The 72,089-nt window shown below is 37.0% G+C and overlaps 1 protein-coding gene across 6 annotated transcripts; it reads right to left on the reverse strand.

The window, feature by feature from the left end:
• Window positions 1–400: 400 nt before the first annotated feature.
• MAP3K7 (mitogen-activated protein kinase kinase kinase 7) lies at window positions 401–48,702 on the reverse strand. 6 transcript variants are annotated; one of them, XM_059467481.1, is made up of 18 exons: window positions 48,073–48,702; window positions 36,938–37,048; window positions 35,258–35,323; window positions 34,315–34,360; window positions 33,514–33,652; window positions 32,106–32,230; window positions 28,413–28,541; window positions 26,170–26,300; window positions 25,665–25,746; window positions 24,334–24,485; window positions 23,562–23,721; window positions 20,903–20,983; window positions 14,630–14,697; window positions 9,004–9,112; window positions 7,053–7,139; window positions 6,187–6,248; window positions 5,532–5,647; window positions 401–3,489 (listed from the first exon to the last, which is right to left on the reverse strand). In XM_059467481.1, exons 1-18 carry the CDS (start codon window positions 48,160–48,162, stop codon window positions 3,309–3,311), a joined length of 1,935 nt encoding a protein of 644 aa, XP_059323464.1. In that variant the 5' UTR covers window positions 48,163–48,702; the 3' UTR covers window positions 401–3,308. The 6 variants fall into 6 exon arrangements, with proteins under 6 accessions (XP_059323464.1, XP_059323460.1, XP_059323458.1 ...); XM_059467477.1 differs by lacking the exon at window positions 7,053–7,139 and having other exon boundaries at window positions 14,630–14,694; window positions 48,073–48,371; XM_059467475.1 differs by lacking the exon at window positions 7,053–7,139 and having other exon boundaries at window positions 48,073–48,371.
• Window positions 48,703–72,089: the final 23,387 nt, after the last annotated feature.

Genomic DNA, 72,089 nt, shown 5'->3' on the forward strand with positions numbered 1-72,089 from the left:
ACATCCATTATGAACAAAACAGGTAAGTTACAGGGAATGGAATTTTTCTGACCTTAACAACAGAAGACAAACACTTATCTCTTTGCATTACATCCACAAGGTAAATGTGGCATTCTTAAAATATCTTTATACTCAGTTATGAGTAAGACTATTCATCCTACACCCTAGTTCTGCATACAGGAAGGAACAAGCTCATAGCAAAAGAATTTTTTTCAGCAGTGGGAACAACTGCAGGATGATTATCTTCCACCCAGTGTGGGATTCCATGAGAGATCACGGATGCTCTGGCAAGTGTTGGGGCATTACTACATGTTTGTGGAAGTCTCTCAGCTTTTATTAATTAGACTCCTGACAAAGCAGTTAAACCCTGTAACAGAAAGCCACACTGCTCATTCCTGAATCATATGAAATCATTCACCATTTTATGTACAAGTTTTGAATTACAATCTTCAACTCCTCATCAGAAAAAATAACAAACCAAAAAGCCTAAAAAAGCATTTTTGGAAGAACTGCATAGTATACAGAAGCATACTTCAATTACAAAATATCTTACAGAACACAGACTGTAACAAAAAGCAGAGCCTGTTACCTTTTCTGAGAAGGCAGTGCCCAGCCCGAACTAGATGTTTCACCTCCATTATTAGAGGAACAGCTTTAACTGAACAGAAGAGTACATGAAAAAAGTTCCTGAACAGACCAAATAGTTTAACAGAAGAATAAAAGCACATTTGTAAACAACTTTAAAACAAGAGCCTTATGAAAACAATAAAGGTCACTGAAAGTTAAACTGTTAAAACTCTTCTTAGCCCAAGCTGCCGTGTTTTACCCTTAGAGTTTTTTTTATGATAAACAAATTTTTTCATATGGAAAACCTCAGTGAGAAATCTGGGCAAGTATTTTTGAAATTTTTAGTAAAATTAAGAAAAGGAGAATTTGAAGGCAAAAAGTCAAACTCCAAATTTCTTTTGAAAATTAAGTGATAAAACCAAACTATTGATTGAAGCCAACAATGCATGGTAGCACAGCACTTATTTTATAATCTGAGACCCTTTTTGATGTAAACCCTGGAAAATCATTAACAATTTTTTGTATTATGTACCATTAATTTTTCACTGCATTCACTTCGATTATTCAAACCTTGCCATAAAGTGACTTTTCACATACAACAGATTGATCTTAAGCATATCTCTTTTACTACACAGCAAAAATGTAAAAACTGTCCTGAGAAATGATTTTATATATGTAACTATCAATGCCTCTGAAGTTGAGCATCAGTATTTATGCTGCTCTACTTAATGCTTCAGCATATGTTAAGTAAGCTGCTGATCACTGAGTGTCTCCATTTTGGTAGATAGACAGATGTATGTGAACAGCAATGCTTTGGATAACTTGTGCTATTCCTAATACTAGAGTTATTTTCTCCCTCAATTACATTTTGCTATAAATATGTGTGCCCTTAAGTTGATCCCAATATCAGTTTCAGCTAACTAATCAAATTATCTGTTAAGGTTTTGGGAATGAGAACCCTTCCTTTATTTAAATAAAATGAGGGAAAGGTTTCTAACTCCCAAAGCTTTGCCAACAATAGATTTATTTTCAAGACAGGATGTCCAGTAAGTTGTTCGTCCTCTTGGCTGTTCACAGATAAGCACAACTGTAGTAATGGTTTGTATCAAGTAGGCAGGACGAGAAAAAGAAAACAGTATGAGGTTTTTTTCCCCTTAAGGTTTTTCCAAGTTCTGCTCATGGATATGAGTAACTATTCATTTGAAATAAGTGTACTTTGAATTTCAGATTACTTCTCTGTTATTTATAGGGCTCAGCAGCTAAACTTCAATTTCCTATTTTAATTTTGCAAACAAGTGTTATTAAAACCCTGCCTGTAACTGAGAACATCAAGAACTTATATATGTATATGAGTAATTTAGCATTGTATATAGAAGTGTCTCATTTTTGTACCAGTTAAAAGTTAATTCATAATCCAAATAATCAATCTTCTATGTAAACAAGTAATTATTTTCTCCTATGTAATAATGGTAAATATCAACACTGAGCATTACATATTCCACTCCACCTCATTAAATGCAATTCTTCAGTCACAAAGGCAGCAGGCAGTCTGTAATGAGCTTCCTCTGAGCTATGTTCAAATGAGTGGAATAACTGAGATTCCTGATGGAGATCTAAGCTATTTCCCTCATTTTCTTAATAGTTTCCACTATTCGAATACTCAACTCGATTTTATAATTTGCTATTTAAAATAAAGTAATTTCCCCACACTCTTTCCCCACTCTATCTAAAACAAACTTATTTACATTTATGGTAAATGCTTTTCATCAAATAACTTTAAGAAAAAAAACCTCCTGAAACAAAATCAATAACGGAGCAAAAACATAGAGGGAGCAAGTATTTCAAGTAGTGTATTAATTTTCTTTCTGAATTTTCTTTCAAAGATTCTACAGGGACAAAAGTTTTAAAAGTTTGAAACACACTTTTACATATTTTTGACGATATCTCTTTTCCACAAGGGACCAATTCTGTCCCATGTATAAAGTGTAAAGTGTGTATTGTGTAAAGTGATCACCTTCCTAACTTTTGGCCCGTATTTAAATAAAACTGCATGTCATTCACCCCAAGAAAGTAAACAAAATACAGCCTTTTACTTCAAATATTTTATGAATGCAAGATTACAAGAAATATATTAGTCAAAATGCAGGGCTATCAAGCACTGAACTGAGAATGCTGGCATCAGCTTGCCTACCATTTGGCATGTGGAAAAATACACTGTCTACAGGTAAAAGGCACCACTAATGCATCATGAATTACTCTGATCAGCCAACATCACCTCTGCAGCTTGCTGCATGTTTCAGTTTATTATGAAAATAATCATCATAATAATAGTTTGAGATGAGACACTGGAACAAAACCATTCTTAAACAGGAAAGTCTTTTCTTTTTTGCTCTTACTGAGGCAACACCAAAAACTAAAAATAAGTTCTCACAATTTAGCAGCCTCCTCAACACTTGTTAGGCTAGCCTTCACACAAGGAGCATGCAAACAGCCACTCTTCTTGCTTTAAATTGAGGGCTATTGGTTAATTCAAGTCACTGTTTTTTCACTCTATTCAATTAACCTGTTGAACTGGATTTCACCTAGGAAAAAGAAAATTAAATGATGTTAAGTGTAGCAGACACATACAGATCACACCAAGAAGCTAACACTCATGAGTTGTCATAATAAGGGATAATAATAATAATAAAAAAAAATCAGTCTTTTCTGTGCATATTTTTCATTCGAAAGGTCCCAGGAAATCATGATGTCCCTGGCCGCTTCTGTTGCTGATTTCTGATGACCTCTAATTGTTTTTTGCATTGCTGATAGTATGTTGAGAGACTTTTGTTTTCATCTAACAGCTTTTTATGTTCTTGTACCAGACGGGATGTATTTTGCTGGTCTTTTTCATCCTGGTCCAGTTCTGCTATTAGTTCTTGTCTGAAATGGGGAAAAAAAAGTCATTGTCATTTATGTTCTGTTTTCATTTGTGTGTAGATGACTTCATATGTTTCAAATCAGTATTTGATTATCAATCTGAACTCACAGCTGGTGACATTCTGTGCAAAAGAAGTTGACAAAAGAATGTTATTCTTTGATGTAGTCTGGGGAAAAATTCCCTTCCAAATCAAATCCACATTTAAACTTTAAAACAGCTGAGGACTGAGCCTCAGTCTCTAAACCTATCCTTCAGATAATGTCTTTCAGATGTAGTTTTACAGGTCACAGTAAAATACCTAAGGAGCCACACAAAATTTCATTAATATATTCAACTCCAATTTTAAATATCTATATGCACATTTTAAATCTCTAAAAGGTTTAAATCTATTAAAACTTCAAATACAAAATTGCAGTAATTTTTGTAACTTTTTAGTGAAGTGCTATTTTCTATCTAGACTTGAATTTATTAAAGCGGTGGAAAAGTAGAATCAAGGAAATTACTTCTGTAACTGGCATTTCCCATTATTTATGCTGTAAGTGTTCAACATGTTTTTTTAGCAAAGATTTTAGAGGCCTACACACACTGATAATCTTGTTATAATTTATTCTGCAAAACTGATGTAGCAGTTTGTTTTACTATTTTGTTATGAGGTGACAAGAAGGAAAGCTGCCAGCAATATTTTTGCAACAAAATAGCAAAGGAGAAAGTTAATTAATTGTTGCCATATGGTTTTTAATTACAGTTAAAGAAAATTTAGTAATTATATGCGGTTTGAACTAATAACTACCTTAACCAGCATTAAATTCATCCATCACAACAAATTTTTGTGTTTTAACACGTATGGACAATTACATTCTGACTAAGAAAAAACAGTTTGGAAGAAATGTGAACACAAACTTCCTAGGGAAAAAAACCCAATAGAAATATAAAAGCAGAAAATTAACAGTTTTGAAATAAATATATTTTAAATAATTTACTGACCATTGGGGACAACATAAATAGAATCAAAATTAAGATATTAACTCTAGCATCTAAATCTAAAACTCCTAGTTACATGTTAAAAAACCAAATTGTTCACAGAATACTAAGCCCAAAGTGAATATGTGACAGGAGTTCAATCTTACAGTAACATTTTCCTCCCATTCTGTATGCTATTTCTACGGTACAAAAGGTACACACATTTTTCTCATTAGCTAATCCACAAATACCAAGGCAAGATCTTTATTAACAGCTGCCAGTGCCTTGGACACTGGTGGGTCACAAGCTCATTATTTGGTCTAGTGCACGACTGTGACCTCTGAACTGATCCCTGGCATCAGGAAACAGAAGACAATAGAACTTGTTATGAACTCAAATTCTGAATCAGCAATAATTTTTGATCTAATACAACAATATGTGCAGCTGCTTTACTTATACATGTAAACACTGCAAGAGGAAAGACTTTATTTCCAACACACAAGGAGAAGGCACATAACAGCTTTTAAGCATCAGGTCCTGAAGCCATGGCAGAAAAATCTAAGATGAATGTTGATAATACAGTTGTAAATGCAGTGCTTGACAGAAGTCAGAGATATGATTAAAACTAACTGCAATGAGTAACACTGACATATTAACCAAAATTCTATAATCTGTTAGGCTAAACAATTCTCTATAAGTTACAACTGAAAATACTTCAATGGACAGTGTAGCAAATTAAATTCCAAGGTTCTTTAACAGTTCAGGTGTTTCATTTGAGATGATAAAATCAAACATTACCAGTTTGTTACTACTTATGTAGGACTTGTCCCGAAGAAGAGTCTTGATATTGATTAGAGCTTTCAATTACTTTCTCTAAATATTTCATCCGTACTGAGCAGCTCAGTATTCCTGAGTTAAAGGTTGGAAAATAATTATGCCCTACGAAATGCTACTTCATAAAGCCAGAAATAATAGTCACAGTGACTATCATTTACTTTTTACTATTTATTTTTATTATTATACACAGACTTTGTGGATAGGAAAGACATAGAAGAACAGAAATGGTTAAACACATTTCACTTACTTCCTCTGCAACAGCAATGCGATTTCTGTCTGAACTTTCATATATTCTTGTGCCATTTTGCAGTGCTGCTCAAACACAGCCATAGATTCTTTGGAGTTTGGGCATGGTGCTAGAGGCTGAAAATAAATCAGACATGTAAAAGACTAATGAACTGATATCTTAGTAAATAGTGTGTTAGAATGTCTCTGCAGTGTATTTATAACAGTCTTTTAAAAACCAGTAAGCATTTAAAAATAAGTGTTAAACCATCCCCTGGAAAGTGTTACTGCACGGATGTCAAAGTTTACTCAAATCTGAAGTTTTTAATCTGACACTTGTCACAAAAATCAGAGCAACATTTAATCCCCCACACAAAAAATAAAGTGTATACAACAATTTGATTCAGTAACACTCAAGCAAATAAAGTCTTATTTTGACAGTCAAACTCAGCTTATATTTGGTTTTAGGGATCATGTTTCCCAGGGCTTGTTTTTAATAGCTTGATCAAACCTGAGTCAACCAATCTCAGATTACATAATATATTTTTTTAGCCTTGGTCAAAAATTAGACAGAACATAAACCCAGGTAAATATGTGGCACTATATTTTGCAGCCCCCAAGTCACATGTTAGAATGAAATGCAAACTTGAGAATCTAATAAACTGTATATTTATTACCTGTAACTGATGATCTAATGTGAGATATGCCATTGGGATGGAGTTATCTGACCCATTGGTCTCTGTAAAAACACCAAGAAAACTTTAATGTATTTAAAAAGAGTTAATTCTATTCTTACAGGACAAAAACAAGAAGTAATTACACAATACACAATCTGAATGTGGATAAGCAGATGGAAATAGCAGCGTTCCAATCCCAAGGCAGATGAATCATTTTGTTTTTCTGATAGTTAAGAACATCAAAAGTATGGTCTATCACATCAAGAAAAAAAATTATGGTTACCAACCTACACTTCTAGAAGCCATGTAACAGCACACAGATTTTAAAAACACCATTTTTGTACAGTTTGCGATCATTTCTGTTTATAAAAAATTTGCCATTTCATTCTTGTTTATGAAGGATCAGCCAGCCAGCCCATGCATCTAATGATTTTAAAATTAGAAGCTGTGCAAATCAGCTCTGCCAAAATAAAATAAGCACAACCTCCTGCTCAGTTTTGAAACCTGCTCCCAGTGAGGTCTCTAAGTATCTTCCTCACAACATGCTCTAGGGCATCTTCTCTGCTCCATACAGATACTTTGTGGGTAGCAAAAAATCCAATAATCGGTCTGTCTCCTGGGCATGGCTGCTCTCTTCTTACACTGCAGTTGCTCTGGATTTCTCTAGAGCTTTCATTCCAGATTTAGTATGTTTCTGCATTCTTATCTTTCAGTAGCCCACAATCTGGGGATCACAAGGTTACTGTTAAGCTTTAAGAGACACAGGAGTAAAGACACATGGAGAAACTACTGATTTTACAGCCGCATAATTGCTACTAGAGGATTATATGGAGGAGGGTAGGTGGGAAAAAAAAGGGGCTGCTTACCCATACCCCAAAAGCACCTGCCACAGAGTAGTCGTGGTAGAGAAACTAAGGTGTTGCCCTCAAAGACTATGCTATTTCCAAGAGCAGCTTCAAAAGGAAACAGAAATAAGAGGGTGGGAATGGAGAAAAAGTGGTTAAGTGTATGCTTGTAAGGAAACTGAAAGGTGGTAAAAACAAAAAGGAAAAAGGAAACAACCCTAAAACCAGAGACTTAATCACCATGGTATTTTAAATGCAATCAACATGAGAAGTCCTTCCCTACATTAGACTATTGCCATATACGGATACTGCGACAATGAATTGCCATGCTTCAAAAATACATCACTACATGTCAATGCTTCAGGCGACATTCCCAAGTGTTTCAGCACCACATCACAGAACTGCAAATTCTTCCTGATTGACCAGATACGGCTGCATCCTTGTTTTATCACTTTGCTTCATTAAATTAAAAACATAGCATCTTTTACAGAAAACCAGTATTATTTCTCTCTGAAATTTGAACAATTCTTTGTGCATGGCCTACATAAACCTAACAAGAAAAAAATATACATATGGCACATTCTGTATTTACCTGAGTATAAGGTGACCAATTTCTGTGGGCCAGAAAACAAACTTGACTTTTAGCTCCAGTGCTGTGCTGCATTTAAGACCAAAACCTTGGCACAAACTTTTGTTGCACTGGTTTATGATTTGCAGCTTTTGGTTTCCAATGAACTCTTGACTGGGTAAGAGCTTGCTTCCAATGCGAGGCAGCAATTCCCATTAGTGCTCACTGCCTAAAGCAACTCAGGTTCCATGCTGCACAAGAGGGCCCAGGGCTGCAGCAGTGGGAAAGGGCTTGGGAAAGTTATGAGTGACAAGCCACTGACTTGTGGTCAGGCAAAGCAACAAAGGACAGAAAGAAGAAAATAAGGAAGCAAAACACAAGAGTGTGTTGTCCTCCCACTAACATGGGTAAAAAAGAAAAGTACATCTTACATAATCACCTCATATTCAGTAAAATGCAAGTGTGCAAATATACATACATATTTATGTATATATACATATGCTTGTGCAAGAGTCAGTCACCAAGAGTTTCCATTTTGCAGTTGGTTAGAGGAAAAGAATCTGATCATCAAGATGAAAAGATCACAAGCAAAAGATTACAGCATTTGAGGCACTCTGAAGTACCATCTTGAGACTTAATTTAAGATTCAACATGTACATTTTGGTATCAAAAATGTAATTTTTATTTATACTCTAAAACTGAATTTGTGGGGATCCATTTTTTCTGCATTACAGTACTGGTTCTTTTCATAACAGAATACATTATGACTTTTAAAATCAAACTGAACTATTCAATTATCTTCATTCTTTATCCTATTTCATAACAAAAGAACAGTGATGCTACAGTAGAAGTATTTACAATGTCTCTACAGACACGTGTTAGTGCATTCAAAACCAGCAATTCTGTGTGCACATCTACATCCTGCATAAGCAAAATAACAAGAGGTGGTAAACAGGAGTAACCTACTACAGACGATACTCACCTACATAACATTTAATTCCAGATGTCAGGGCAACGAAATCTTTAAATGTGCATTGAAAATACAACTGGACAAGACTAAAATGTTCTAAGATGTCTATTCCCCTAATTCTCCAAAACCACACTAAAAAACGACGGCTAACAAGATGCTCATTAAGTATTATTATTACTGCAATTTACAGTGCCTCCTTACAAGCAAAATATTTACAAGTTTATGTAATTTACCAATTTATAAATAAGTATTCTTACAGTGTATGTGAAAAACAAGGCAGTAATGTAATGATTGGATTTAAGCAGAACTTAAAAAAAATTATGATCTTCATTGCTTACTTTTATTAATGTCTGAGCACACACCCCATACCACAATCAAATAAATATTTAAATTTTTTTACAGGCAAAAAATTTACAGAATAAACAAAGGATTACCTGCATCATCTGGTGTCCATGGATTACGTGTTGGCTTTTCAGAGGTTGGTCCCGAGGTAGTGATCATTCTCACACTAGGACTAGATGATCTACTGCTGTTTCTACTCTCCTGAAATGACAAAATAAAATGACAAGTTAACAGAAGATTTTTCGAGAAGTTCATTAAAACAAAAAGAAATTGAAGAAATATGAACTTATAATCCTCCTTAAAAACACTTTCCCCTTTCCCTCCCCAAGCTTTTACCCTGAATGCTCTCCTACTGGTTTGGTCAACTTTACATGCATTGCAGGGATAATTTTATCCCCATTTCTCTTTACTGTGTAAAAGAAATTGATACAACTTTCCTATTCAGCATAACAAAAAGCAATGCTGAACAGTGTGTTCAAGACCTTTATAGAAAATCATGACAATATGTCTAGTGATTTTTGCACCATTGTTCAGTGAAATCTAGCAGCTCTGTAACATAAAAAGGAAATAAAGTTTGTTTCCAACATTTAATTAGTGAATGGAACTACATTCAGTAAAAGGAATACAGCTTAATAGCTGCACTAGACTACCATGTATTAATCTACAGTTTTCTTCTGGTTCTTTTGTTAACTCAGAGGTTATTTGATTAATCTTCAGAAAACGTGAAAAAAGAGCCTAATCAAAAAGGATCAGTCAATCGAAGCACATCAATCAGAAAATGAGTACATGCTCCCTCATGAAGCAGTTTAAGAACTAAACCAAAATTCTGAAGGTTGCTTTTTCATGTACTGTTTGACTCCTCCAATGTTTTTCTTTACCAAAGCACAAAAACATAATACAGATGTCATTATTCTCCTAAGCTGCTTTTTCAGAAATGTTATTTACAGTATATATGTTTCTATTTCACATACCCCCTCAGTGACATTAAATTAACACATGAATGGATTTAAGACTATAAGCCCCAGCAAGTTTCTCAGAAAAAAATGAAGTAAAAGGAAAGATGCTATTAAAATACAACTATTTTCAGGATGGTGTATTTATCATGAAATGATTCATTAAATGACTCCATTTTTCAAAATAAGCACTCAAATATACATTAACTAGAAACTACATTTCTTTATGACTTTATTTCCAAATATCTTATTTTAATTTAAGCTTTAAGATTCAGGATTCTGGCCCAATAATGATCCAAAGAATAACAAGATTATACACACTGAAACATCCATTATTTCAAATGCATACTCTTTCTTCTGTGATGTTTATTAAGCATTTTGTTAATATCAAGAAATAAGACAATAAACTGTAGAAATAATTTGATGGATATTATCAAGATGATGGCATCAGACATTTTGAAAAATCTTATGTGTTGGAGTTTTTGTTGACATTAAGTAAGATTTAAGTTGCTGAGCTTACTGTTAGCGTCCTCAAACATGAATGATAAACACACCCTGCTGATGTAAAAGATCAGAAGATAGAGAAAGCACTTGTAACAGCATAAAAGACCTTTAAGCAAAAAGAGATTTGTTGTGTATCATAGTGGATAGTGAAAGGCACCTGAGAAATACTCTAGTTACAGTAACTTCTCAGTGCTTTACCAGATTGTTTTGGTCCACCAATCAAAACCACATTTCTTTGATATCTTTATTTATATGAAATTCAGTAGATGTAGAAATGAAGGAATCACATCTGAAGCATATCTAAAAAGCACTATGAAGCTGAATGGAAGTTTCCCAAACTGAACACTGGTTAGATTACAGTGTTTTGAGAGTTTGTTGAGTGAGATGCTTTAGGCCACCTGCATGGCAGCAGCGCCTCTGACAGGTAAAGTCCATTGTCTGGACTTTGGCAATCAGTTTCTGTACCCCTTCATCCTTGCTTCCTCCAGACTTGCTAGCAGGTTACTCTCAAATCATCTTTGCCAGGTGGTCAAACTCTCATGGCATTCTTAGCTGCCATTTCTCAAAGACTTACAGTCTTGAAAAGCAGGCATATTCTGAGTAATAATCTTCCCTGAAGCTTAATTTAAACAGGCAACATGATTTAAAGAAATCATCATTACTAGTCCTGTTTCTTCATCTCAGCTGTGAATTTTATCTTGCTGTGAAAGGGGAGAAAAAAACCCAAATGTGCATCTGTGACAAATTTCACAATCTCATGGACAGAATGATTCATCTGTGCAATATCAGATCCCCAAATTATCCCACTTAGTTTGCATGCATGTGGGCATGTACATTATGACCTTGCTTCTTAACTCCCCACATCAGCACATGGCTTTCTTTAATATAGTAATTTTTTTCACTTCAAAGTAAACTGTAAAAGTTATGGAGGCTCTGCAACAGTTACAACACCCCCTCTCCCCCAAAAACAACAATCCCAAAACAAAACAAAACAGTGTTTAAAAGAGGAAGCAGGTAGTTTTGGTGTTTATGGTAGTACTGTGAAAGATGAGTACAAAACATCCAAAACAATAAAAGACACACAGGCAAGGAAAAGGATACCACACTGAGCATCAGATCACAGCCTGCAGATCTTGGGTCACTATGCCAGATATATTTCTCAGTATCCATATAAAACATGACATTTTGTAAACACTGCATGCAGTATTAATGGCAATTTGCTGTGTTACTTGAAATCCCCCAAAATATTAGTCGTTGCAGTTAAGAGACTGCACATGTTTCTGTGTTGGAAAGGTGTTTAGACAAGAGCAACAGCACCAGATAGAGGACACACTAAAATGTTTTAAAGTGCATGTACAGAGAAATAGGCAGAAAAAACAATTCCATTCCAAAAAAAAGAAATTGACAGAGAATCACAGTATATAGACAGAAACAAATGAAAATGTAGCATTTGATTTTAGAAGGGACAGTTGCATCAGTGATGCTTATGTCACTTGCAGTAAGGACCAGTCTAAGGTCACCAAGTGCTAAAATCTGTGAAAATTCAGACCTGAACATGTGTTCTCAACACCAAATCACTCTAACAGCTGATCCAAAGATGGAAAACCCTTGACCTACCAAATTTCCTATCTAAACTGTTGATGCTGAGCAGTAAAACCCTCTGCAAAGCACTATTATTGTCTGCTGTTGAGAATACCAGTAAGAGCAATGCTGTTAAGCACCTTAAGTGTCTCAACAACATAAACATAGTAATTGTCAGCCATACAAGCCACACGAAGAGCACACAGACATAAAACAGACATAAAATCATAAAACATACAAGGTGGTCAAATGAAAACAGACAAACAGGTAACAGGACCAAGAGTCTTGGACTACCCCTTTCAGGTAAGCACCCATATATAAAAATATTAATTAATAATATATACCTATATTTATTTATATACAAGCCTGGTGTTTTCCTTCACCTTAAGAAAAATTCCATTCTGAATTGGAAAAACCTTTCTAATTAAAAACCTGTAGTAGCAACAGAAACCATTTTCTATAGATACAGCAGCAATTTTCAGGAAAAATACATTCAGTAAAAATATTTCTGATCAGTTTTACTGTGTCAAATAGTTAAAAGCCAGAGAAGAGGCACCGTGGCAATCCTTCCATTTTGAGTGGGATAGGGCCTTTCATGGCCTGGGTGAGGGAGCAGAGGGGCCATGGCTGCTTGGTGAAGAAGGCTGTGCCTCAGAGTGGGTGTAAGGGAGAATGGAATGCGGGGAAGAAGATGTTTGCAGTGAAGGGAGAGAGGGGAAGGGGATTTTCACATTAGAAAGGATACCCTAGATATGGTATAGTGCATATGGGAAGATTGGATAAACTCACCAGAGCTATATCACTCAGATGTTTTTTCTGCTTTGCCTCATAGATTGCTTATATGGATAGTAGCAAAAAATTTTAAATAAAAAATCAAGGCACTGAGGTCCAGATGTATAGAAACCCATAAAGATTAATCTTAAGTCTTTAGCCATAATTACATTGTGCTCTGTTTCTTCATTGTTTTCCAATTTTTTTTAATATACAAGCATGTGTACATCAAAAGTTAGCATTAGTTTCAGCAGACTCCTCTATCTCTCTTCCCATCAAAAAGGAGATAAAAATTCATTATTTGTTTATATGGTCAGTGTAAAAATATCTTTGAAACTGCCTTTTTCATGCGTGTTAAAATATTATGTTTTCCAGATTTTACCATGTTTCCAAAGAAACTGCAGGATAGCAACAGACAATTGTAATTCTTCCACTTACGTTTCCAATATGTACACTATCAAAAGTATGAAAGTAAAATATCACTCTGGTACTTCTATAGACCCACAGGAGATATTGGTGAGGTAAACATAAAACAAAATTTCTATATCATTCTGTTCACAACGACAATTTAGCTAGAACACCCATACAGGCAGTAGAACAGCTTTCAAATAAAGATTATAATAATAGTTATTAAGATATGAAGGAAACGATGAAAATTTGAAATATCAACCATTCATTAAAATCAACAGAATGAAAACTTTTAAATAAAAAAGCTCTAATTAAATACATTCATACATCAATCAGCACAATTTGGTATAACTGATGTATTGTCACTTAATTTTTTCCCTCAAGTCTTGCATAATTATAATTCTACAATTAAATGAATAGGCTAAATTAGTTCCTAAATTTTGCAGATTAATTTCTTTCTAACAAACCTGTCTTCTCTGAAGATATTAAAATATATTGTGTAGACTTGTTATCTTCTGATAAATGTACACAGTAAATTTACTAATACCTACAGGCTTGATGAGGTTTCTGTGGCTTTCATACTCCATGGAATTAAAGAAAAATCAAAGGCTATTTTCCTGACAATTACACCCCCCAAGAATTACCACCCATTTTATATTATTGTAGTAGGCTGCTTAGTAAGGAAACCTGATTAACCTGATCAATATGCTAAGCACCAGTATCCCACACTCAAATAATAGTAGGAATCTCAAAATTGCCAATTCACACTAAGGACCAAATAGCCTCTGTGAATTGTTGAAGCAATTAAAAACACAAAATAACCACATCTGAAAAAAACACATTAGCTATACTTTTCTCATTTAAAACTGAAATGAAACTAGGAGCATGTTATGTAGCATACCACTGTCTCTGTTTCCATGGCATTTACAATACCAGTCAAATAGCGATGTTATTATAAAATATCTTTTTGAAATAGTATTCTTTTAAAACAAAACTTTTTGACAACACCCTGCTGTAAATATTTCACAAGAAATAGAGAGATATCTCTGTAATTTACTATTCAGAATTCAGAAATTGATAATAAGTAACATTTATTATACTGATGCACATGCTTTTTATTTTCGTGCAGAAAGTGAGTCTATATATAACTGTTTTACACAATAAGTAGTAATTACAATTATTTCCTACATACAGAAAGATGAAAAGGCTTTCCTGTGTAACATGTGCCCTCAGTCAAAATGAACAGTACACAAAAAAACATGTGTACATAAAAGTGGTAAATACTGCATAAGCTGTACAGAAAATGCTTCTCATCTAGAGCTCATTCACAGCTACTCTCATGGAATCTCATTTCAGTGCAATACAAACAACACTACAGTCTGCCAAGCTTCCACATCATTTCTATGAAAGCATCAAAGGTGAAGATTTCCAGATCAGTTCCCCAGTACAGATTTGGTGCTGACTTTACTGAAAGGCAAAGAAGAGATGAGAAGGACATTACCTGACTGGACTCTGTTCCAGCAACACTAAGATCTTGAATGGATCTGCGCCTCTGCTGTCCGTTTCCTGCTGGGAAAAAAACAAAACAAAAACAAACCAGTGAAATATATTCAGAATAAAATAAGAAGGGTGCGACTGTTGCAGAGGAGCTTGGAATTTGTACAAATCCACAGAGACAAAGTGAGAGAGGGGGAGAGACAGCTGCAAAATTTTAACTCAAAACATGCTGGCCTGTCAACAAAAAGTATACCCTAATACAATAACCACTCCTACCACATGAATAGCTGCTGCACTCTACTCCACCATCTTCTGTCACATGTATTTGGTCAGGCTTAGTACTTGGGGCAGGAGCTGATGACGACATCTATTTCAAGTGCGTTACGTTATGGGGATTTCTAAAAGCTAAACCACAAAGATAACAGGCTGCCAGCTTTAACCTGTTGCTCTTTGGCTTGCTCAAGGAACACAGCAAGGACTCCTGCCTGCGTGACGCTCCCCTCAAGAAAAGTAAGAAGTGAAAGCGCTTCTTTCTGCTCTCCTGTCTCCTTCAGGGGAACGAAACTGTGTCCTGTTCTCATGCTCTGAGAAGTGTGAAAAGGGGACCGTTCAACTAAATCACATCTCACCATCAACCTACGAAGCACAATGCTGTAATCTTTTCCTCTTCTCCTTCCACCTGTTCTCAATTATCCACCAGTGACAGCTACATAAAACAGTTTAAATTTTAGCACTGACAAGCAATCAAAGGCATTTTCAGGAAACAAAATCTCCTTAAAAATAAAAGGAGATTATGCAACAGAATCTCCCTAACTACTTTGATTTTTATTACAGTGATTGTTTATATTATCTCTTGAGAGCAAGTCAGCTGTCCTAAAGGAAACACCAAAATGTCCCCAGTAACAGCTGACAATGCTCAAAATTCTTGCTCTTAGCTCTGCATTACGTAACTCTGCTACTGGAGGGGAGCATCTGAAACATGTACTGCAGCCATGGCAGCCCCTCACCCAGCAGCCCCACACTCAGCCACCAACAGCTCACTCAAAGCCCTGCAAAAGGCATCACATTGCTGACCTTTTAGATACTTCTCATTCAGCATAATTCCCACGACTCCAAGCCTATCCTGACACATGTTTTGAATTGCAACAGTTACTACAAAAATGTAAGACTATTTAATATTAACTGATATATTTGATAAGCCTTTAAGTTTTTAAATATATGTATTATTACACATAGGAGCACACTACCACAAAATAGCAATACAAAATGCTTAGTGTCACTTTATCAATTTGTCATGATGTTTTAAAATTTATAGAAGGTACTTTAAGAAACAACCATATAAGAAAGTCAAGCAGGATTCTAAAACAGGAATATACTTTTTGGTCTGACTACAAACGGATTTGAATTGCAACTGTTCTGTGGTCTTGGTATTTTGCTTCTGAAATTCAGGGAAAGTATATACTTACCTAAGCAACAACAGCTAAGTTTGTTTAATGCTTTCATATGGGGATCTTGTGAATTACAAATCTATGTCAAAATGTCTGAACTTGTTCATTTGCAGTGAACTTTTTCTCTACGCAATTGTTTAACAAACAAGATTATACATTTAATAGAATTCTGTGCTGTGGATACTTCATCTGGCTGCCACAGCTCATCTCAATATGCAACATATGTGCAATCCATCCACAACTGATACAAAATTATGTGCACATTTCATTCAACAACATTGTTATAAAATTAGCTCAGCTGAAATAGGCTTGCAAAAATATCTGAAATTCTCATTTCAGATTAGCAACATTTGTGAATTTAAAGAACCCAGCGCATGTGTTGCTGAAATATTAGAACATGGCTGCCAAAATGTTAAAATAATCAGGGTGGGGTGCAAGAAAGAAAAGAAAATGCCTTGCGGGAAGTGAAGGGGTGGGGGGGAAAGAGGGGCCAAAACTACTGTTGTAAAAAATGAACACCTTTAAATGAAATATCTTCAAGTTAGTAGCATGAGGAAGAGCAAGCTCAACTAGGCAATGCCATTTTAATTAGTATAATACTGCAGACATCTGGCAAATAGCTTCAACAAGGCAGAAACAGACTACGAATCAACAAATACTTATTGCTCCAGATTCAATATAAATTTCAATTGAAAAATACGCTGTACAACACAACAAAAAATATTTATTTGAAAAGCTCATGGGTACTTCTATATGCTTTCCTCTCCCAGTTTTGATCTTGTTCTTACCTCTATGTCTATTTAAAAATATTTTTTCCTCATTATAAAACTAAGAGATTTGTACATGGACAGAAGTTAATCCACAGTAACTTGATGCACAGTGTCAGGCTTTTGGTGGTTTACAGGATTTTAAGATTAAAAAGCAAAAGTCACAAATATACTTCATGGCCTCAGAACAACCCATTTCACACAGTGTTGTTTATTTTCTAAAATTAAATTCTAAAGGAACAGGAAACTTCCATCACGTCCTGCCCCACATACTCTAGGCAAAAATAAACTGTACAACTTACTAAGCTTTTGATCACCGCCCCCACCCAGCCGCCAAATATCCAGACCAGCTATGACCTCTTCTCCCTGCCCTTTAGCAGATACTTGCATCTCCTTTTACACTTTCTTATTTACTCACAGTCCTCTCTCTTCCTTACACACCTACAGGGCTCAAGCCTCTCTCACAGTGCAGGATGATTAAGTGACTGCAACACTGCTGTAAGACATTTTGAAGAAGTTAAAACATTGATCTGAATTCCAGATGAATTAAGTGATCTGGGAAGACAAGAGTGGGATTTCTGGCATACATTGATTTTAAAAGTAGATAGAAAAGCTACAGACCTACAGCATCCATAATTCCTATCTACCTTCTAAAGACCCTCTACAAAATGTGTCTATCTTGAGTAATCATTTATGCAACATCAATGCTATAAAAATTGTAATGCTGTGGCAGTTTCAGATGACAAAATTACAAAGCCAAATGCACACATGCCAAATGCACGAGATGTCTAACATTGCCAGTGAAGAGAAGGCTGTACTTGCAGGTATATTTGCTACATGCTGCTTGAATGGTTTCTACCAAAAAAGTACACAAACTAGAATTCAGATTTTTTTTTTGTTTCTTTAAACATAAGGATACTTAAACTTTTTGGACTTATTAGGGTTTTTTATATATAAATATGCATATAAAAATAAAGTTGGTGCTTATAACCTGTACTATAAATACTATAAATGAAAAAAAAAGAACTGATATAGCACTAGGCTGGTTACATGATACCACCACTGCAAACTCATTTGCTAAGCTGTTACACAAAGGAGGAATTTTTTGACCCATCTTTCAGTTTTTAAGTTTTGTAAGCTAGTAACACAAAATACCATCTTAAATGAACAAATAGCTCACTTCACTCTTACAGTACTTACTTAGAAAGAAGAGCAAATATATTCTAAAAACTTTCCCTTCTGACAATATTTTACCTTTAATTGATAAAGTATGTATTTTACGACCTTGGAAGCATAATCAGTTCATGGACGAAATGCAGTTGAGGCAACACATTACGAAAACCCCCAATGATAGCAGATGTAGCACTCATACTTCCAAAATAGCCCTGCCCAAAGCAGCTGACTCACGGTAACATGCCTGCCTGGTGCTTCCCCTCTCTGGGCAGCAGCTGCTGTGCCATGTGCTCAGCACAACTCCAGGCAGCAGCAGCACAGACCGGCGCTTGTGCGGCTCCAAGGACAGGAACGAGCTGCTCGCCCCACCGAGGGACGCGCCCGGGGAAATCTGCAGGAGCTGGGTCTGTGGCAGAAGCAGCATGGAACGTAACTGGGTGGGATTGAGATGGCAGTAACAGTTTGGGGGGCTTGGAAGCTTAGGGGGCTAGAAAGTGAAAAGTGTGTTCAGAGGCCAGAACTGAGAGCTTTGTGCTGAAAGAGTAAAGAAAGGAAAGAAATGAGAACTATACAGATGAATGTAATTAGTTTACTGGGCAGATGATCATGTTCTGTCATGTAATGATTAATCTCATTTTTTTCTGGCTTTGGGATTATTACTGGAAAGCTGTTCTGACAACCGGAAAATTTTCAATATAAAGCCCAGATTTATTTGCAGACAATTTACATATTTTTTCAGTAGTGCCAATACTGTCTTTTAGCTTAAGAAGTCATCTCTTCCTAGTTTTTAGCAGCAGAAGATTCATCTATAGAAAATAATTATTCATTCTCAGCTTTCACTTTGTGAGCTAAAAAAAGTCATGCTTTCAGATTTGTTTTTATACTCACTATATCCCTCATATCCTAGTAACTCTTCTTCATATTATCTGAGTGCATGTATGTTTCTTTTATATGGCTGACCAGAAGAGTATGTTCAACTCCTGATTCACACTCAACAAGGGCCAGTAATAGTGTCAGTGCTTCTTTATTTTTCCTAGAAATGCACCTTAAGATTTCACAGTTTTTCACAACTACATTAAATTCGTGGCTCATACTACCTAGAATTAATCTGCATGCATGTGCTATGATCTCACGTCATCTTATTAATAGAAATTGTTGTTAGTGCATGACCCTGGATTTTACCTTATTTCTATTCAGTCACAGCAAAATTCTTCCTATGTGATATTCTAATCCTCCTCTTAATGAATAGTTGCTTCTGATAAAGCATTAACTCAAACTCATTTCACTTAAATACTTTAGGAATAAATTTTGAGAAAACTCCTTAATATGCTTGTTCCAACCCTATACCTTTTTTTATTTTGACAGGTTTCTATTTCTTTCACATGTATTCCAAATTCTTGAAATTCCCATCCTGTCAAGTTCAATTAAAATCGACCAGGTGAAGAATTTTTAATGACTGCCTCTGCCTAAGAAACCAATAGACTGGTACAATACAATTTGTTTTGTGAAAACAACATCGTATTTTATTTCACTGACTTCTTCATTATTGCTTAAAAGTTTCAAAGCTTCTTGGAAGCCTCATGTTTTTATGGACAGACAGTGAGTGTATGGAGACAAGAGGCACTCATTAGCTTCTAGAGCTTATTTACCAGGCTCTCATCATGAGTTAACACTGAAACTGGACAGATGTCTTTACTTTCGCTTTCCTTCTTTCTCAGGATTTCGTTTATGTCAGTGCAGGCCAGGACTGCTTGAGAGTTACAGTGGAAAGCTACTCTAGTAAACTTTCTTGCCAATTTGTTAGCCGCAGTACCAAAGAGGTTTGATTTTTCTGGGTGTTATTGCTCTTTGGAATCTACTTTCTCATATTCTGTATTTTTACTATAACCTTCAATAAAGTTATTTGAAAGAAACCTTTGTACAAAATTATCTTTTGCATTCAACTTTTTAATACCTAACAATATCAAGATATACAAGGAAACTTCCTCAGATGACAGAAATTTAGAAGAGGAGGGCCATGGTTTTAAGTGGATTCCTAGATACTTTCACTCACATTTCCTCATTTTCTGCTCCTGACATATCACGCTGAAGTGACTTGCATACTGTTAATGGTATGCCTATCACAGTTTGGGATTGATTATACTTATTTTTAGGCTTTGAGAAGTATGAAATGAAAGAAAGAAAAATGTCATTCTACTAACTAAAAAAAAGACTTGGAATACATGAGAATTATTCATTAAATTCTCAAATGATATTCCCATCCATGGTGCCTGATTATATTAATTTTTTTCCTATCAAAAGCCTCTCCTAGTAATTTTAGTTGGCATTAACTTAAACACAACAGTAAAACCTCATGCACACACATTTTAGCCCTTGAAAAGTGTACTCAAATAAAAGAATTACACAGACTAAGTGTTAATGTTTTAATCACAAATATAACATGGATTTAAAGTTCTGTACATCATTTATCTTATGTTTTCTTTCCACTATGATCTGATTAAAAATGGGAGCCTAAACACAACAAAGATCAGGGCAAAACAATTACCTAGACAGGAATTTTTCAACTCAGTTCCATTTTCACCAAATGAGGTACTGTAATCCAAGACTGCATATATAGTTTTCCTCTATAAGAATACTCTGAACATCAAGATCTTAAGGGAAAACATCCTTTATGAGTAGAAGTAAATGTGAATTAGAAGACTGAACAATTTACTGATAAAAGTAAGTTTGTAATAAAATATCATGCTCCTCTTTACTGATGCATTATGAAAAAGTTAGTGGGATAATTTCTGGGCCTGCCCTAAAGCAACTGGAGCAAGAAGTATTTCAGCAGTCTGATCATTATTCCGGCATCTTTACCAACTGACCCGTTCACCTGGTCTGCGATACCTGGTATGATGATCTCAGGGACATCCAGAATGTTGCCAAATGAAGCAGTTTTACGATGGCCTCGTTTAGGCTTGGAATAGGCTGAAAAAATACACATATACAATACACATGCAAAACACTAAAACGGCAAGAGCAAAATTATTAAATTCCTAATACTGCATTTTTCATATATTTGGTTAAACTAGAGTTCATGCAAAAATGTGTCATGCAGAATAAACTGCATTGCCTTCCACTCATGCTTACACATAGTAAAGCAACTGTTAAAAAGCAAAAAATGCAGAACTAGCCATCATTACAACACAGTGTAATTAGTTATAGTTAGCAACACAAAAGTCAAACACAGAAAGCAGCATGGCAACACAGAAGGGAAAACCAAATGTAATTATCCAAACAGAAAACAAATTAAATTATTTCAATTCACCTATACATTCAAAAAAAAAAAAACAAAACAACTTGACTGCCTGAACATAACTAACATTTTCTCTTTAGTGTTAGGCACAAACTACTTTATTAAAAAGTCTAATAGCTAGGTATTTCTGCTTCTTTAAATCACCTCCTTTTAAAGGAAATCTTATCTATCTCTGAAAAAATATTTACTTTTACTACATTTGACAATCATTCCTGCCAGTTACTCTTTTGTCCTTCCAGTGAAGATTTTTTGTTTTGAAAACTGGATATAACTATCAGCTTTTAAATTTTTGAATAATGTTCAAGAAACATTATACACCTTGAAATAAAATCTAATTGTACTTTTTTTTTATTTTACCACTTCTGTAGTTTAAGATAAATAGTTCCTATTTAGAGAAAAATCTGAATGCATCTCCAGAGGGTAGAATATTGTAGCATACCTGTCTCAGTAAGTGATGGTGATGTGCATTACATGATTTACTCTTACAATTAATCCAGAGGATGATGGAACAAGATTAAATCATTTTCAACTTGATTTAACAACAGCCCAATCCTCACCCAGCCATGCAATTTTTTTCAGGTTCACAGCATACTATTTCTGTCACATGGTTAACAAGATTAAAAAAAGAAACCAATACAGTGCTGTTTCACCTCTTTTTGAAAAAGTTATGGTCAGATGTGCTTGACCTAATTTCTCATAGTCCAGTACTGCATGAAGTGATTTCCCAAAAATTATCCAAAGACCCCCAAACCAAAAATTGTATGTTTGATATGTACTTTTATTTCAAGAAAAAGAAACCCTTCAGTCATAACAAAAACCACGAAAAAGCCCTTAGATTATTCCGAATAATAATTATTATTTCAGAGCAATGTACTTAAAGAAGACAAACTAGGAAAATTAAAAACTCTTACAAAGGAGGGCCAGGCTATCTCTGATAATGTCAATAAGTTACATTAAGAATGTCAGTGACCAAAGTAAGTCCTGACACGTTTTAAAATAAAACCAGCACAGTGTTATTACCAGGTAAGTACACAGCTGCCTTCTGTGTTAAGAAACCTTTATAGATATTCAGGGTGAGATGTGCTACACAGTCATCCAGTCAAAGACTGACAATACAATAGACAGATTTTGAAATAAGGCTTTAAAATAAAAAAATTAAAGTAAAAAAAAAAAAAAAGGGCAAGATAAATATTATTTCAGTACCTCAATATTTAATAAAACAAGATCCTGGAGTAACCATAACACAATGAAGAACAAAAATGAAATAGCCATGATGCACAAGAAAGCCAGAATTTGGATGTGTAATTTCTTACTAATTGCAGCTACTCAACTACCCTAATTTTAATACTGGTATAAAAGTACACAAACAGCTAAATAACCCTGAACTAACCAAAGTAATTTTGTTTAATTATTTAAATCTGTGCTTATATATCATAACACAAAAAACTTTCACATATGGAACTTAAAACCTGAAGTTTACATATATTAACAAACAGTACCTTTGATGAAGAAAAGAGACAAGAAAGTGTTTGTCAAGTGTACGCATTTTTATTAATTCACTCTTCTGGGATGAATCAAGATTGCTTTCACCACAAAATTATGTATTTATACTTACAGATAAATTCTAATTCTCTCAATGATTAAAGGTTTAGAGACGACAGTTTATATCTGAAGGAAACCTGGCAAAACACCTGTAGCTTGTTTTTATCAAAAGACAACAATGCTTTCTTAACCTGGTGAATAAAATGTAATTATGTTTCTCATTTTGAAATCTGTCACAGTGGATTTTACACTTATTTGGGAACATGAACTTTAAACCTGCCTTTTAATTTCAAAAGTATTATAGAGCCAACCCTGAAGAATATGTTATTATATAAATAATTATGCTAGCAGAGATGAAATAACACTATTTCAGATAAAAAGGAGAAAGTTGTGCATTTGGAATAGGACTGATATTTAGAAGTCTCATAACGCTTTTTTAAAAAAGGTAAAAATCTAATTCAACAAAATCTCTAAAACTTTTTAAATACTCAATTAAAATACTCAGTCTTGCTGAGTGTATAACCATAAATAAAGGCATTTTCCCCCCACAATTAATAAAGGACAATCAAGACTACAGGAAAACTTTAAGTATTTTCATATAGCTACTGTTGTCAATTTTGTGTAAGACTACGCATGTTTTACATTTTTCTTCCTCCTTTATTTCTTTCCAGTTCTTTAGTCTACTCCCCAAACATCATTAAATTTTACCTGTGATGGAAGCTATTCTTGCTTCTATTTCAGACATGTCAGCGCTCATCCTTTTGGCTTCTCCGGAAACAAGGGCGGACGGTGGTCGTGCGCGAACATCTGACAAGCTCTCAACGCTGCTCCCACGGGATGGGGGCAAACTCAAACGGCCAGGGTCACCCTGTTTAACAGTCACACCTTGTGAAAAGAAAATTCTGCACAAGCCCCTCCATAGTATGCACCAGTATGTTTCTACAGTATGCATTTTCAAAGGGACAAGATTTAAAATTCATAACACAATAAATGGCAATAATTGGTATAAACAAATGAAATATCTGCAGCTTTGAAAACAATCTAACTTCACACAGATAAAAAAATCAGAAGAATTAGGCCAATATTGTCATAAGAGAATCTTTGTATTTTTGCATTCTGCTTGAATTCTACTTCAAAATTCACCTAAAATGTTTAATCCCTTCATGTCATACTAGTATTTTGATTATAAATCAAGGCAACAATTTTCAAACATACTTTTTAAATCTAACAAATCCCTTTAAATACATTGGAGACGTATTTAAAAGGATTTATTAGATTAAAATTAGAGCCTTCCAGTTTACCTTTTTGGCACCGTACAACATTTTTCTGTCCCTTTTCTTCTATATTCTTCTCCTATAACTAACTGGATTCAATTTTGCACTATTTTGAATGAGGACACATGTTTCAAAACAGACACAACACTTAGGTCTACCCATGTCCATTTTTTTACTACGGTTCAAAATTGCACCCGTTGGCTTACCGGCTGCTTGGCTGTATTTTTGATTTGCTGTGCCAATTTTGATTCTAAACGTTTAATAGTGTCATTGGTAGAAGCTCCTTGGAAGTCACTTGGCTCCATGTTAGCATCGCTTTTGTTACTTGTGTTTGTAGAAGTGATGTCCATGAATGAACCTAGAAAGCAGTAACAAGGAAAAGCATTTGAGAATGTCCACTAAAAATACTGAAGCGCATCTCTTCACAGCAAAGCTCTCAGATGTCTAACTTGCCTTTAAAGCAACACTTTAAAAAACTTTTAATGAAAGACAAGTAGCAAGACTGCTACAGATCAATTAGTATAAGAAGCAAGAGGAGTGAAAAAAGGATATGTATCTAAATAGTATGATAACATTCTGAAGTCAATCTTTACCTTTCTTTGAAATTTTTAGGGTAGCTGTTATATTAACAACATAACAGCAACCTCATTCACAATTAATGACAAAGACCATCATTAACTACAGAGCAGCCCAAACACCTGAAAAATATCAGCCAATATCTATTCATGGTTTGATGTAATAAATTGACTTAAAATCATGTGCTGAGAGGTGAAGAAAAACTACTAAAGTTAGTGAAATGCTAAAGCTGCAAATATATTTTTAATATAAAGATCACTAAGCTGCAAAGTAGTCAGTAAAGCTTTATCCAAAATAGCAGCAATTTCTTTGGTGACAGAAAATAATTTAACCAAGCAGAGGAAGCTGGAGACATGTAAAATAAAAAACTACCTAAGTGGAAAAAAATGTACTCTAAACAATGAGAAAACTAACTGATTTTTTACTATTATTAAAAAAAGGATTTCTTTGAGGGCAAAACTACCTGAAAATCTAGCCCCCATTTTGTTCCATCCAATGAAATTTCTAGTGATTTTTCTTGTACTTATTTTAAATTACTGTATTTACATGCAACTTATCATAAAACAAATGCAAGTTTGAATCGTGGAGATTGCAACTTAAATCAGACGCAGCTTTCAAGAATAGTGAAACATTTTAAATTCACAACTCCTAAACATTACATATGAGTAAAAGAGTGTCAATTGCTAGCAAAATACATGGGGAAAAAATGGAGACATTAAACCCGGCATTTGGAGACAGCTTTTATTATAAGCTTTTTCTTCATTACAAGTTCACTTCAGCAAAACCATTTGACTGAGAACACTAAGTATGAGGTATTAACAAAATAAATGGAGTCTGCTGATGTTTAAGATTTTGGAAGTATTTTCCATTTTGAGTTCAAAATCAATGTAAGAACATGCTTTACAATCTATCTGCATCATTTCATGTTGCTGTTCTTTTTCTCTAACTTATACAAATGTACCTGTGCTAGTGGCAGAGTTGCTTTGGCCTTCATCTGAATACTGACAAGGATATTGCAGAGGTTCATCAGCTCCTGGAAAGTACTGTGAAAAACCAGTAATTATTTAATTAAAAAGTAATTACAATTGTTTTAAAACCATTTAAATAGTACCTCATAATTTATAAGTGTAAATGATATATTACATTTATAATAATTTATTTAGGAGATAAGTAAATGTGATTATTTTTAATAATGTAATACATTAGATACATCTATGACTTTGTTTATTTTCTCAAATCTATTATGAGTTATTATACTCCTTCAAAGAGGAAATATAAACATATATATATGTATATAAGATTAATTATTTCCCTTCAATAATTTGGTAATATTTGTCAAAACAGAGAGGCAAAAGAAAACACGCAAGCCCACCTTTGGAGTGGGACGAAAAGCATACTTTTTGTACATTAATTTTCCTTCTTAATAGTTTAAGAAATGCTTAAAATACTTAAATAAATTTTTATACCCGCATCAAGTGTGTCATTATTTTAACAATTTCCTCCATGGATGGCCGTTGTGAGGGATCCTTGGACCAACAACGGGTCATCAAACTCTCAATTGGTTTAGGTAAATTTTTGATCAGTGGTGGCCGAGTACCTGCAATTGAAATTAGAAAACACTTTTAAACATACTCTAAAACAACTGAAGGTGTCTGATCTTGCTCCAGTATTTTGCTATATAAATAAAGGAAAATGCAGAACTAATAGTAATATGGATGAAATGGCTTGTACTTAATTTTCTCTCTTACAAATAAAAAACTGACAAGAAAAGTTCCTTTGCACTACACAGCAGCAGTAGAAAAAAAATCAAACTTTTCCTTCAGTACAAGTTTGAATACATTCACTGACTGACAAAATACAACATATTACAAAGGCTAATGAAATGTTACTTCTTTCTGAAGAATAAATTAGAAAGCAAGTAATAACAGTCTTTGGTTCCTAATGCTGTATTCACAAGAAAAAAAAAAAAAAAAAAAAAAAAACCCCAAAAAAACCCCAAACAAACAAAAAACAAAAGTAAAAAAAAAAAAAAACAAAAAAAACCCAAACAAACAGAAAAACCCAAAAGACTTAAAGTATTTTTGAAAGCTGATTTTGAAAGCTGCACCTAAGAACATCCTGAAAAATTATCAGGCCCTGGAATTACCAATTTTGTGTGACTTTTTCATGGTCTATACTCATTTTTAATAACATTTTACTTCAACTATTGTATAAATATTCAGCTGTTTTTTGCTTCAAGTTCCTCCTCTTATTACAATTTCTATGAGAACAATTAATGGACAACCAGTTGTGCTGGACAGATGCGATATAGTGATGGTTTGCAAAGAAAGTAGTAAGTATTCAAGAATATATTAAACAGAACGCGTAATACATGAAGTAAGAATGCCACAATAGTTTTAAGTGAGATGAAGTGCACTAACTAACTTTCCTTCTTAAGAAAAAGGAAATGGAAAAAGATAAAGAAGATAAAATTTTAAAGCAAAAGTAGGTAGAGACAGTGAATTTTAAGGTATACTCCCACACCTTACTGAGGCCTCCAAATGTAGTACTAGATTTACACTTAGTTTTACAGTAAATGCTTTTATGCAAGGCACACGTCACTCATAATCTCAATACCCAGTGTCCTTGAAAAACTGGAGAATCTCATTCTTCACTCAAAATGGCATTTGCAAACATCTCTCTATATGCATTATTAAGACTATAATATTAATTGATTCTGTCTCTGTCTGCCCCATTTTGTTCTTTGAATAGGATATGCCTGTGCCCACCTTATGCTTCTACCGTTTACTACTGAAGCAATGACACTCAGGCAGAGTACCAGCCTTCATTGCTTGTTTGCTAATTTTTTCTTCCAAAAAGTTGGCGCTTGCCTTGATGTTGTCTCTCACAAATGGCAGAAACTCTCTGCAGATATTCAGTGAACTACTTCACTATCATTACTTTATTACTCAAGAAATTTGCCATAGTACCTAAAAACACAGCAGTAAAGAAATTACATCTCTAGCATGAAGATACTACAGCTTACTCTACTACACTGACCAATGTTACACTACTGCTTTAAAGAAAGCAGTCCATTTGAACATAACCACTGTGTCCTGTTCATAGTCTAAGCTCCTGAAAACCTCTTCTGCATAGCACCTAGCACAGTAGAGTGCTGTTCCATGAGTGCAGGTACCTAGGCATAGAGGTAAAACCATTCAAACAACAGAATAGAAAAAAAACCAAACCCCAAAACACAACAGATGAAAAACAAAAATAACATGTTTAATGCCTAATGTTCCTGGAGGAGGTTTCATAGTTTCTAAGATATATAAACACAGGTTAAGTTACTTAAAGTTACACATTTCTTGTAAACACCCAATTAAAAAAAAAAAGGTAAAGAAAGGCAATGCAGCTAATAAAACCATCATTCAGTCAGGTAAGAGGTTTTTCTCAGATCACTTTTAAAATGGAATGTTGTAATAACGAGGACATTACTCTTTATCCTTCGTTCATACACCAGTTACACTGTAGCAAACACTGTAGCAGCCAAGTAAATCAAAAGCCACACTGACACAAAGTGGCAGTATCTATTTAGTCTTTGTAACAAAAATGCAAATCCAATGAAGCACAAAATGGAAACACTAGTAATTTAAAGCTGTACAGTTAAGAATGTTTAGCAAATTTATAGGTCATATACACAACTTCAAATAAAGTATTTTCAACTCACCATTGTGAACTGCCCACATTATCCGGAAAGCTGGACCACCAATCTCATCAAAAGGTTTCCTACGGGTGATTACCTCCCAGAGAATAATACCCCAGCTGAAAACGTCACATTTTTCACTGTAATTGCTACCTGGAAGAAAGCCATCAATATAATTTGACTCTTTTCTATGTAACATGTCAAAAAGAAATAGTTTGAGCGGATCATAGAATCAGGCTGGAAAAGAGCTCCAAGATCACTGAATCCAACCTCTCACTAAACACCATAATGTCCACTAAACCACAGCACTAAGCGTCATGCTGAGTCACTTCTTCCATGCTTCCAGGAATGCTGACTCCACCACTCCCCTGGCCAGCTTGCTCCAATAAATAAATAAATAGCTTTACATACTTACTTTCACTTCACATTTAGTTTGCTGAGAAAAACCAGTTTTCTAAAGCTGACTGATTCATGCTAACTTAAATCTGAAATCACTTGACAGTATGACTGTTAAGAATGGCCCTCTCTGGGAATCAATCCTTTCTATTTGGAGTCATCTTGAAATGACAAAATGCATCACTTTTCTTTATGCTATGAACGGCAATTTATCAGGTTTTAAAAATCTCTTGCATTCAGGGTTTAATTGATTATGTTTGCTTCCTCTAAATATTCTTCAATTCACTTCTTCCAACCTTAGTCACAATATGCCAGCCAATAACATCTGTTATATCCATTACTCTTAATTAATTACAGGTCTTCAGAAGAACAACTAAGTTACCACATGAACAAAACAGGAGAGTCCTCAATTCCTTGCCATCTTATTTCCTCCTTGTTTATTATTCTTATTCTTTTTGGAATGTCATTACTTAATTAAAATTCTTTGACCATAAATTCAATATTTCTAAGACTCCTAAGGTGCTGAAGACAGGTTGGAGATATAGAATAATAAATAAAAATGTTCAAAGGCTACAAAGAAAGAATGTATGCTTTGCAACCATAACTCATGCAAATGCTAATAAGAAATGTGAATGGCTAATGACATAAGAATATATATGTGTGAATATGAATTATAGGAAATTTGCTCACCTATCTTCAAACAAGGATTAAAATTGGCATATATTGGCCAAAAGATTTTTTTTGTTTATCCCTAATCAGAAAGTATTATTCAGACTAATCATTTCAGTAACAGTGGAATTAAAGAAGTCTAGTTCCATGTGAATACCCACCATATAGCAATAGTTGCAAGAGGCCCCATCCACTACCTGTGAGCCAAGTTCCTCTGCCCCCCTACCTCTGACAAACTGCAAGGCCAACAGCCTGTTCTCTGGTCAGTTCTTCCAGTCCAGCCAGTTTGCAAGGCAAACACAAGAAACAGGCCGCAGCATGAGCCACAAGCCCTCTTTAAGTGAAGGCACTAATTTGGACTTTACAAAACTCTCTAAGAATATGGATCTCAAAAACTCTTTACACCTGTATCAAAGTAGCTGAATGTGGCTAATGAGTTCAAAAGGTATGAAGAAGAAAAAGTCAGCTTTATCAGTCAGCTTATTTTCAAAAATGTTGGGGAAAAAAAGTCATGTAAACAATGGCAGATCACTAAGGAAAGCAAAACAGTCTCATCTATGCAGTCACAGAACTTCTGTAGCACACAGCCTATAAAACTAAAGTAGTACTATTCCCCTATTTGAGCAACAGAATTCTACTTTATGGCTGAGAAGTCTTGGACTAATTCTGAAAAGTGAGAGTCCAAAAGAAGTGAGAAAGTATTCTGTATTTTTTCCTTATTATCCCAAAGTAATTTAATTCTTTTAAAAAGTTTCTTCTAATGGGAGTTCTTATATCAGAATTGCTCTCTTTTATTTCATCCTGATCTATAGCATATTGTTTTTATTTAGATTATTTGAACTGTACAAGGCTTTAGGTGCCCTAAAGGCTTAGGTTTAAAATGGGGGAAAAATTCTTAATATTACAGTAACTAGTTCACTAAGCAACATGTTCTGCAACAGATGCTTTTCATGCCTTTATTGTTCTCACCTAGAAACCTTGTACTAGAACAGCATCAAATTAATATTAGCCTTTATTCCATTGTTGAATTCTGCTGGAGTAACACAAGCAAAGGAATTTTTAATAATTTTGCCATTTAAAGTGGTTATTTTTAGTAGTTTAATGACTGTTCTAAGTGTAATTTGATATGCTGCATTGTAGAGGATGCATCATACTAGATTCTTTCCTCTCCTTGATACTTGTGTTTTTATAATGATTTGTCTATTTATCAGTAAATGCTTTCAGTTAAAAGCACATAAAAACAACTGTAAACTGAAGGCTTCTTGTGCTGTCCAACAATATCTGCAATACAAGGCTTCTTTCTACCTTGCTGGATTCATACACTAGAGGAACTAGGATATGAACTGCAAATCCCTATTACAATACACTTATTTATACTCATTTTATATTAAGATTTTTTATGAAAAAAAAATATCTATCTTTAACAGTGATTGGTCAATTGCTTATTTCTAAAAGAAAAAAAAAAATCTCCTATTTATACAATTTAATTTAATAGAAAACAAGCGTTAAGAAAAGAAGCAGTCCTGGCTAAAAATACAGAGGAAGTGCCTGAATATAAAATGACATAATGGAAAATTTTCAGGCATTTGAGTGAAACAAATAATTCTCCAGTTGGTACTCTAAGCAATATGTGGAAGAAAATGGTACCTTCAGGACAAAAGTTCCAAAGGTGATGTTTGAGAGGAATATTAAAACTTTATATGGACAGTCTCTGGAATAAGGACAGTAAAAAGAAAAGAGGTCACCTAGATCCAGAATCTGGGAAACCACTGCTGCACATCGGCACTTGACAAATATATTAAATCAAGGACACCTGCTTCCTAAAGCAGGAGGGTGACTCTTCCAGACCACTGCTAAATTGCATTGGTAATTAAGGTACAGACAGATTAAAAGGTGTTTAGTCTGCAATTTAGTATCTATGAGTTTATTTCTTTGATAATCATGCAGCAATTATAGGTATCTAATTATCAAGTATCATCAGTCTTCCCCAATTACACTCCAAGAAACAGCTTGTTTTTCTACATAACCACATTAACTGGTATTAACACATTCTTCAGTATGTAGGAAAGAGGAAGTACATCAAATCTCTAGATTACACAAAAAGCAGGTGAAGATGGGAGTTACAAGAAAGTGGGGGATGAAAAAAAGAAAGCAATTATGTTCAATTTAGACTAACAGGGAAATTCTAAAGTTAAAAGCTAATCAGAGTAGGGAGTGAAAGTAATGACAGTGTATTTAAATGACAGAAGAGTTAGAAATGATTTAAGAATCTTAGAAACAGCAAAACTGTGGGGAAAGAGCCCTCTGGCTGTATTTTACTGACTTACAAAATAAGGAACTGCTGCTGTCTAAATGTATTCCTTATGTAAATCTCAGCAATGACGAATAAAGGTTCTACATCTTCATGTAAATAAATATCTAGTAATAACATGAGAGAATTTGTTCAGTGCTGCTCTTCAAACCTCTGCACAATTATTTGACAATTTACACTTGTAGAGATTTTTTAAAAAATGTTAGACTTCTGCCAAAACTCTTTCAGTTTTTAGTAAACTTTATTTTAAGGACTACATGATGCTCTTATTCTTACACCACATTAATTCACAGTTGCATCCCTATAAAGAAAATGTAATATTAACACTGAATTTTTATTACCTTCAAAAACTTCAGGTGCCATCCAAGCAGCACTTCCTTTGTTGTTGGTCATGTGTGTTTGAATATCACAGGCTGTACCAAAGTCACAGATTTTTAGAACTGTCCCCCCAGCTACCAAGAGCAAACTGTCAAAAAAGAAAAAGAATATTTTATAATCTGGGAAATAAAGAACGTCGTTGGTGTCTAATGTGAACATATTGCATACTTTAAAATAACCCAATATGATGATGTAATTTATTAACATTTCTATATGCTAGATCTTAAATAAATATCTTTAGTCATAGTAAACCATTAAGCATATACTGACAAAAGCAGACTTTCAGATGCCAGGGGCTGAAAACCAACAAATGCTGTAACAATTTTACCAAAAGAAGAACAATCAAGACTCCTACCAATGTCAATCAATGTAGCTATTTATTTAAATGGAAGCACTTGAAGTTACATGTGAACTCTCTAAATCAAAACTGGGGAATACAAGAAAGGACTAAAGATTTAAATTGTGGCTTCATATTATAATTTTATCTGGTAATAACTGCAAATTACCACCAAAAAGAGATGATTCTGCTGATCCTCAAATATCTGTTTCTATCTAATCTGTGGAGCCAGATCTGAAGCTGTAAAATGAGCTGGATAACAAACTGACTGGGCAGGAAACTATTAAATTTTGTTTTGGTGGAAAGTGATGGGAGCTTCTGGCAGGGGTAGTGGAAAAAGCAGAAGGAGGGGATAAAGGAGGATGGCCATGTGGCAAAAAAGATCACACCACAACCACAACCATTCCAAAACGGGAAGATTTTAAATGCCTCTGATTAGAAGCCCTATTCCTAATAAAATCCTCTTCCATGATGGATATCGGTAGGGGGAGAGAATATAAGAAAATAAAGATAGTGTAGAAAGTAATCTTGCCCCTAAGGAGTTGCAGCTGGGCCCGTTATCAAAGATTAGGAACAGGCCTGACTTTACCAGGCCACAGCTGTAACCAGTGAGAAGAAGATGCTATAAATGAGTGGGTTGGGTTGTTGAGAAGGGAGTTGGAGTCAGGTGGTTACTTTGTGAAGAAGAAAGAGTCAGTGCTCTGAGGAAGTGCCCATGAGAAACACCAAGAAGGTATGAAACTTTTGTGATAAGAAGACAACAGTATGGAACCCCTGCAAAAAGATGACAACACATACCCTGCAAGAGCAGGGTATTTTTCCAGTTAAACAGAAAGTAACTGAATACAGTTAGTTTTCTATATCATAAATCATCATTCTGCAACTGAAGTTTCATATGCACAGCTTTCATTTGGAATACAGTTAATCTAAGTGCTAGTACCAATTAAAGGTATTTCTTTTAAATGCAATAAAGCTATTCTAAATGATCTTAAATCCAACTGTAAGAAAAAACGAAAAACGAGCTCTAAACCTACTTTGGTGGTTTCAGGTCTCTGTGAATTAGAGCCTTTGGTTTCATACTGTGGAGATATGCCACTCCTTGGGAACATTGTAAACACCAACTCATGGCATGTGCAGCAGTATAATGAGGCAGAGGTTCAGCACCATGCAACACTGCAAAACAAAGGCACCAACTAAAAAGAACTTTATTGCATATTACAACAGATACAATGGAGTTAACAAAATACCAGTCAGAAAGCTCTATGGAATCTAAGTAATCATCAACACCTCATTACTGAACTAAAAATACCTTTTTGCAGACTGTTAAAATAACAGAAATGTCAAAATATTTCCCATCTTTTTAGTACATTTTCCATAATAATTTATGTTAAAATTCAATATGAAAAGTGTTGCTTATTCTCAGCTATCCCTGGTAGAGTCCATGTTAAAAAAATGCCCAGGGAATTTACAAATTAGGGAAGAATTTTTTCAGATGTTCCACTGGAAAACCTTACATTACTTGTATAAAATATAAGAAACTGCTATCAAGAACAAACCAGTGAACTGAAAAGATGTTTTAAAATGCACACTCCTTTCTCCTTACATTATTTTAAGAATTTCAAAGAACCATACAATAGTTGGAAGAGATCTCTGGAAGTCCACCAAGCAGGTAAAGCAGGCCACCTCCAGCCAGTTGCCCTGGACTGCGTTCAGGTGGCTTCTGAATAGCTCCAAGAATGGTCTCTACTGAATTTCATATTTATGAAACAACTTGTAGTTTACATGTTTGTCCTAATAGTAGCACTTTAACTCCAGGAAGCTGAAATGATACTCACCATTGTATAGAGAACCTCCTTCAGCATACTCCATAACAAGACACACCTTTGGGGGAAGGGGACAAAAAAATAGGCATATTTTCAACGCAGAGGCAGAAAATAGCTTTTGTAAACTGAAAGAGAGGTTCTTTGAGAGCAATTGCAAAGCCCCCATCCCAAAGCTAATGGAAAATACATCAGTCAGTTTGAAATGTATGTATTTACATGTAAGAAAAATCAGAACACTTAGTTCTCACTGGAAGTTAGAAAATAAAAGAACGACGTCCCTCCTCCTCAGACTTAAAAAGCAAATACTGTTTTCCAACTGCAATTCATTGTCCTTTATACCTTTAGTGGCTCACAAAAAAAAATTGTGAAATACTATGCCAGAAGAATTTCACTAGTACAAAGAAAGAAAAGGGATGCAGCATTATTTTAAGCAATTAAATAGTCCATACAAGAATTAGCTAAGGATACATCTGTCCTGTCACAATACCCTCTTTTCTGCTTAGAGAATATGTGAGACTGTTTGCAGCTGGGGCAGAAAGCAAGTAAATCCTGAAAATTACATGTATGAAAATAGGAGCTGATTTACAAGACACAGTCTTGTCTTGATACTGCATTTCTTTTTGTATTGATTTGCAGTTAATAGGATTGTAGATATGAATGTAATTACATTATGTAATACACTAGATACCATTTTTTCAAACTGAACTATAACTGGTGATGAGAAACAGACTTGGGGTGTTCTTGAAAGAATTTATTTTTTTATAGCATTAGAAAGGAAAAACAAATATCTGAAAATACCAACCAACCTACATATCTGTGTATTTCCTTATTATGGCTAAAACATGAAAAATATATAGAAGATGCATTTTTAATACAAAATACATGTTCTGTGCATTGATGCTTGCATATGTTAAGCTAGTTACCTTTTGTCATACTGACATAAGCTATAACTTACTGGGTTTAGGCAGGCTCCATATAACTTGACAATATTGGGATGGTTTACCCGTGACAGTTGTCGAAGCTGCAATACAAATCAGAGTTTCAAACCACAGGAAAAAAAGGCTAATGCTTTATTTTCCTAGCTATAAATAATACAACAGCAAGTACAGTCTTCTATGTTTGCATAACTCCAGATGGTGATTTCACAAATTACAAGATTTATGTCACTCTTTGCATTTAATTTATGTAGTCAGGTTTGTGTCAAAGTGGACATGTATTTTAAAAGAAAGTTTTATGAAATTATGTTTAACAAAAGTATTTTTGTCTAAAGTACAGGCTAAAGTCACTCAGGACACAAGCACTGTGCAACTATGATGTCTATAGATTTGGTGCTCTTCCTGAAGCCTTCAATTCTGAGACTACATAAAAATTGTCTGATTAAATTAAAAAAATCAGAATCATATTGTCTGTTTTGACAATATAGAGGACAAAAGTTCTAAAGTCCCCAAGCCCACAACCCCATAAAATAATTTAATATTAAAATGACACAGTTCCACGAACCTATTACTGTTTGTACTGACAACTGCATTATTTTGCATTTGGATCTTTTTACTAGTACACAGTAGAAGCAAGCAAAAAGGAATTTTTTCCCTGTACACAGACTGCTGAAGTACTTTACACTGTCTTTGGAGTAAATGCTATTTTTTCTAGACACTTTCAGAAGATCCAAAAAATCAGAATGAAATATTTCAACCGATGCTTGCACTGAGCAGGGTTTCCCAAATAGCAGTAATTACTGAAGCATTTCTGGGATTATCTACTCAGATCTCTTTTGAACACAAAAATCCCAGAAGACTGGTTGGATTTACTCAGTGTTAAACCAGACTAAAATTAATAACCTTAAAAACTTTCCATCATGATGAACAACATATAAATATTTACAGAAAGGCCTACCACAAACATGTTTTTTTCAGCCCTTTTAGTGTCACATTTTGTAAAAGTTAGTTCGAAATTTAAGAGTTTTATTTTTAACATATCTTGTGTATCCTGAACATTCTAAGCTATAACTGAATAAATACTAAGCAGCATGTCACAATATATGTAATTTTAACTAAGCTTTTGATTCTAGAAAATATTATGTATCTTGGGAAGTTTATCAGTGTATCTGAACTACTTAAGATGTTTCTACTTAAGATGTTTTTAATAAGCAGACATTGAATGAAAACAGTAATTGCCTTTAAGGTAGCAATGTACTTGCACAGAAGAAAAAAAATTTATCAAATTATTAGAACCGTTGAAAAACCTCAGAAACAGTTTCAAATATCAACCTGATTGAACTGGAGAACCTACGCTGTGGCCTCTGGAAGTGTTAATCAGCTTCAAGGCTTTGGTGGGTATTCCAGCTGCACCCTGACTTCACACTGGGACAGAATCTAAAAACTGTTATTTCCCTACTTGTGTGCCCTGTCTCTCCCACACTCTTGCTTTTCAGCTTTTATTAGAAGCAAACTAAAGGAGCTGCAATGTGCTTTGGCAGGTCTCCTGCTCTGCAAGACAAGGGTCCAGGCCTGAACTGGGTACTGCAGGCAGCATTTCTCTTGTGATAAAGACACAGCTTTTAGTACACTGAGTGCACCCGTGAATTTCATGAGACAAGCTTTACCAAACCTTATATTTTCCATCATACATACTGTACCTCTACAATGAAGGCTTTTCTTTCAGATTCACTTTCTATCTGTTTAATGGCTACATCTTTAGCTCGCCATTTTGCCTTGCAGACTACACCAAAGGCTCCTCTTCCAACAACCTAGAACAAAATATAAAACATTGGAGTTAAAATTTGAAACAGTTTCATTCGCTGTGCAGAACTTCACAAACTTAATTTAACTTAATTCAACAAAAAAAAAAAACTTAATTTAGAAAACTGAAGATACACAGGCTCGAGTTTTGCAGTAGGAATTGAATACTATGCCATTAAAGCATAACTAGACTTAGCTAAGCTTGCCCAAGAGATCATTTAGGCAAGAATTGGAAAACACACATACAAAAAAATTTTATTACTAATGTGCAGTGACAGTGTCTCAGAAAAGTAGAGTCTCAATTATTTAGAACCAGATTTGCTCAGAAGAAAATTAGAGGAATGAGACCTTATTTTTTTTCTCTTCAGGTTTCACCCCTGAAATGACACCTATCTGCTGTATTTGTTCATTCTTGCTAAAAAAAACCCAGGAATTAAGACTTCTGAAATTTAAATGTATACACAACTGCACAGGACCATGATGAAATTGGGACACGATGTTCCATGTGCTAAGTTATCAGTTCATTTTCTCATAGATGACTCAAGAGTGTGATAGCAGTAAATTATCCAGCAAGTCCTCCAAAAAAAGTGTCTATGAACTAAGTTATCCCTATTTCTGTTGAAGTCTGCTTTCTAGCTTATTTGGAAATAACATTGCCTAAAATTATGGAAAAAAACAACCCCAGACAAGAGTCATAACTCTTCACTATAAAGTTGCAAAAGCAGTAGTAGCTGCTACTGCATACTATAGTGTTCAAGTAATCCTTAACCTTTGCTGTGAAGAAGCTCCAACACCACCATTATTTAGAGCAGCTCTTTGAAACCAAGCATAGAAATAAAAAAAGCAGGATAGAAAGAAGGTCACTTTCAGTTACTGGTGAATTACACATGTTTAATTGAAAATCCACTTCTTTTAATTATTCCTCAAAGGAAAAATGGCAACATACAGGAATAATGACAAAACATGTATGTGAGATGTAAAATTGAAATGAAGGTGTTGCCAAAGCAGTGACTGCAGCCACTACAAGAAAGCACAGACAAGTACGTTGTTACTCATATGCTCAAAAGAAAATGATGAAGAGGAGGAAACCCAAGGCACACACAGGCACAGAAGGAAAAGGAGCTCCTCCAAATCCAAAAAATGCAGGGCAGGCAAGATGAGAAGTAGGAGAGAGGAGGAGAAACAAGGGGCTGACTACCATTTATGTAATCCTTGGGTTAGGTTCTTACTATGTGCTTCCCAAATAAACAAACAGTGAAACTGATTTGCCCTGGGAATGGGATGGTAAGGGCTGTAGATGCATAACTCAAGACCTGCTAAACTGTCATGATGGATATGAGAAAGTCTGCAATCAAAGCCCCAATGTGAAGAGATGAAATATATAAATTAAAAAACCCCATCAAGATCTTACATTAAGAAAGACAGAAAGAGGGAAATTATGCTTAATATTTCTTAAAAGTTCCATGTGGATATAAGGTACAGCTGCCCCCAACAGCCACGGCGATAAAAGGCACTTTCTTCTTCTGGTTTCCTTATTACTGTAAGAAATATTTTTCTCTTTTACATTACAGCATGCACTTTGCCTTCCAGGAGTTCCTGCCATCTCACGTTTACTTTCCACAGCAGTGGTTCACAGAGTCTGTGATAAGACATGGCCAGGAGATGCACAGAACATGCCCAATTCTGCTCTGTTTAAGAACAGAACCTGTTGATTGTAACCTCATCCCCCAGCCAAAGTGCCTTGCACTTTGTGTTGCCTTCTTACATCTTGTCCTGATGTAACACACGCTATTTTCTTGCATTCCACATGTGAGGTTGGAAACACCAAGCCATGAATGATAGATGAGCAGCCTACAAAAATAGTACATATAAACAAATTGGAAACAATGAGTCATTGGAAGACATAAAACTCCTGAACAGTCTTCCTTGTTATTTCCTTTTCTGTCAGACCATGTTTTGAATAAAATTGCTCACTTTCTAGGGGCTGGCAGGCCCCCCACCATCACAAAAATTCTCCATTACAAAGCCCCTACCCATCTTGTACAGCACATGATCAGACCTACAGAATAAGGAAAATCTCATCAGTCAGTGTGTGTGCTGTAAGACCGCATTTCACAGAAATGGTGATTAGTGAGCACATAAGTGCAAGCACCAGGGAAATACTAAGAAGAGTTAATGACAGAAGGATGCCACAGAGCAGCTTGTGAAGGATGAAGTGTATTGGCAGAAGCAATACAGTTAGTTCCACATCTGCTGCTCCCCTACACTGAAGAAATCCAAACTGGGTTACCCAACTGAGTGGGAAGAACACTCCCTTTCACTTAGGGAAAAGGAGATGGGCATAAAACGAATTATCCTAGGTGGATACAATTGGCCTAATGGTTCAAGTCTCTGTGAGACACCTTTTAGAAGGTTCCTTTTCTTAATATACCTGTTCTCACATGCTTTCAGAGTTTTCAACTTTAACTCTGTTACATTTAATCCAATGACAGAAACAAAAATAGTGATTTGAAAGCAGTGCATATATGTCAGTTAAAAGACTGGTCTAAAACTTAAATGAAGTAATTTGACTTTTTTTTTTCCACTTAGCCTGAATTACCTACAACAGTTTGTGATGGGTCAGGCTTACTTTTTTTCTGGCTAGTTGTATCTTTGCCTGCTGAAAAGCCTTGTATATGTCCAGATAAACAAATACACTATATACATTATGTATATTATTTTAATATTATCAATATGCAATATATACTACATATATTTTTATACATTTTATTTATATTTATTTTTGAGATGTATAACAAAAAAAAGAAACTCCATGTATCTCTTCCATTTGATTCCACATGGTAAATTCAGCTCATAAATCAATATAAACGCATACTACTTCCCTGCAGAAAAATTCATGACTATTTGCATGTTTCATCCTGAGAACTGGTACATGTACTTCCAATTAATATACTAAAGAAATCATTATTTTTTAATGCTGTTGTATTTTTAAATAATATTTCTAATAACTGAAGAAACTCACAGAAACTAGTATACTGCCCCATGTGGTTTTTACATTGAGCCATGAATGTCACAATATTTGGGTTTTAGCTGAAAAGTGGAATAAATTCCAAGAATTAGATGTTCTTTAAGAAGTCCCACTGATGACTGGAAAAAAATAATTAAAAAAAAAATCAGTGTTGTGCACCAAGAGGAAGAGTCTACCAGGCAATCTAAACCTCAATTATGTAATGGAAAGCTGTGAGACCACCAAGTATGTAAATTTTATTACTGGTGAAAATAGTTTGATAAATGATTATGCAGTCAAGGTTTCATAACAATTTATCAGTGACTTGTTGCCTGCTTAGGCAGAAGGTTAAACTTGAGAAGAGGACATGGATGCAGTGAATATTTACCTAGGATACAGGGAAAACAGAAGAGCTGATCCTCCATTAAAGCAGCTCAGGCTCTTGGATGGCAAATGAAAGGAGCAACCATCAGCAACAATGACAGATCCAATACAAATTGGTTTCCCATATGTGAAAACTCAGTGTGCTTTTCCTACTTAATCTGGGAAAAGTATATTACTCATAGCAAAAACCCCTTTATAATCGACAGAATGCAGCTTGTGATGGAATCCTTTTACATATAATTTTCTTCCCTTAAATTTATTCTTTAAAGGAGTAAGTCTTAGATATTGTCAGAACAGTTTAAACACTATATAGTTTCCTTCAGCACCTCGTGCTGGAACTAGGTAACTTAATATCACAGGAGGGAGGCAGTGCCTGAACTTTAGTTTCTTCATGCTCATTCCTTCTTGTCGCCTGCTGCTGGTGCCACACCATATGCTTGGGCAACCGCGCATATTCGGAATTATATGAAGCACAGTTAATGGAATTATTGACACAACAAATCAATAAACAGCAGTTGATCTGTAGCACTGTGTTTATTTGGAAAATGATCTAAAAATAAACACATTCTTTTAGTAAAAGATTCTGTTTCTTTAAATATCTTTTAGGAGAAAAAAGGAAGATATAGGGTAGATGAGACATTTAGAAATAGAGTAAGAACAAGTCTGCTTCTACCTTTATCACAGAAGAGAATTAAGTTCGTCAAAAACCACTTGGTACATGACACAAAACCATTTTAAACTGGAAGTAATACTTAAAGAGGTTCAAAGATTGAGAAGTGTATTAAAATTTATTCTTCTACCTGTAAAATACATACCAGTAAAAAGTTATTTTACTGTGCGACAAAGTGACATGGTGAAGGACAGTGCCACTTGCATGTTTTCCAGATAATGTATTTAGAGTCTTATTTAAAGAATATGAACCATACAAGAACCCTGGAACAAGCATTACCTCTGTCTCTGTGTACAAATAGTATCAAATGCTGTACATAAACAAAGATACATGATACTGACTTGTAAGTATGTAGACTATACTGACTGGTAAGTTATGTAGACTAGAAATCATGCAGGAAATAGAGACTACAGATATGTTAAGAGCTTAAGGATGTATTTTGTCCTAAGGGATGCGACCAAAAATTTCCCCTCCCCCAGTAAAACAAGAAAAATGCATCTCTATTTATTCAGATGCACTATAATTCCCTAACAAATGTTAAAACTTTGGAAAAATTAACTTCAACTTTGCATTAACTCCACAAGCTTTCTATTAACTCAAAAACATAAAAATGCAAAGTTTTTCTCTTTATCCATAAAGTTTCCATGTAAGGTAGTTCTGCATGCTGGATACTTAGTGCTTTTATTTCTAAAAAAAACCCTTGTTGGATATATAAGACAGCAATAAAATATAATAGCTCCCTGGTTAGCAGACGTAGTATTCTTTAGAGAACTGACTTCATAATTTGCTGTATCTACTGTATGACTGCTCATTTACGATTCTGGAAAGCAGAACAAGCAGTTACAAAAATCCAAAACCAGAAACCCAACAAAACCTGTGCTTCCAAAATGACAACAGGCTTTAAGTTAATATTGCTTTGTTTACTGGTATATTTGCTAATTAAATGGGATGAATGCAAACTGAATGTTTGGATCTCTCAAGCTCCAGATACTACATGAGAGAGAGTGGAAAAAAATGTTCTATTATGTGTTCTAAAAAACAGAAAAAAGATTCACATTTTAAAATTCAGTTGCTTCTACTCTCTCTGTCTACCAGAGCTCCAGCAGTACCAATAAAATATACTAATATTTTCAGTTTTTCACATAGGTGAAATGCATGGCAGATGTAGCTTAAATTTTTAAAAAGTGCCAAAAGAAGCCATGAACAACAGTTTAGAGCTTCTAAAATTATATTCCTACACTTTCCATCATTCATTCAACCAGCGTCAAATTCCAGCTTCGGTTCCTCTGTGTGTGCTATGCTTTATTAAGTAGGTTGAAGCAAATCGGCCCCGTGCCACAAATGACTGTGGCCAATACCCTGGCAGCACTTTTAGGAAGGAGCTCAGATCTATCTGCCAATTCTTACAGCTATGTTCTTTGACTGGTTAAGTTTATTTGTACTAGTGTCAGCACAACTCTAAATGTTGCTTTTCCTTTCTGGGATTCATACAGCAATGAAGAACCTCCAAATCCTCTCCACTCCCCCACCCCCAAAACCCCTGGAAGCAATCCTACTAATTTGAAGTAAACTAAGTAATTTAGTTTAGATTTAGTTTCCAAGTATGAACTTAGAAGTTATGCAAAACACCGTAGAAAAAATATTTCTTCCTGAGAGAAGGTGGTTATTAAAAATCAACTTAGATTCTTAATATAGGAAAGTTCTGCTTGAGAAACTCATACAGTTGGTCCCTATCTAGGGTTTCATCTGTTAGAGCTGTATAACACTGTACAGTTTTCATTAAGTGGCTGGTCTATCTGAATTTAGTTCTGTTTTAAGAACTAATTCTCTTTTCAGCTTCTTTAGAACACGTTTATGAAGAATCAAAGTATCATCATACATGTTCCTGAAACTATGGAAGCACAGAATGGTCTGGATTGGAAGGGACCTCAAACATCTTCTAGTTCCAATCCCTCATCGTGGGCAGGGACACCTTCCACTAGACCAGGTTACTCAGAACTCTATCCAGCCTGCTCTTGAAAATTATGTTTCCAGAAATTCTTCCTTGGCTCTGAACATGCAACCAACCCCTCCCTGCATTTTGATAGCTCAAGCCATTCCAAGAAATGCATGCATCTCAAAGATAACAGTTTATCAGGTTATACTTTCATTCTGGTTTATCACATATTGAAAAGCTTTTATGCACTGATATGATTTTATACATCTGTCTCGAGAACTGAACTCATTTTAATTAGTGGCAATTAAAAAACATTAACAAAACAACTTTCTGATGCTCTAGTATGAATCAATTTGTTCTGTTAGAGCAGCCAAGAGAGTGAATTATTGTTTTAGAAACAAGATGTTGGATAATGAGGCACTCAGGGTACAGGACTCTAACATGAGCTCTCTGGGCTGGTGCTGTCTAAAACTACTGGTCTTTGGAAAAAGCCAAACCTGAAAACAAACAAGTATTCTGCAACTAGTAAAATACTGGTAACAATCCACTGGGTGAAATGTGAAATTTGCTCTGTTGTATCAGTTTTTTTTCTTTTTTTCATATTATCTCATAAATATGGATCTTGCTTTCATCACTGAAACAGGAAGATCTATGAGGTTTCTTTCCCATGTGTTCTTTATGAAGTGAAGTATGAGTCTCTTTTACAGGATACAAACTGATTCACTGAATGTATCTGCATTTGTAGAAATGAGTGTAAAGTGTCACATTAAGAGTTTAACTAGCTTATTAGCTATCTTCTAACTCACTAGTAAATTTCATCCACATGGAATAGGTGTTGCATCACTTTTGCTATAAATTCACACCCCAGCTGACATTCCAGCTATTTTCTTGTATAAATGAATGAAGAGAATCTTCTATTGGTGTAATTAAACTACATTTAAGTAGTTATTTGAATTAATCCAGAAATCATTTAGACTAAAATCAGAGAAAATACTGGCATATGTTTTCACCATGTACTTATTTTTCGCCTTTGTTTTTGAATACCCAGCTTTGCACCTTGATGTATAACTGAAAAAGGCTGAGAAATCTGACTGAGTTCAAATGGATTTCTAACTACCACCCTTGGTTTTTGAGAACCAATCCTTCTGTACTCATCTCAGTTATCCAATAATGCTGTTCAGATCTCAAATCACATCTGGTTCTTCTCCAAATTTCTTCCAAGTTTTCAGACTGGTATTCTACAAGTGGGGATGATCTCCCAGGACACAGAAACAACGGAGGCAGTAACAGCTCCATGTTCAACAGCAACTCACACAAATCTGCTTTACCTTGTAATGGACATAATCACACACTGCATCTCACTAACTTTTTAAAAGTTAACTATATAAAGGGAAGCAAAACCCAGTTGCCTTGCTGTATTGTTCATTCTCTTGTTTTGCTCCAGAATTGGAAGGAACGCACGTAGTTCCCAGCACACTACTCAGTTAAGGAAATTAATGAACTATTTAGAAAATATCTAAGATAGGTGGATATACTATAAATTCCATCTCCTTAGTTGCTGGGACCTTAAGTAAATTTTCTAAAATATATATTTATAAAGCTTATCTCTTCATCTCAAAGAAAACATGACCCTAACTCTCTTAGAATTAACTACTGCCAAATAGATTGTTGAAAAGAAACTTCAGTAAACTGCAATATACCAGTAGAGCATTAAACAACAGTTTTCAAATAATTTACATTTCAGACCATCCAAAAGTAACTTGCACCTATGCAAATATGGCATTAGTTTTTTAACTTGTCTGCATCAGGCAGTGACTGGGCAGGGTTGCAGTATACATGACCAGACATGTACCTTTGGCTGTGCAATCCAAGCACACACACATCATGTGATGGAGAGGTCTCTGTTTTGGTCATGTATGGGACTCTTACCCAGTAACCTGGTGGAGGAAAGCCTGTGGAATTTTCAGGAAAGAGTGGCAAGGAGTAGGCTGCCAGAACAATTAAAAACCAAAGACTGTTTTAGCTTAGATGTGGAAACTCCCCTGGGAAGAGGAGTTTTCAACAACCAGAGTGTTGTTCTAGATTCAAATATGAGATTTTAAAACAAGGCTATTAAGCTTTTTATTGTTGACTTGATTTCAGCTACATTAGATTTTATTTTTTCAGTTTCTAATGATTTTTCTATACAATACTAAAAACTAAATTGCCATTTTCACAATCAAAAACTTGCATAGTGAAATAGAGAGCACTTCTGTTGAACAAAAGTTTTGTGTTGTTTTTCCCATTTTAGTTTTGAAGATGCTCCTGCTGTGTCACATCAATTTTGATTTGACTCCAACTCTTTCATAATAATTGTCTCTATGGTTTACTTCATTTTAAGCACTTGAAATAACAAAAAGGCATTCTGAAACTGAAGATGTGTTTGACTGGTGGGAAGTAACACTACAGTTAGTCATGTGCATGGTAGCTAAACCAAATATGGTATATTCTTGTTTTTATCTCAGTAGAGTTCGGACAAACCCAATGAAAGTGCACTTAAAGATCTCACATTTATTAGCAAGTTCTCTGGGCCTGCAAGTATTCCAGAACTTCAATATCTATTAATAAACCAGTGGCAGAGTGGGACTGCTATCTGCTGACAAGAGAGCCTTGATAATACAACAGCAAAGCTATGATTATAAAAGCAGTTGAGTTTCCAGTGTAGATCTCTTAACACTCCATTTTGAAACATTTGACGTTTGCCAAGCATAAATATGACCATTTTGAGATATTACAGCCACTTAAAATCCTTGAAAACCTCTGAGCCTAAAGTGAGAGCACAGAAAATCCTCAGTAAGGATGTGTGTTTTGTTATGACTACAAAGTTGACTATTTGTGCTGAAACTGCATCGTGAGTAAGAGGTCAACACCCACAGCTCAGAAAAGCAAGGCCTAAGTAGGATCTCCAATCCATCTGTTTTCTTGTAAAGTGGGTCTTATTTCTTCCTCTGTGCAATGACATTTAGACTTTGTTCAACACTAGGGTTTTCCCTTTGCCTCTAAGAACTTCTGGGAAGACAGCTACACTCAAAATGCTATGCCAGCTGCGACCAGATTTTTTCATGGAGACAACACTATCAAAGTTGTCTTGCTTACATCACATGAGTTTTGTATCTCTACGAAGATACTGTGTTTAGAATAACAACAACTGCATTAAACAAATTTCTACTTAAGCTTTGTCTCGAGATACATTTTTGTACTGACAGTTCTGTTTCTGTGAGCCCCAGGCACACGTGTGGGACACAATCAAGCTCTGAGCACCAAACCTTAGAATGGCAGACTCTAGTTACACCAATTACACACTATGCAGCTCCACATCTTCCATATGTAAAACAGCAATACAATCCTTGCTAACACCTCCCCAAGGATGTTGTGAGGATTAAAGATTTGTACAGCACTTTATTAATTCAAAGGGCTATGTCTAACACAGCAGATGTGGTACTCACTTCAATGAGGCATCACTGGGCACCTTTTTACAATGGACAACCCACTTGAACTTTCTTCATTGGGTGAGAAATTATATTTCTCCCAAAACATGTGATTTGATGCCCAGCTATTAGTAAGTGTTGCAAAAACAACAAAAAATACCTTCACTTCAGAAGAGTTAAATGCATAAAGGATGGCAGAACAACTTGACTTACAGAAACAAAAATCTTTATGGTTGCCAAAGTCACAAAAAGAGATAGAGGCAATCTTTTGAAATATATTGTCTTCTGAAATTTTCCAGTGCCCAGTGCTTGCTATGGTGAAAGCCAAAGTCACCAGAATACTACCTGAATACAGCAGAAGGTGCCCTGGTGCTCCATGGCAGATTTTAAGGTCCCTGAATTAACCCCAGGTGACCCAAGCCCAGTAGGATAATTATGAACAAACCAGTATCTAGCAAAGTACTGTAAAAATCTGCGATGCAGGTTTTTATAGGTTTTACCTATAAAAGCTACTCCATAAAACTTCACTTCCACACAAACTTTTTAAGGAAAACAGGATAATTATTACTCTAAAAGAAAGATGTTAATCTACAAATAAAAGCACAGGGACTGTTTCAGCAGTCTTGGATGCCTCTTAGGCCCAGACTCTACAAGCTGGCCTCATCAAATTTGTTATGGATCTATATGAAGAAACTTAATTTCTGTAGAGAATTTAGCAGACGACAAAGGAAAAAACAGCAGCAATATTTTTGAGTAATTCTGAGAGTCAAACAACACTGTAGTATACAGAGACTACGAAGCCCCTTATTAAAGCACACAAGCTACCCTAGATGGCACCCACCTCACTTTTACAGGAACCCCTGACAGATGAAAGATACACCTGAAATAATTTCACTATGTGAATTTCACAGAAGAAAAGCTTCCTTCCAATTTTATTATACAATAACTGAATGTCACTTTCTACATAACAGGCACAGGTCACAAATGAAATGTTAAACATCGATGAGTGCAACACCAATAGCCTGTGTTAAGAAAAAAACCCCTGTTTATCCTTACAGCTCACAGAGCTGTAAATTTAGCAAATCATTAAGAGTGGTATGATCATCACATATACAATGGCTCAATTTGGAGGCAGAAGGTGAAAGCAGGGGCATAGAGATCTAAAAGAAAGATTAGAATTAACAGTTCTCTCTTGACAACTATGCTTGCCACCCGTACTAAAGTGAGTGGCAAAATGGGCGGCGAAACTTCTGAAGTCCTGAACAAATCTACCCCGTTTAAATAAAACTCCACAGTAAGGCATCCAGCAGCAGGGCCGGCAGGAGTAAGCTGGCACCTTCGCTCCCAGCCAGACCGCCTTTGTTCGCTGGTGCCAGCCGCCGTAGCATCCACGGGAGCACAGAAGCCCCGCTCAGGTACACCGGGGGCCGCGGCATCCCGGCGCACCCGCGGAGCCCCCGCGGGCCCGTCCGCAGCGCGGGGCCGGGCAGGAGAACCGCGGGCTCTGCGCGGCGGGGCCAGGCTGGCCGCGCCCGGGGAGCCAGGGGGACGGCGAGACCCTCACTCACCTCTTCCACCTCGATCTCTTTGTAGTCGATTTCTTCGAAGTTGAGGACCGGGGGGTTTTCAATCATTTCAGCGGAGGCGGCAGCGGACATGCCTCCTCTTTCACCGCAGGGAGGAGAGGGGGCCGGGGCTACGCGAGGGTCCGGCACCGGGCAGCCGAGGGCCGGAGCCGGGGCTGCGCGGGGCTCGGCGGCGGTTCCGGGCGCAGGTCGGGGCGGGCCTGGCCGAGGCGCCGCCGGGGCCGCATCCGCGGCGGCCTCGGGCCTCACTGGCGGCGGGCACAGGCCCCGGCGCCGCCGCTGCGCATCCCGCGCCCTCCCGCACCTCCGCGGGGCGCCGCGCCGACTGCCCTAGGCCGCGGCCTCTGCGCAGCTCGGGACCGCCTCGGCCGCGCGTCCCCGGGCGAGAGAAGGCGGCGCCCCCGGGGCCGCAGCCGGGCTCCGCCGCCAGCCCCAGCGGCGGCAGCGGGAGAGGGGGCCGCGGCGGGGGTGGGGGAACCGCTCAGAGCCGCGCCGCGGCCGCCGCCGCTGACATCAGGGCCGCTTCCTGCTGCCCCGGCCGAGGAGGGAGGGACGGAGCGAAAGAGTAAGGAAGGGAGGGAGGGAGAGCCAGGCGGGGGCGGGCGGGGAAGCGCCGGCAGCAGCGGCCTCTCGAGCGACCGCGGCGGGGCCACGGCCTGGCGGCGGCACCGCCCCCGCCCCGCCCCGCCGCCCGCTGCCGCCAGGGGGAGCAGCCGCGGCCCCTACCCGGCCCCGCTTCCTGTTCCTGCCGCCAGCCGGAGCCGCGGGCAGAGCCCCGGCCGCGCGTCCCAGCCGGGGCTGCAGGGCTCAGTCCGGCGGGGCTCCCCGCGCTCCGGGCGGCTGCCGGACACGGCACCATCCCGGGGCTGCGTGTCACCGCCATGCGAGTGCCGGGCGCAGGCCCTTCCCCTGTGTATGTGCTTGTATTTGTCCAGGGCAGGAGGTGTTGTACGGGGTCTCGGGACAAGGGCAGGCCTTGTGCTTTCTCAGCACAGCGGTGCTTTCTCAGGGGAAACCTGTGTTTAGGAGGGTGGCTGTGGAGTGAGGGAGAACGGAGCGGTTGATGTAAACACATAGTAAGAAAGGGATAGGGAATGAACGTATACCCTAACCGCTCCCTCTCCAAGGGAGTCTTGACCCACTCTTTGCCAGGGCTCTCTGCTGCTCCTGCTCCTGCTTTTAGCTGCAGCACCCACCCCATTAGTGTTTCGGTGGTAAATGTGACAGACTGATGCTTCAGGGCAGTCCATGGTGTGAAATCACTGCTGAGATGAGTGAATAGAGCTGCTGTGTTCCACTGAAACAGCTGTGCTTCATTTTGATATGTTTAGCCTTTGGGCTATATATAAAAAGTTATGTTATTATACAATACTATTAATAGTATGTAATTTTAGTAGATCTAGTAAGCTTTCCTACATCTTCCTCTGCTAGCATGCTAGTGAATGTCTGTGCCTCACAAGGAAATCTCATAAATATGGAGAGATCTGGTTCACAGAGCTAGCCTGAGAAAGCCGCTTAAGCAGTTAACTAGGAAAAAAAAATCAAGGAAAAATATGGGAAGTGACTTAATCTTACGGTGGCTCAGCTGTTGTCAGAAAAGCCAAAGTGAAAGTACCTCTATCTGAGCTACTGCACTTTGTGACTGGTTGCTATTAAGGATTGTTTGCTCCCCTCCTGTATTTTTCTGTCAGCTTTTGTAATTTGTCCAGGATTCTCAGATGTACACCAATCCAGAAATCGCAGCCAAGCAGTCACAGTACGTGTTTACTCTGTTGCATGCAAGATGAAACTCGTATGCAGGGCTGGTGGGGTTGGTGCAATTACATTGCCCAAGCAATCTGTGTGTGCGTGGGGAGCAGACTCATATGCTGAATGTGCTGTTTCTGCTGTTGCTTTTTGATTTTCTGATATGGTTTGGTGTAGAAAGATCTAAAGAATCTTCTGTTAGTCCAAGTACCACAAAATCTGACTAATACCTGCTTCATCCAGCAGTGACGTTATGCAGAACCCCTACTTTCTCAGCTTGTTTATAGTTTTGGATGTTCATACTGACCCTGGCACTCCCTTATACCCAGTGAAGCATTTGATTTTCATTTTCTCAAAAACCACTATTAGTGCTCATCTTAGTCATGCTTTGACACAGTCATAAAGAACCGTGTTTATACCTGGACCTCACAACTTCTCACAGGAAAGTGTATCACTTGTGTAAGCAGCTGCTGCTGCTGTCTCAGCTGCTGGAGTGTGCAATATAATGATTATTGGAAGATTAGGAATATGGATTTCTGAGGTATTGAGAAAACTGCAAGTCCAATGAAAACCAGACTCCTTTCAGTCTGGTTCATACTGGCTTCATACTGCTTCAGTTCTCTAAAAACTTGTAGATCAAGACACGAAACACCTGAAGTCAACTGAAGCCTAGGATAAACCGTGAATGAAAAGAAAGGGAGGTGTGAAAATCTATCACTGGATACTTGAAATCCATCATCCTGATACTTAGTTGCAATCATGAGCATGATCTCAGGCCAAAAGCTTAACATTTTATTTCTTTTTTGGGCACATATGCATTGGGAAAGGTGAACTACATTAGTAGGTTTTTTAGAAAGAAGGTCAAGTGCATGGTTGTACTTTAGGGGGTGGCAGTTGGTGATCTCTGGTAAATATAACTGAATATTTGGCTTTTTGTTATGTTTCACAGGCCTCTCTTGAGGGTATGTATCAGGCAGATGGCAGTTGCAGTCTTCTGTTTTTCAGTGGAGAAATTTTTCTGTTACCTTTGTTACATTTTGTTGATGGGTATTAAGACAGCAGAAGAGAGCATTCCAATTATAGCTGCTTGTAAGGTTCATTTCCTCTCAGAAATTGATGTGGAAATATGTATCTCAAAAATAATGAGCTCTTTCTTTGTGAAGGCAGAGTCATCATCATTATCAAAATGTCACTGGTGTGAAGATCAGGAGGGTTTTAAGTGTGTAGCAATATTGATATTTTTTTTTCCTGACTGACACAGTCTTAATTAGTTAAGATTAGCTGTTTTGTGGACTGGGTATTGCTTGTACAGTCCCAAAATATTTATTCAACAGATACAGGAGAAAAAGGAAAAGAAAAGCTGCACCTGCTGTGCTTGTCTTGGAGAAAAATGGTTCTTGTGTTTAGAAGAAAAACCTAGAACCTGGCAAGTCCACATTCTGGGTCTCAGCCTCTCTCTAACACTGAAAAGTGGTTGCCTTGCCTGGGAGGTTGCTTGAAGACTGTTGGAAAGGTGTGGGTACCATGTCCAGAGTGTGCACAAATATTCCAATCTGAGGCAGCTGCTGTGGAGCTTTTTGTCACACCTGTCTTAGAGTGTAGGGCTGTGTTTTTTACAAAAGAGACAGCAGTAAGTCTGATGCAAAATATAAACAAAGTCCACCTGGACAACTTAACAGACCTGAGGTTTAACCCTAATATCTGCATATGCTAATGAAAATTTATCCAATATAATATGGAATTGTACAGCTTAGAATTTGGACACATTTTCATGAATACAGACAAAGGCACAGATACATTATCCTGACTACCCTTCGTCCATCTGCCTTAAAATTACTCTGACAATTTTTAAAGAGGGGTGAATTATTTTCCACTGACCTAATTTAGAAAAAAGCTAAGTGATTTCTTCTTTCAAAAGACTTTAACTTGTGTTGTTTTTTCAGTATATGCATTTAAAAAAAATTGGTTAAAATGTCACACCTTAGGTGATTGAGGATTGAAACTAGAAAACAGTGATGGAACATATTGAATGCTATCTATAACTGGAATGCCTACAACAAAAAACGTTCCCTTCTAGATTAAGCGCAGGAATATGTTTCTGCCACATCTGACTCTATTTTGTCCCTGTTAAATATTGTCCTGTAAATATGAAGTTATGTTATTTCAGTTTGTGGGAACCCTTTGTGATTAAAGAGCAGGTTCCTGGTGACTGTAGTATGGAGAACACTATGAAACACACATGTGCCCCACAAATTCATGTCCCAGCTGGGAGGTTCCCCAGAGAAGCCCACTGCTCCTGATAGTGGAGCCCTGGAAAAAGTTAAAGATAGAATCTAAAATGTTAGGCTTTGTGCTTTCCCAGATCAACTGCACCTGCGTAAGCAGTATGATAAATTATATAATTGTTAGATGTGATGATTATTTAGTAATTAAATGTAATTATTATATAACCATAAGAGGAATAATGAGCAACTATGTTGGAAATTCTGAGAGGGACTAAATTTATGTATACAATAGAACAATATAAGTTTAATAATTAACGTGAAAGAGTATAAAACATGATCATTTCGGATGTATGGTCAGAATCAGATTTGGGTTGAATATACCCCGATTCCCAGTGCTCTTAATAAAAAGCACCGCATATAATCCCCCATGATTATGTGTTTTTGAATGCTAACACTCCTTCCAGTGCAGGAACAGTGGAAATATCTCATGAGGACAAATCACTGTGATGATATTGAGAGACTTCTGTTTCTCTGCATGGCCAAGTTGTTGCCTAATTCTTCTCATGCCACTCCTTTGGCTTGTACATTAATATTTCCCAAGAGCAGGTTGCAATATTGTGTGTGTGTCAGATTCCACTTTGAATCTCAATGATTTCTTCAATTATGTCCTGCATTAATGGTTGCTGTCTTGGGAACCTTGATGGGAACACCCTTGTGTGTGTTCTGCCAAATACACTGAGATAGCACCCCCAGCATGCTTCATGTATTTTTATTGCTTCTTTTGCAGTCTGGGAAGACTTCCCCATAGTATGTAAAATCTTCCAAATAGCTATTAATTCCTTCAGTGGTGGTGTTCCCTATTATTTGTGATAAAATACATCTATTAAAAAAAACAAACTAAAAAAGCCTTGCAAAATAAATGCATAAGCTGCTTTGCTAAATAGCAAACTCAGTTGTATGCAAGGAATTGTATTCACTTTAGTAAAAGGAAAAGTTCTGTTGTATGAGTATTACAGAAACTCAAATAATCACATTTGTTTCTTCACTTTATTTTGCCTCCTAGTCTGGGACATGTGAGATCTCCCAGAGTTTTCCAGCAGTCTAAACCACCAAGAGAGCCAGGAAAGTCAAATGATGCAGCAACTGTGCAGTAAGGGCTCAGCAAAGGTGAGAGCCTACCTAGATTCAGACCTGTAACCAAACAAACACATTTTCTCTGGTGCAGCTGTCAGCAGCCGGGTTGGCTAAGTGGTCAGGGGGAGAAAGATAGTAACAAATTTAGTGCAGAGAAAAAGGAGACAGATGGCTGTAGACTGGCTGATCTTGAACTGAGAGGTCTGAAAGATACAGTACATGAAATTGCTGATAGAAGATGTGTTAGGCAGAGGTGTAAATGTAGTCAGCTATAAAGTAGCAAAGGTATTTTAGAAAGATGCAAGAACAGATCCAGACATCTAAGTGTCTTTTGCTCTGCTCTCGGTAGGCTTTAAAATAAAATGTAATGGAGAGAATAATAAAGTGCATGGAGGTAAATGGAATGAAATGTCACATCCTTTTAATCAAAGGTCAATTATCTCGGATTAACAAAAGATCATTTTTGAGATATTCAGTGATATTTTTAGGCAAGGAGAATGGGTAGAACTATTCTATCTTGAATGTATTTGATATATTGTCTTGTGGGAAATTGTTAATTAAGCTGGACATGATAAGAATCATTAGAAAAACTGAAAATGGGTAAAGAAAGTAGGGGAGTGGTTAGGAGACAGTAGAGACTATCAAAAGGGAAGTATTGGAATGAAGTTACTAATAAAATCTTCTTTTCAGGATTGAATTTTGAGAGAAAGCTTAGTAATTTCATTTACAGTGTTGATAAAAGAATTAGGAGTATGACAGTGATTCTGAAGATGCAAGTTTAGACAGCATAGTTAATGGAAAGAAGGATAAGAATATCAAATGGGAGAAATTAGATGACTCCAAGGATAAGAGAAATAAAGTGGCTAGTATTTAAAATATTAGAATACACATTCATAAATTAATTTGAGAACTCATGACATCTTGTTATCCTGTGAAAGGTTTACGAAGACGAGGTGAAGAAGATTACAACTTGCATGGTTTAACTGGTTTTAGGAGGACTGTGAGTGTTGTAGGTAATGCATCTAGAAAACGTGCAAGCTTATATATCCCATTTGGCATATCCAATAAAGCTATAAAAGTTTATGCAGACCTCATCTGAAAGGCCCTACTGTGTTGGTACCTGCTTTCCAAGAAAAATGAATTGAGACCTAACTAGTTGCAGAAAAAAGCTACAAAGATGGTCAAGATAAGAGAGGGCTTACCACAGAAGGGAATATAAAACAACTTGGCATGTTTAATCTTGCAAAGCAAAGACAGAGAGGATATATGTTGCCTCTGTTTAAAGAGATTGGAAAGATAAAGATATTGTGAAGATAAACAGTACTGATGGAAAGTGATATTCAAGTAAAAGGAAACTCCTTTTTGCACAAGAACCCTGTTAATGCATGCAGGTTGGAGACCTGTAAATATTCCTTGCAATTGGGGCAAGTCACTTCACTGGATGGTCCTGATTAATGAAATCATTTATTTGTCATAACTATCTGTGAAAAGCAAAGTATTGTATTAATTTCCTAAGGAGGTATCTTCTAATCATATGTTGAATAAAAATGTGCTATTAAAAGTGTAAATAATGTAAGAAGTTCTTACTGTGGTATTTCTTTACCTGAATATAGATTGTAATGAACTGCATGTTCTTAAGATTAAGGAAGTATTGCATTGAATTGTGTGAGTAAGGTGGTATTCTAAAGAAGGAAGTGAAATTGGAAGTAGGAGAAATTTTTGATATTTTATTTCTTGGGGAAGTAATATCATTATTTTTCATTTTAAAGCTTCTAATTAATGAATCAGAGCATGTGAAAGGAATTGGTGCAGGTGTGATTTTTAACACAATATTGGGAAAGGGAGTTTACAGCCTTGTGTGTTTTATACAAGACCCAAAAGTGGGTGGAGTATCACAAAACATGGGAGCAGTACACTGGAAATAAGAGGGGAAGCTGTTCATGATCTTCATCACCAAATGGGGATAAGACATGTAGTCTGAGCTCATACACTAAGGCTCCTGTGTATGAGGAACTTACCTTTAAAGTTTTTCTTCTAGAAGATCTGTTCTGCTATTTAAATGAGAAACAGGAATAGATGCTCTTACTTTCTGGTTTCCTACCAGCTAGAGCTGGCAGAAACACAGAACATAGAGAGCTTTTCATCAAATGGAGAACTTGTATGAGGAAAGTCTGAAGCAGTTAGTCCTTTTCTCCCTGAGAAGAGGCTCAAGAGAGGATCTCATCACAAGTATTCTAGTACTTAAAGGTCTTCTCCAGAGAGGATGGAGTCCCTCTCTTCATAGGGAAGAAAAGGTACAATGGGTGCTAGTTGTAGTAAGATAGCGATTGTGATGTTGGTTGGCTTGTTAGTGCGTCACTGTTTTATGTGGTTTGTAGTGTGTGGTGGAAGTGCAATGGCTGTGCAGTATGCGAGGCGCAGAGAGAAGAACAGGCTTAGTAGTGATGCACAAGAGAGTTTTTTTACAGTGAGAATAACCATTGCCTAGAACAGTATCCAGGCTCATGGTGAAGTTGCCTTCACTGGATGTTTTCAAGACACATCTGGACAGGGTGCTAGATAATCTCATCTAGCCTCCCTTTCCTGCACAAGGTTGGACCAGATAATCTTTCAAGGTTCCTTCCAACCTTGGCTGTAGTATGTTCCTAAGGATATGCTAGCGGGCTGGAAACATCTCACAGAAGGCTCCCTGATTCTTGTGTGGTTTGCAATAACCAATGGAATGAGTGTGGAACATGGACCTGCAGCTTCAGCCTGGTTGGGTGCATGTCCTCTGTGTGGCTCTGCTTTCTTGTTGCTTGTGGATGTGTTTGGAAAACAGCCTATGAATGCACATGGAGGACCCAAAGATGCCACCAGATAATCATATTTCTAATTGATATTTGAGTCACATGTTATGTATGCTGTAAGTCAGTGTTCTGTAATGTAAAACAAAAATCAAAAAGATCTGGTTCTTTTAAAGAGGTACTTGTTAACATGCTTTGCCATGCATCATTAGGACAGTATTTCTTTCTAGAAGGTGTCTAAAAAATGATCAGTAAAAATAATCTGTAATCAAGACAACACATTTCTATCAGTGGAAGAATAAAGCAAATAAAATTATAGGAGAAGGAAGTAAACAGTATAGATCATTGTATCACTTGTTTGTAATGAAATACAGTCATTTTCTTCTGCTTTATACATGATGCTCCCAATTAAATAAGACCATAGTCAAAAGTCACAGTAAATATGGAAGTGATAAATCACAAATTTTTTTTGGTGTTTCCTCTAGAAAGGAAAGAACTTCTTCTAGACTAGAAGCTTCTAGTCCTGTTTCATAAATACAGCCTTCTTCAGACCATTACTGTAGCTGTTGCTTCGACAGATCAATGCAATAGATGTGATGAGCCAGTCAGCTTGCTAAGACCTAATTTTTGGCATAATCTCAACATTTCATTGTCTAATTCATTTACCTTGATGAGACCCAGCAGCATGTGCCCTCTTGGGAATCTCAATCTGTGTCTGTTGGGCTCTACTCATGAAGATGAAGGAAAATTAGTGAAAAAAATATATACATAGATCTCGTGGTTTTGTGGTGGAAAACTCAAAACTTCAAAGCTACTGTGAAATGTTAACTTCAGGACTTGCATACTTTTTATCTGAGAATGTCTGTGGGTCTCCCAGACTGTGGGGCATACATGGCTAGTGGCATGGCAGGCCCTCCAAGTTCCATGTGCCTGGTGGTGGCATCTTCTGGAAAATCATCTGCTTCTGGGATGTGTGCCAGATCCACTGAGATGGAGACTGGGAATGTGGAGATTGAACTTGGGGAATTTGTGTGATGCCATGATTTTAGGGTGTTGGTTTGTGGAGAACCTGTTGAGAGGGAGGCATATTTTTTTCTGTCTTTCTGGCAAATTAAATGCATATTTGGAAAAGAGAGGTGCTGCCTTCACTGGAAAGAGAGTATGTGATCATAGAAGAGCAGCTGGGTGCAGAGGGACTGTTCATGCACATGAACCATCCCTGGCAATCAGACCCCAGTTGCTGGTACTGCCACCACTAATGGCATCTGAGCTTACTGGTATCCTGGAGTAATGTGTGCATTATAGGCCAGATCACACTGTATAAATCCTATGTACGACATGCAACCCAAACAACAGCCAACAATGCCAATATTGTCAGCATGCAAAAAGAGAGAAAAAGTCTATAAACTGTTATACATTAACTTTCAGTTTAATCTCATCAAAATATGATTCCCTGGAAGTTAGTTCCCACTTAGTTTCAAAATTCCTTCTTTGATCAGTAAGAAGAGACAGGTGTCTTCAGAGGGCATTTCTTCCCAAATTACTCTTTGGAGATGTCTTTTTCTCTACTGCAAGCCCCTGTGACAAACTTCAGTTAGACTTCTAGGGCTTGGTTCAGCTTCCTACTAATAGTCATTTGGTGACTTTAAAGATCCCCAGGGATTCTGTGACCTCTGCATGGGGCTGGTAAATGTGATGCAGGTCAAGAGCTGAAGGTCCAGGGAACATATTCTGGGGAATCTGAGATGATGTTAGGTAGGTATGTGTGGCTATTGGGCTGCTCACCCAATTTATTAATGAAAGTAAGGTGAAGGGAATCCCACTATTGGGATCTCACCCCAGCCCAGGTAAAGCCAGTATCAGTCTTAGTAAAATAGCTGTACGTGGATGAGTCCTCAAACTCTAGAAGTCTAAATGTCACAACCTAGTTCTGTGTGAAGAGTAAACCTGAATACAATTTTGTTAATTTCTTGTGAGTTTTTTTCTGCACTGTTCCCATCAATGGCATGTTCTCCACAGCAAGAAGAAAAGCAAGTTGAAACTTTGTTTATATATTGGAGGAAAATATAAAATAGCCCAACAAAATCCTCTAAAGAATACTCCTCTCCCCATCTCCCTCCTGCCCCGTTGGTCAACATCCAAACAACTTGGGAAAGAAAGAACTAGTTGTTCTGCTTTATTAGGGATTCATTAAATTCAGAGATGCCTATAAGAAGTTATATTTGAAAGGGTGAAAATTGCATTTAATACAGCTCTTAAAATATGATGGCTGGGCAACTACTTCTTCTGACAACCAGCAATTACTTAATCATACAAATTTCTTTCACTATGTGAAAGAAATGGAGAAAGGCAGATGAAAATTCCCTTTGGGGATCTGAGGATTTGATAACCTTATTTCTTCAGATGTAGTCAGGAATATTACTGTCTCTAATATCTACATCAGTTGCAGAAAAGCAATAAAAAAGTCATCTCAAAGATCCTGGCATTAGTTTATTTGTGTCATAGCCTTTAACTTTATGAAGCATTTTGTGTGGGTGGAATTTGACATGCCTGATGCAATTGTTCTCTTGATTCAGTGTAACTAGAGAAATAAATTTGAAACAAATGGAAGTCAAGTAAAGAATGCAGGCAAATGTAAAAGGATACATTTTTCTTCCAGGAAGTTTTTACAGTAGACTTCTGAAAGATTTCATCTGGAACATGGCTTCTTCAAAAAGAGTAATTTGACCCTGGGAGAAATCATGCATCACATACATTGCTGATGTCTGGGTCTCTTTCATTTGTCTTAATTTTATGTTTATATGATGAGTATTTCCTGAAACTGTGCAGTGGAAGAAGTCAGTGCTGAAGCCATTTTTATTTCCCCACAAGGTGGTACTGTGGTACTGACTATACAGCTCTTGTTTTGGCTCTAGTTGATTTATATTTGTACCCCCTTCTGCACATGTTTTAAAGAAGGATTTTTGTTTCCAAAGAAGAAAGCTTCAGTGTTAAAATCAAATGTCATTGCACAAAGTTCTTAAGACTCTTTTTTTAATGTGCTTTTTCCCAACTTTTTTCTCATTACAAATAAATTTTATTGCAAGTTGTAATTGTCAGAAAAATCTCCATTATTTTTGTTTAGACTTTTTCACCTTTTATTACATTAAAAAAAATTACTTTGTTTCAGACTCCTCTGTTTTCTAACTAAAACAATAGCTGTTGTATGTTTGTTCAGAAATTAATCTTATCTTTGTTTGTCCCTCTTTATACCTAAGTAAAGAGGTACCTACAATTCATTACAGACGTAAAAAAAACCCCAAAACATTAAGTATTTAGGAGAATGCAGATTTTTCTCTCCTGAAAACGGACCTAACCACTGTCAAGTACAGGAACAAAACATAATAGTTTTAACCTATCTCTGTGGCAGTACCTGGGGTTATTCCAGTTGCTTGCAGAGGGCTGTAGGATCTATTGTGAGCAGCTGTATGTGTTTGCACCCCACCATTGCATTTCATAACTTTTCTGTGGTCATGTCTATACTTCTATACTACTGCAGTTTGTAGTTTATAATTTATATTAGGAAATGGAATAAGACTAGGGAACACCTGAGCCCTGGCCTGGGTCTGGGGGTCTGCATGCTGCTAAATGGTCAGCATTGTCCTTGGCAGGGCTAAGGGCTCCCCAGACAGAGTTTGTCAGGGTTTGGCTGTAGCCCTTACTTTGCATGGAAGAGAGTTCAGCTGTATTGATATGTGCTGTGCAGGGAATATTGGTCTTCAGAGCAGAGGACAGACCTTGGTCCATTGCATTCATCAGTATCAATGCAGCCACTGGGATACAGTGAATAATCCTTATGCTCAAAGCTAAGGATGGACTCAGGTAGGTTTTTGCTCGTTTTTAAGAAACACAAACTGCTGGTATTATGGCCCAGCCTTTCATCTGTTGTGTTTCTCTGTGTGGCTGTTTCTATTCGCCCCCTGTGCAAGGACATACCATAGGCAGCTTGATAATGCAGTTACCCTACAGATGCTGGTTGTACAAGTTATCAAGTGTCATGAAAAAGCTATACTTAAAAGCAGGAAGGAACATAAAAATGGGCTCCAGTTGTATTTAAAAAATAAAAAATTAACACATATGGAGACTCACATTAACTATTATTAAAAATGTTCAGTGGTCTATGCCTTATTTAGTGATTTCTAAGAGTTTTCTAAGAATAAGTTATTTAGTTTTCTCTGGGTTTTCTATATATTCTTCATGAGTGGGAGAAATTGGAGAGTTGAGTGTTGCTATTACCTTTCAAACCTTCCTTTCAAACTGCATCCCACTAAGTTCTTTTGCTCCATTGAAGGTCAGGGACAACAAGTTAGATCAGAAAAGTGAGAGACCCCAAGAAAGTCCCAAAATAAGGGGGTGCCATCATGTGTCACAATACAACCTGTTTGGAGGCAGAGTGAATGCCTTGAATCCACAAACAGGACTTGTCAATGTTAACAGCTTGCCCTTCATGGCCTCTAGGTTAGAGGATAGAACTGATCCTGCTAGGGTGGAAACACAGCAGGAGATACTCCTCTTTTTGGAATATATGGCTTTCCCACACTGAGATGAGGGTGTGGTAGACCTGGATAAGGGGAGACAAGATAGGGGCTAAAAAAACTGACAGGACCTTGGTCTTCTGGCAAGTAGTGCTTGCAAAACAGATCTGTGGGATCTGTTACCAGCATTATGGTAGTGTTGTGGTGCCAGAGGTAACATGAGAGCAGGATAGGAAGAGGTACACAAAGCACTTCTGCTCAGACATTCTGTACATTTACAAATTGGCACCCTTTCTTTAGGCATCAGATCCCAAGCAAAGAATTTCTCTCTGATTATATCTTCTCAAAGCATGAAGTTATGGTCTATTAAATGTCTGCACACCCTACTTGAAAAATGACCTATCAGCATTTTCAGCTTTTGGCTCTGCTTTTGAACAATCTCCATGTATTATTGTTGATAAAGGCTTCTTTCTTCCTACTATTTTCCCTTATCACAAAGAAGTTCCCTGAATTCTGGGACTTTCCTGCAAATGTGAATGCTTAAAATTACACTTTCTCTGGGCTTTTTTTAGATTTTCATTTTTTCTTGATGGAGAGAAAAATACATCCAGTGCCCTGGGAAAAGTGTTCTGGACCTGGTAGCAATGTCTCAAATGTGCTTGAATGAGATCTAACAAGAATAAGCATGTGTCTCAGCTAGGCTCTTGAGACTGCAGGATGGGAAAAATATGCTCGAAGGAATCGCACTGAAGTGGTTCACCAGTAGTACATAGACAGGATTGCTGGTAGGGATATTTAATAACATGGGTATGGTTCTTGTTTCCAGGACTTAGAGTTCATAAAGAACAGGTGAAAAGAGATTAAATGCTTCTCCGACATCATTTTTCTATGTCAGAATTTGCTGTCAGTGCCACAAGTCATCTTTGCAGGGGGAAAAGTGAGCTACATAGCTAGGAGCAGGAAAGGGAGGCGTGCTATGCCCTATAATCTGAGAATCTTGTTTCCCATGACACTAGATCCCAGTAACAGTATTTCTTTGTTACAGAAATGCACTTCAGAGATTGAATCAAAGCCATACAAAACAATTCTAAGAATCCTACTTCTGAAAGCAGAGGAATATCACACAAAGAGTAGCAGATGTTGAAAATATTTGCCCTCTGGCTTCCAGTTTTGGTTTCTATTCCTAAATGGTCCGTTTCTGAAGCCTAAGAAAACTATTAAGCTGGACTCGCACCTGTACAAGCCAGACTCAACTCACATGCACTCTGAAACATCTGCAGACTGATGTAAAGCAACCAGAAACCCCATGTTTTATGAGCCATTTTGGCTTTAGAGAACCTCTACTAAAGCACAGCTTTCATATTATAGAAAGAAATTGAAAAGTTGCCAATTGGAGGTGACCACGAAGGGGACAGCAGGATCCATATGAGAAGAAATCTTTTAATAATGTAGTTAAGAGGGAATAGATACAATAAAATGACCTTTCAAAAGTCTCTTATTCTCCTATAATTTTTCAGTTGCTTTAGCCAAGTCTACAGGATGCTCCAGGGTGAAGTAGCTGACCTTCAATGCTTGGGAGTCCTTGTACTTTCCTCTTCTGCTTTTATCATTTTTGGAAGAATTCAAACATTTATCTAGTCACCCACTGAAGAATGGGTTCTGATTTATCTAATAAATGATAGAAATTGCTGATCTGGTCTATCTGGAAATGGAAAAGACCTCAGATAAAAGCCTTTCTTTATTAAGGAGCCAGAGACACTTTAGATCTCATTTGGCCTTCATGCCCTACTCATTCCTTGTTGTTTTATCTAGTGGTGCTTTGCTGATACAGTTATTATGCTTCTCTCTCAGCTACTCTAAACATATAATATTAATTCTGCACTGTCTTTCTACCTCCAGCCCTTTTAACTGTTAGCTCTTTAAAACCCTATAAGGCCGATTACTCTATGATCACTCTGTGTGTTTCTCACCTGAGCAGGCATCCTCTGGTTCCCTCTAAATCCACTTGCTCCATTTATTCCCTTGCCTTCTTTTTTGTTCTTGTTGCTCTTTAGAATTTGGATCCTTTTTCCAATATCAGGAAAATATTTTTGTCCTCATCTTCTGAGTATTTTTTCCTAATCTTCAGGAAGCACAATAATCCCAGAAAGAGGTGAATAGACATGGAATTGAATTGCTCCTGTGAGGTGGGTTCAAGACCTAGGTTGAAATATTTCAGTGAATGTCCATTTTGACATTACAGACTGTTTTCAGCATCATATAAAATGGTTGTCCTAGATTACTCTAATGATCATAATCACTGGTTTTAAAATCTGTGGGTTCTTCTTTAAAGACTCAACTCACCACTTCAAACAGTTTTCTCTTTCTCTCTTCATTAGTAATCCCCTCACATGCTCTTTGTTACAGTGTTGTTTCATCTCGTGTTTGTTTGTCCTAACTAATTTAGATATTAAGTCCTTGGTGACTGACAATGTGTCTATCTATGCAAAGCACACTTAAATAAATAAATTTAATAATAATTAATAATAAATATGCCAGCTGAAAGCTGTGCATCTGAGCTAGCAAGGACAACAGTGACATTGATGAATTTGTTTTCAGGAGCAATGCTTGCTGTTCCCCTGCCTCGGCTCTTCAGGAAGAGCTGTTAATGGCTGTTGTGCTCTGATGGCTGCCAGGTCCCCTCTTACAGCCCTCCCCACCAGAGAGTCACTCTGCCTTGCTCCTCATCACTGGACAATTTGGAATCCAACCTTTGGAACTAACACTCTCCTAAAGATGATTGAAAAACAAGAGGAAAGCATGGAGTCTGTTTTGGGGGAGGTGATCCTTGAAAATTTCCCAAATCCCCATGCACAACTAGTTCCAGTATTTCCCTAACTGACAGCAAAATTTTTGCATCTTTGTTCTTTGTGTGGAAAGTTGTTTTTTTTCTCCTTCTCTCTCTTCCCCCCCTTCCCCAGTTTCTTATGTGTGAAAGGTTTGCAAAGCAAGTTAGCACTTTTGTGAAACAGGCTCTGTAAACACTCGGACAGAATAATTAAAATTGGCAGGAACGAATTCTTGTGGTGTGTGCTAACAGTTGTCTAAGCTCAAACACGATTAAATCTGTTATTCCTGGTGGGCACTACCTTGTAGGAAAATAATATTATTACAGATACAATCTTTCAGCTAGTAATAAACCTCAGGAGTGGTCTGGCGGAGAAGGGGGACAAGTGAGTCTTTCCTAAGCAGAAGTAAACTGGGGAAAATCTGTCCTTCGTGTGTCTGCCTGAGAAACTGTAACTTCTGATAGAATCAAGTTATTCACAGTATATATTGCTATTTTATTTCATTGTAAATGCAAGAGATTATTTGCATGTACTTTCTCTGGTCCATTCCAGAACTCTAACTGCAATAAGCCAGGAAAAGAGTAGCTGAATAATAAGTAGCAAAGGAAGAAGAATTAGAGTAATTTCTATGATTATTAATCCATCTGAAGATGACAATTTTTTTCAGAGATGACAACATCTAGAACGTGTTCCCTGTGGTAGCAGTTTTACTGTCATTAAAATCCTGAAGTATTTACTGCCACAAATAACATTTGTTCTCCCAGTTCACCCCTGGGGAGAAGGGGTTAATGTTCATGAGCTTTGTTTTTTGTAGAATCTTTATTTTTTTAGGTAAGTATAAAATAGACTTTGGAGGAAGTTGTGGGATGCTTGGTGGAATTCAGGAGCTGCAAATTAGACCACAAAGCAGTTCTTTTTCAGGCAAATAACTTTTTCTTCTTACTCCATAAGGCTTCATTGTGACAGAACTTTGTGAGGTCCCGGGAGTACTTTGAATATAAACACTGCAATCTTGAGTTTAATTCAATATTTTGTGGAGTCAGTGGAGAAAGTAATATAATTTGTTCACTGTAATCAGCTAGTAGGTATCTCTGAAGGTCTGATTACTTCATGTTCAAATAAAATGCACTGGTACAATCCAGATGGGAGTTGATGATGGCATATATAACTAATCTGGACTTGCTTAGGATGGAGTTTTTAAACCAATCAGAGATAAAAGAAAGCATTATCGATGGATATGGCTCCTTGGGAGCTTGGTGTGAGTGAGAAATCCAAACCTAAATGAAATACTGTGGGCATACAGTGTCAAAAGAAGGTTATTGCATTGTAACTAAAACTTTTTCAAGTTTGCTGCAGAGCCTCCAACATAATCCTCTGTATCTCCCAGGCTTCAGGTTGTCCAGTCACTTTTCAAACACAAGCTATTTTTGTCTTCTGGGGTTGAAAGGCCCGTATATTTGCCTTCCCCCATTCCCCAGCATTTCCCACAACAATAGCAGAGGTATGGCCACTTGTGGCACCTTTTCCACTTTTCAGTGGTGTGTGGTCCATTAGCAGTTTGGGGTTGCTGTCCGTGGGCTCAGCCACCACGGTGGTGCAGCCGTGATTTGAGCAAGAGTGGTGGATAGTGAGGGCTGCACTGTGCTGTGTGTCTCTGCTGGATTATGGCCTGTATTGTCTGGTCCAGCCATTTCATGCGTGCACAAAGATGCTCACAAAGTCTTGAGAGAGAATTATTTCCTGCAGCGCCCTGTCTTTTAAGAATTCTGTTGAAGGATAAGCGTTTTCCTTATTGGTACTTGTTAGGTGCTTCTAACCCTGAATAGACAACATTTTAGCCTGTTCCTCATGACTTTTTCTTCTGGGCAGGACAACAATACCTGCCAGATCTTTTAACAGGCTAAATTTGGAGTTCATCCCAGGTTCTCATATGCACTGTATTGAGGATCCCCTGAGCTTTATGTGAAGCAGAGAAATGCTACGTAATGGTCTTTTAATTTTTTGTTCCTTTTGACAGCTAAATACTGAGTCATTGTGAATAAAACTCATCTGCCCAAGCACAGCTGTCTGTAACTGAGCTAATTGTCTTTCTTCATTAATTACTGAAGAAAACTAGGCACTTCTGGGATGCAATTTGTTTCATATCAGAAGAGACACCTCAAAAAATACAAGAGGTCTTATGACTTGCTAGTTTCAAAAATTGTGACCTAATTAGATCACTATAATTAGTTCAGGCCATGGGAAAGACTGTTGAGGCTTAGGGAACAACAGATAACAATTTATAGCTTTACTTGTTAAGAGGAATCCTGGTAATCAATATTTCCATGTTTTCAAATGCTTTACAGGAATTGTATTTCTCATAATTTCTGTCCTTTTTTTCTCTAGAAAAAAGCAGCGACAGGATTCCTTCCTTTCCAATTCAAATGTAACTTCCATCCATATTTTGAAAAAGCAGTTCTACCCAGGGATCCCTCAGACTGAATGAGCTGAAGCTGAAAGGTGTGTGTGTGATTCAGACAAATGCAATGGGCTCAAGACAGGACTAACTGGATGCTATTTCATCAGTAATACAGGAGGTCAGAATAAATGATTTGGTAGTCCCCTTCTAGCCTTAAAGCCTATTAAAAAACCTGAACAAGTTCAGTAAAAATATAATAGTGTTTTACAGAAATTACTTTAAAACCCCAAAGAATTAATAGTCATTAATGGCCTTTTTATGATATTTTCACTATATATTTCTAGTACAACAAATCCTATAGAGAGGGTTTTTTTCTTTTTGAATTGATGATGTGATGGGAAAAAAAAGTCCTAATTTGAATGGTCAGCCTTGAATAGCAAAAAAGATCATTTCCTAGTGTGGATGCCTCTTAAACATTTGCAAGTAGGAAGAACAGTAATTTAGAAATGAGAGGGAGATCTCATTTTGCCATGAATTTTCAAAGCATCACTCTGTGTATCATTTAGACAACCTTTGGCTCTGACTGCTGAGTACAAATGCATCAGCCAGTGTGTGTGGGCAGTGTGAGCCTTTCAATTTTCCTACTGTATAATAATAAAAAAACAAATGGTGGTGAAGCCAGCATTTAGGTCTAGAGAAAGAAGCTGTGATAATGCCATGAATCCTTGCACTCAGGGATCAGCAATGATGGCATACAAAGCAGCCATAATGACAGGCAGATTTTTGCTTATCGGGTGTTGATCTGAGCCACAGGCACATTTATCCAATCTTGTTTTTATCTTGCAGCGCCTGTACCCTGACTAATACCTTTAAGAAAAAGAGTGGTTCTTTAAAACATGGTAACTCAAGCCTATAGGAATGAAACACATTTGAAAACAAGTTAATTCTTTTGGGTTAATATCACAGATTTCTGGCCTTTCTTCCTTCCTCTTATTCCCCTAAGCTATATCTGTTTTATGTTTTAATTTAATATATTGTACAGTAGAGACAGTAGTTTCAATTCATGGTAGTGAGAAAGAATAGAAATCCAGAGCTGTTGCACTATTGTGTGCCTTCTGGGGATCCCTGTAGCAAATGTGTCTGGAGAACTTCCCTTCATAGAATATAGCTTATTCATTATTGCTGGTAAGAGACATGAATAAACATCCAATAATATAAATACCTACTCTGCACACACAGAAAGTTTTTAATGACAAAACCTATGGTTTTTATTGCTTTTATTAGCACTACTGCACAGAGACAGGACTAAGAATTGCTCTTACGAATTTTATTTGTGGTGAGACATGGGTATTTAAAGAAGATCAAGTGTGGAAAGGGAAGATGATTTCAGTAATTTTTAATAATCAGACCATTGCATTCATGTTTACAGGCTGGTTGTAGATAATGTGATGGTCCAAATTAAGAGAATTAGGAATGAGAACTGTCAGAAACACAGTAATAAATAGAGAAAGAGTCAAGCTTCTAATCCCATTACCGTATTCCCAGATAAAAAATAGTCAATTCAGTGGTACATAAACATAGACATGTTGACTCTAGAGAAACTTGGCAAGGCCAATCACATGAGTAGAATAATAATTCTGAAGGCATAAACCCTGCATAGTAAATTGACTCAAGGAAGATTTTCTGAACTGCTCAGGACTCAGAAAAAAATTTCTGTCCAAAATGCTTAAAGGGTAAAGCATTATTTTTAGGTCTATATAACTTGAACTATGGAAACTCTAAATGCTAGAAAAAAATTTCAAAATGTGCTGATGATGATGCTTAGTGATGTGAAGAGAAATGTGATAGTGCTGGTAATGATACTGTTGCATAATCTTTTCCTCTGTGTTAAAGGGCCCAGAACTTGAATCAAAAGTGTGGGTATGCCATAGCAATGCCTACAGTACCATCCCTTCCCTGCTAGGCTTGGAATTCTGTCAATATTCCTGTGACATTTGGATCCAAATGGAGCACAAATTATGTGAGGGCCGAAGACTGTTTATTGTTGCTGGAGTAGTAAGATACAAATTAATAAAGAAAGCAGCAGCAACAAAATGCTGCCGGTCACAATTTGTGATATAAAATTAAAGTAGACAGCCTGGAGGAGCTAGTGACAATAAGTAAATAACATTTACAAATATGCTGGAGGAAAAAAAAAGAAAAAAAAGAAAAAGCAAGAGAAGCAGTCAGTCTCTTGATAGATGACAAGGGTAATAAAAAGCAGAGGGATGAGGCTTTGCACAATTCTCTTATCTTTCTGTCCTTGTTCTCACTCATGCATCCTAAACTGGAAATGTGATCCTCTCATGTCTAATGAGAAGGGACATATAGTATAAGGGAAATAAGAAAAGCAGACATGTTCCAATGCCTTCACTGCAGCTTGTGTGAGCTTATCACCATACGGAAAACACAGAATCTGCAACCCTCTAGCAAAGCTCAGCCCAAATGCCTGGCAAGGCTTACAGCTCTGCAAGAAAATCCTACCTTTTCTGCTGGGTCTGGCCACATCTGGCCCCACCATCTTCCCACAGCACCTGCATCCTCCTGGTGTAAGGGAACACATCATAGCCCTGTGTGGGGACTCCAGGCTGGACAGATTAGAGGGCAGCAGCTCTCAAGCTTATTTCTGCCTCTGTTCAAGTTCCTCATGGAAGGCTTCATCTGCCTTTCTCCTGCCATGTGCCCCTGCACTACTTGTCTAAAACTCTTCCATATTTGTTAGAGATGTGCATCACACAAAAAAGATATGATACACTTGAGTGATTTTTTCAACTTCCCAATTCCCTCTGAGGGTAGGTAAGACTTTCAGGGGAATACACTACCAAAACAGTGCTCCAGTCTTTGTGTTTCCCTCCTGAGGTCTCTTTGGGTGCCATCAGCCACCTACTCCAGCAGGCTCTTCCAGGATTCCCATAGCAATATTGCCACAAAGCCTCCTTGACCGGTCTGTCTTCACCTCTTACGTTCCCAGCAGCTCTCTGTTACTGCTTTTCCTGGACTCACGTATTTCTCAGTGACATTCCTCTCTCCTCCCTCCCCCTTTCCTCCTAAACATCCCTTTCCCTGGATTTTCCCAGCAGCAGCCTCTGTCTCCATGTCAGCTTGGTGCCTCTGCCTGAATTCGATTGTTAGCAGAAGTTTCTGGTGTAACATACAATTACATGGCTATGGATTATGGAGCTCTATTTAATATTCAAATCCTTGCTTTTCCCAAGTGGCAGAATATATTACACTCAAAGTTTTGCCTTCAGTGGAAGTTTAACAGTGGAGGCAGGCCCAGTTTAAATTTCCACTGTGTTGGAAAGGAAACTGGAAAGATTTATGGGAGGAAGGTAACGAGAGCTTGACAAATAGGAGAATTATCCCATAGAGGATGGCTGTGCTCCTCAGAGTGCCTTTCCTTTGAGCTGGAGCAGCACTGGCCTCCAGGGTTGTTCAAAAGGGGTCTGTCTGCAGACCCGCAGTGCTGTGAGTGTGACAAATGCAGCCAGAAATGTGCTGGCAGCTGGAACCTCCCTGGGCCTGTACCTACTTCTAGGCAGAGAAGAGTGAGATTGAAGGGCAAAGGAAGTAATGGAAATGATAAAAAAATAAATAAAAAATAAATAATGAATAAACTTCAGGTGAAGAAGGTGCCCAGGCTGTCTGGACCCTGAATGCTGGGAACAGATGAAGCCCAGGGAGGCTGTCCCATCTCCAGGAAAGGGGCCAGTCAGTGTCTGGGCTTGTTGGGCTGATTCAGATGGGGCCTGGTGCCCTGAGGGGTCAGGAGGGAGCAGATTTGGTGTCCTGCTGCCTTCAGGGAGAGCTGGTGCTCCATAGCCTCCGTCACCTTCACTCAGTGCAAAGCTTGGAACAATCAGCAGGTGTAACATACCAAGGTAGATTAACTAATGCAAAGTGCTTTTTCACCTCTGATGCAACTATGAGCTATCTCTCATTCTTCATTCAAATAAATACAATAAATTTTGTTGCACTAATATGCAGTACTTAGAGTGTATGAAAGCTCTGGTTTGACCTTGTATTTATGTTCCTTAATCATTTCTTCAGAACATGTATCATGTATGCACTGCTTCTGTCTGGAGAAAAAAAAATGTAGAGAAAGAATTGTAGAGAGATGCAGTGAAGAATTAAAAAAAAATTAAATTCCCACAGCAATGCTGCTGAGCTGGACTGAGAGGACACACTATAAATAAAAATCCTTCCAGAAGAAAAGCATGTCATTTGTAGTATGCTACATGATAAAGCTAATCCCTCTCTTAGAATAATAAATTTTTGATCTCATGATTTCTGTGTGTATAACATTTTCAGAATTGTGCTGTGATAGCAATCTTTTCCATTAATTTACCATCTAGTTGCAAAAACAAAGCACTGCTTTTGTTTTATTAGTTTACCTTTTATTTACTGCATTCCTACTTTACCAGAGGTATGTTAAATTATTAACAGGTTATGTCTATGTTCACAGAAAACCTAAATTGAATCCAGTACAATGTGGACTTATTAAAAGACTGGCTAATAGATTTGCTTTGCCCACAAAACTGCACTGTGGTTTCAAATATTCTTTTTCCAATTAAAGCTATTTATTTATTTTGATTTCTAGCAGTCATGGTGAATTCTTGACAGTGGTATTTTTTTCCACAGAAATGCTCTGTATTTTTGCAGGAGTAAAACTGCATGTTTAATTGGTTATTTTAACACCTTGAGTGCAATATCTCTGTGCTTTAATAGGCCTATAATTTAGGTCCACTATTTTCTATGGCATGAACATTGGCGGATTTCTCAAGTGTCTTGCTTCTCATTGCTGTCTCTGATTTCACATTAAAATCCCTCTTTGTCCCTTTTAGTCCCTGATGATGACCCTTATTAACCAAAAGGATTTCTAGAGCTGAAAAGCTTTCCATGTTAGAAAGGGGCATGTTACAAAAATGTGTTTTTGTTAAAACTTAAAGTAACTGTCAGGATAAAAAAACCCAAAACCTTGTCATTGTACACTGGGATGCACAAATATAAGTATTACATAAGTTTAGATTTTTTTTCTTAGTATTTTTTCAGCACAATGGATGAAGTGCTAGGCAGAATCAATAAGTTTTGCTCCACTAAAGGACAAAAATCTGCATTATCCTTCTTTCCTACCAATTAACTGAGCCTCCATTTCAGCAGGTCAGGTCTCCATGATTATTGTCAACATGACAAGCAGGTCATCTACCTACATTCCAGATGTGTTTGGGGGAAAACCAGTGGAACTCTTGACTCTTGCTCTCTTTCTGTCCTATTTGGTAGAAAATGATGTGAAGGATTGTGGGAGAAATGGCTTTAAGAATGTCTTGTGTTGAATGCAGGAGGCCAGATTTTTAATTTGTGTCAGCTGATGTCACACCACAAATTGGTAAGGAGTTCTGTACACTGATGCTGGTTGGAATATGGCTCTTTGAGTTGTGCCTCTTTAATAGCAGAGGTTCATCAGAACAACTCATGTGTTAGCAAAATTGGGCCAATTGTGATTTAAAAAAAAAAATCAAGAGTTATATCCTAAAATATGTGTTGCTGAACAAAGGGTAGGGGTATACTTAGACACTGAATGGGGAATTCACTGGGCAGTGCTAAGGACAGAGGGCAAACACAGTATTTAGTTGTGAAAGGGAGAAATATCAAGCACAAACAGGAAACTGGTGTCCCACATTGTTCAGTGTTGGGGACATCTTTATGGGACTACTAATAAATCAGGCTGGAATACCTTCAAGGAGGATACTGAAAACCATGGAAATCTTAGGGCCCTTGTCACAAATCATTCACCAAGATTTAACAAAAAAGTTTCAAGTCTTAAATTTAGAGGTGCAAGAAACTGCATGCATTTTGATTCTCCAAAGAGGATATTAAGAGTGAATTCATTATTATTTACACTTATGTAAGGAAGGTGTTTGTAGAGATAGGTCTTTAATGCAGTGGAAAGGCATTATGGGATCCAACAGTCAGAAGATAAGACTAACAAACATGATGTGTTGTTTAAGTATTGAGGATAATTAATCCATAAATTGACTTAACTTGGAATATGATCTTTTCAGCTGCCTGAGTCTTTGAAATCTGATTCTCAGATACAGGCTATAGCTCACAGAGACATTATAGACTTGGTATAGGAATCTGCTGCTAAAGTTCTGTGGGGGAAAGTCAGATTAACTCATCATATATCATATCGTATCATGTCATATCATATCATATCATATGTAATCTAATCTATGATTTATGAATAATCTTTTAATTTATGAATAAATAATGTCATCTTGGCCAGTTCTCTATTTTGATACCTGTTTTTATCTGTGTTTGGGTATAGA

Source organism: Ammospiza nelsoni, chromosome 3, assembly GCF_027579445.1.
Source record: "Ammospiza nelsoni isolate bAmmNel1 chromosome 3, bAmmNel1.pri, whole genome shotgun sequence".
NCBI lineage: Eukaryota > Metazoa > Chordata > Aves > Passeriformes > Passerellidae > Ammospiza > Ammospiza nelsoni.

Excerpts from the sequence above, each read along its gene's own strand:
- MAP3K7 (XM_059467481.1), bottom strand. The coding sequence starts at position 48,162 with ATGTCCGCTGCCGCCTCCGCTGAAATGATTGAAAACCCCCCGGTCCTC. Across the intron at positions 26,301-28,412 it reads AATGTGGGCAGTTCACAATG|GTACTCGGCCACCACTGATC; the intron begins GTGAGTTGAAAA and ends TTTCAATTGCAG. Across the intron at positions 25,747-26,169 it reads TAATGACACACTTGATGCGG|TACTTTCCAGGAGCTGATGA; the intron begins GTATAAAAATTT and ends GGTTTTTCACAG.